Source organism: Candoia aspera, chromosome 2 (assembly GCF_035149785.1).
Source record: "Candoia aspera isolate rCanAsp1 chromosome 2, rCanAsp1.hap2, whole genome shotgun sequence".
NCBI classification, from domain to species: Eukaryota; Metazoa; Chordata; class Lepidosauria; order Squamata; family Boidae; genus Candoia; species Candoia aspera.
The window spans coordinates 53091297-53162685 of record NC_086154.1 but is presented as its reverse complement, the minus strand read 5'-3'; the positions used below and the strand labels follow the sequence as shown (position 1 = coordinate 53162685).

Here is a 71389-nt window from a genome sequence, read left to right as displayed (position 1 = left end):
TAATAACATTAGGTTTTGTTATATACCTTTGTGTGTGATATGTAATAATTAGGTCATCACAAAAAAAGTTATGGTATCATATTTCATGTTAATTGGGAAAGTGCTTTTAATGTAACAAGTGGTTGGATGGAGATGTGATAGTAAAGCTATTCAATTTTCCTGATTATGGATTATAATTATGCCCCAAATTATGAACTGAGGGGCATTCCAGTGTTACATTCCAGAAGCAATTTCTCAAGTTCTATGCACAGTCTTCTGGCATTATGATGTCATGCTCTTCTGGTGTGCTTTATTCACTTTGTCATTTATGACTTAAAAACTACTTTTAAATTCTAGCAACTAATCTACTAGACCACCGTCAACCTTCTCCACTGCAGCACCAGTCAGGTAACATTGTTATGGCTATTCTTTCTATATTGAAAATAATTAGAATGTAATTATTACATCTTATAATATAGAACATTATATAATCTTTCTAAATAATATAGCTAAAAACAAAACGGCATATTGATAATGAATGGCATATATACAACTTTGGATGATGCCTATCTACATAAACATCAAATGTGACAGATTATTTTATTAGTTCTGTAATTTGTTGTTTATTCATTTAGTTGCTTCCGACTCTTTGTGACTTCATGGACCAGCCCATGCCAGAGCTTCCTGTCAGTCGTCAACACCCCCGGCTCCCCCAGGGACGAGTCCGTCACCTCTAGAATATCATCCATCCACCTTGCCCTTGGTCGGCCCCTCTTCCTTTTGCCTTCCACTCTCCCTAGCATCAGCACCTTCTCCAGGGTGTCCTGTCTTCTCATTATGTGGCCAAAGTATTTCAGTTTTGCCTTTAATATCATTCCCTCAAGTGAGCAGTCTGGCTTTATTTCCTGGAGGATGGACTGGTTTGATCTTCTTGCAGTCCAAGGCACTCTCAGAATTTTCCTCCAACACCACAGTTCAAAAGCATCGATCTTCCTTCTCTCAGCTTTCCTTATGGTTCAGCTCTCGCAGCCATACCTTACTACGGGGAACACCATTGCTTTAACTATGCAGACCTTTGTTGTCAGTGTGATGTCTCTGCTCTTAACTATTTTATCGAGATTGGTCATTGCTCTTCTCCCAAGGATTAAGCGTCTTCTGATTTCCTGACTGCAGTCAGCATCTGCAGTAATCTTCGCACCTCAAAATACAAAGTCTTTCACTGCTTCTACATTTTCTCCCTCTATTTGCCAGTTATCAATCAAGCTGGTTGCCATAATCTTGGTTTTTTTGAGGTTTAGCTGCAAGCCAGCTTTTGCACTTTCTTCTTTCACCTTCATCATAAGGCTCCTCAGTTCCTCTTCGCTTTCAGCCATCAAAGTGGTATCATCTGCATATCTGAGATTGTTAATGTTTCTTCCAGCGATTTTAATTCCAGCCTTGGATTCCGCAAGCCCAGCATGTCGCATGATGTGTTCTGCATACAAGTTGAATAGGTAGGGTGAGAGTATACAGCCCTGCCATACTCCGTTCCCAATCTTAAACCAGTCCGTTGTTCCGTGGTCTGTTCTTACTGTTGCTACTTGGTCGTTATACAGATTCTTCAGGAGGCAGACAAGATGACTTGGTATCCCCATATCACTAAGAACTTGCCACAATTTGTTATGGTCCACACAGTCAAAGGCTTTAGAATAGTCAATAAAACAGAAATAGATGTTTTTCTGAAACTCCCTGGCTTTTTCCATTATCCAGCGGATATTGGCAATCTGGTCTCTAGTTCCTCTGCCTTTTCTAAACCCAGCTTGTACATCTGGCAATTCTCGCTCCATGAATTGCTGAAGTCTACCTTGCAGGATCTTGAGCATTACCTTACTGGCATGTGAAATGAGTGCCACTGTTCGACAGTTTGAACATTCTTTAGTGTTTCCCTTTTTTGGTATGGGGATATAAGTTGATTTTTTCCTGTCTGAGGGCCATTCTTGTGTTTTCCAAATTTGCTGTCATATAGCATGCATTACCTTGACAGCATCATCTTGCAAGATTTTGAACAGTTCAGCTGGGATGCCGTCATCTCCTGCTGCCTTGTTATTAGCAATGCTTCTTAAGGCCCATTCAACCTCACTCTTCAGGATGTCTGGCTCTAGCTCACTGACCACACCGTCAAAGCTATCCCCAATATTGTTATCCTTCCTATACAAGTCTTCTGTATATCCTTGCCACCTTTTCTTGATCTCTTCTTCTTCTGTTAGTTCCTTGCCATCTTTGTTTTTGATCATACCCATTTTGGCCTGGAATTTGCCTCCAATGTTTCTAATTTTCTGGAAGAGGTCTCTTGTCTTTCCTATTCTATTGTCTTCTTCCACTTCCGCGCATTGCTTGTTTAAAAATAATTCCTTATCTCTTCTGGCTAGCCTCTGGAATTTTGCATTTAATTGGGCATATCTCCCCCTATCACCGTTACCTTTTGCTTTCCTTCTTTCTTGGGCTTCTAGTGTCTCAGTAGACAGCCATTTTGCCTTCTTGGTTTTCTCTTTCTTTGGGATGTATTTTGTTGCCGCCTCCTGAACAATGTTGCGGACTTCTGTCCATAGTTCTTCCGGGACCCTATCTACTAAGTCCAGTCCCTTAAATCTATTCTTCACCTCCACTGCATATTCCTTAGGAATATTAGTGAGCTCATATCTAGCTGATCTGTGGGTCTTCCCTAATCTCTTTAGTCTGATCCTAAATTGTGCAAGAAGAAGTTCGTGATCGGAACTACAGTCAGCTCCAGGTCTTGTTTTTACTGACTGTATAGATGTCCGTCACCTTTGGCTGCAAAGGATGTAGTCAATCTGATTTCAGTGTCGTCCATCTGGTGAAGTCCATGTATAAAGCCGTCTCTTCAGTTGTTGGAAGTTCTCTAGTAGTATTGTCAAATAAATATGGAGGCAGAGTTCACTTTGAAATTTGTCACAAAATTTGGTTCCTGTGTCTGTATTACTGTGGCATGACCTGCTGTTGCTAATTAATCACTGCTTAAAGTTTAGTGGTTATTTGTACATGAATCCAAGCCTACCACTTAGACCTGCAAAAGTAGAGATAATTGAAGATATGCTTGTACTGTTGAATAGAAATGTCCAGAAGATTAAGTGTTGGATGAAATGGTTTAGGTTTCCAGATGATGGTGAGGTGAAAATTATTCACACGCTGATAAAATTTTGTCAGAGCCTCATGTTCATAATAACAATGTCAGTGTATCTCATATAGAAAAGAGGCATTTGAGGGACAGGAACTAAAGAAGGGTTTAAGTGCAATAGCTACAGCACTAATCTGAAGATGTATGTTATTCCCCCCCACCCATGAACTACTTATAGGTGAGTACAAAGTAGTATATCTTAATCACCAGACAGAATTGAATTGTACATTTACTCTTTTTTTTTTTAGCATTCAGTGGAAACACTTTCTAAATTATGATTGTAGCCTGATTCATATATTACTATTGCAGCATGCTTACTGCCAAAGCACTTTCACATTGGTTGCAACTGCATGTTATTTTTGAAATATGCAACTGAGATTACAGTATTTATTATGCCAAAGGCCTTCTTAGATATAAATATGACCCCTACAGGGAAACTAACATTGACACCTGGGTAATCTCTATATGGCTGTCTGCAGTGTTACCTCTGCAATGGGGAACTCTTAACCACACAGAAATATTTTTTCAGTGACAGTTGAAATACTGCAGTGACTATTAAAGTAGACCTATTTTTATGCCGTTTTAGTGACTGGGCTAATGGGTACAATCCCACTCCTGTATATGGACTTACCCTTGAACATGATGGAGAAAAATTTCAGTGTATGCAGAGTACTGCTGCCTGCTTTTTGACATGCTTGTATTGACATTCTAATTGATCAGCTATAATAGATATCCGTATGGCTGCTGATTAGTTTCTGAGCCCAATTCAAAGTTATGGTTTAGATCTTTAAAGCTAGAAATCAGGAATGAATAATTCTCTTTGGGTTTAGGAGCCATATTTGGCCTCTGAAAGTGTGCTATAAGATGTACTCCAAAAAGTGGTAGGGCCAAACCCATAAACTAAATTTGATTCCAGTTAATTAATTCAATATTCTTCTGTCACATTAAACATTAAAAGGTGTAGGGTGACACCTTTTGGAAGGCATCTGTGGGCCCCATTCAAGCTTAAAGATAGGGATGTATATGGCCCTGGAACTGCAAGATGTGTTATCTCAAACAAGGATGATCTCAGCAGCCTTGTAGATACTGAACACAAATTCACTAGCCAGGATGGCCAAGGGTGAAAGATGATGGAATCTGTGGGCTAACATCTTGATGGCCTTTTTGCTCATTCCTGATCTAAGGGGTCAATTCACTCCTACTTTTTAATGATATGCAAATGTTAGAATAATTTTTAAAATCAAGGTATTAAACAATTATATTAACCAAAATATCTTTTAAAATCTGTCAATTTTACAGCTTAAGTACTGTATACCTTTTTATGATTCTGCTCCTAATCCTGTTTGTAGTTTCTCATTCTACTTAAATGAGACCATCTCTATTTATAGTATACAAAAATATGCAAGGCATTACAACAGTCTTCAGTTGAGCTGGTGTAGTTGAAATAGAATTATGTTTTTATTTAAAGATTTGAGGAAATTTTTTAATACAAAATTTAACTATGCTCTATTTGAGTAAACTTTTATACCATTCTAGGCTGCCTGAAATGTTCCTCAGATGATTCATTTCCTAATACTGCACAACAACCTTATCTAAGTAATTATAGTTGCTTTTGAGAAGGTTGCTGTTTTGAAAATAAACATTTCTTTGGAAGATTTTTAACTTTAGATACTAGTGAAGGCTTGTCAGGGGCTAAAGGGCACTGTGAAACCCCGAGTCACAGCTTTTTTCTGTAGCTTCACAGCTCAGGATTCTTTTTGTTTTCTAGACACCAAGGATTCCCTGTGGCAACCAGGCAGCCTCTCCAGATTAGTTCAGACCTTAGCCCCACAGAGTTGGGTAGGCTTAAACTCAGCGCATGATTGCAACCTTCAGGTGTACAACTAGAGTAGAAGGACCCCGAGAAACCAAAGAGCAAATGGATGGAGTTTTAGACACGGGGACATTCTGAAAAAAGAGTCACGAAGCACAACGGATGCAGCGTTGGCAACCCTACCCCGAACGCGTCACTAGCACGGTCAATTGTCGTCTTCGCCAAATCGGGTGCGCCAACAAGGCGGCAGCCGCTGCTTCACAAGCGGCGCCCGACTGCTCCCTAAGTATCGCGACAAGCCGCGCGCGGAAAGATATTTGCCCCCCTCCTTCCCGTCCTCCTTATTCCAGCAACCCTACCCTCGGCTCGGGCCGAACAGTACTGGAGGTTATTCCGGTAGGCGGACACCTCCCCCTTTTCCACGGTGCCGATTGGCCTGTCCTACTTCTGTCGTCGATGGGCTACGCGAAAGCATTCGCGGCATGCCATTGGCCCCGCGGTTGGGATAGGAGCCGTGCGCAGATCGGCAGGGCGGGTGAGCAGGGTCGTGTGCAAACCGCGTGTGGCGCAGCCAGCAGGGACTCAACGGTAGCTGGTGGCAGGCAGGCTAGTCAGGTCTTGCGCGAGGGCTAAGAAGCAGGAAAACCTATCGCCGAGCGGCCATTCCGGATCGAGCCCTCGACGGGAAGGAAAGTCCGCGAAAGGTAACCGAACTGGCGGAGTGGCTTGCGAGTTCGTTGGTGGTGGGGCCTCTGTGGGCGGAGTGAGTTGAGGGAAGGAGGGCGCTGGCTCGTTCCGGCCTACTGCGCGGGAAAAAAGCCCAGCCTTACCCGCGTTTATTTCCAAGGAGGGGGATACCGGCGGCCCATCGGCCTCCTGTGAGAGGACTGAGGCGGTGGGTAGTCGCTCTTCGTGGCCGCGGCGGGACCTCCTGGGGTTCCGAGGAAAACGGAGCAGACAAGTACTACTCGCGGCAAGCCTCGCCGGTGTATTGGCCTCGCCCCCCCCCCCCCGGCCTGTGTGTGAGTCAAGGGCGACGGGATCTGAAGTTTTACGCGGGCCGCGTGTGCTTGGAGGAGAGGCCTCCTGCGGCCATAATAGTGCGTGTGAGCTGATGAAAAGGAAGCGAGGTGGGAGAATGTGGGAACCCGGGGCCGAGGCGAACGTCTAAAGCGAGGAGCTGCTCTCGTGGAAGCTGGCTCTAGCTGGTGGCGCCGCAGCCTTTTCCATGTGACCTCCTGCGGCCTCCACGTGTTCGGCTGCCTAATTCGTAAGAAGCAGAATTTTGCCAGGGCTTTATGGTTCGGGATTGGCGTGTGTGGCCCTCTTACCTCACTTCGGCCTCCCTATCGCTGATTGATTTTGGTACGTTACTGAGGAAGGGTGAAATACAGCCCTCCCGATTCTAAACGTCTTTGCTTAGAAATGACTGATTTGGTAGAAAGTTCGTATCCCTCAGGCTGCGCCTTTAAGGTCCCGGCTTGTGGTTTGGGTGGCAGGCTCTCTATTCTAAGAATTTTAAAGTGTAAAATCTGGCAGGGACAAGCAAGAATTTTTTTTTGTAGCATTTTATGTTGCCTGGGTTGGTTATGGCTTTCCAAGGAATAGATTGGAGATGGTTATGGCTTTCCAAGGAATAGATTGGAGATGGTTATGGCTTTCCAAGGAATAGATTGGAGAAAACTTGCAGTCAGTCAAGGTGGATGCTTCCTAAAGAGGTCAGTTTAAAAAAATATTACCAGATAATGATTAAAATCTGAAACAGAAGTGACAATGGAGTACTACTTGAAGCTAGGGAGCTACATAGCCACAACTGGGCAGTGGAGATCAGAATGTCAGATGTCCAATTTAATATTGGCTAAAGGCTTATGTTGGAGTAAAAACAGGTGGTGTTTATCTGTTTAGTAGTGATTGCAGGTCCTTTGATAAGATGATGGCATGTTTGTGTATGCTGGCTGTAATTATAGTCTTAAACTAGAAAAGATCACAGGGATACAACAGAGAATTAAACATTTGAGAATTCAATGAGTTTGCCAATATGGGATTTACTTCTTAATAAAGCAGATAATAGAAGTGAGTAACAGGAATCGCATCCCAAAAAAGTTACATGTTTTTAAAAAAAAAAAAATTCTTACCGTGTCCAAAATGGATCAACTAGAAAACATTGCCTTGTGCTACTGCTTAAGTTAAGGAAAGAGGTAAAAGTTGCTTTTGATAATTGTTGCTTCTTTAATTATAAAGTGACCACCTCTGATGTATGCTTAGTGTGCAGTTAACAGTGTGGTTACTTGAATAAATTGAGTGTCAATACAAAAGTTGCCCAACAGGCTTAGCAGGTTAAACTGCAAAAATTGAATTGATTATTTCCAGTGGCAGCTATAATGCTTCCTCATTGGCTTGTCTAGTAAAATTGTGACAAGCAGTTCTTTTTCCTTCTGAAAAACAAGTAAAGTCCTTTTGTAAGGGAGACTGATTGGTCCATACCACACCTCAGCAGCAGTGATGCTGTAGAATAAAGTGGTGTAAAATGATTAGTGTGCCCTTATACTGATAGCAAACGAGTTTTGTATACATTTTGGAAGAATGACTGTTGAGCATTAAAACTACCTGGGAAACAGTTGAACTTGCCTGATTTACCAGACCTGCTTGGCTTCAGTTGGGTGGGTGTTTTTAATAACTTGCTAACTAGTAAATCTCTGTGAAAACTAGTAATCTCTGTGAAAAGAGTTGGAAGCTATTGTTTTGTAGCACAACATGCATTTTATAAGGAAGATATCTCACTGATGCATCAAAAGAACAGTGGCTAGGACATTCTTTTCATAGGTATACATGGAGATCTGCTATAGATCCTATGAATTATGGGGAGAGTAAGTTAACATAAATGCAGAATTGTTGGCTTACCACTAAGGCCAGTGAAAATGTGTGGATATTGTTCTTTCTGGATTGGCAACATATAGTAGCATTAAAAGACCCCAAAAGTGAATATAAACCCTATCAGTAATGGAAGTAAATGTCTACAAAGTACATATTTCTGATTTCTCTTGAATCAACTCATTGGTAAGGTGATAAAATATGCTTTGGAAATTGAGAGTAAGAAAGATAATAGGGCAGTATTTGGAAGAATGGTGCTGCGTGTAAAAGTGGGGAGATAAAACCAAGCTGCTGCATGCCTGAGTGTATCTGATTTTTTTATCTGTTCAATATTGGAATATGTTTTTTAAATAGCATACATTTTTGTTTAGCAGCTAAATTATCCTAATTTCATACTTACGGTTTGCTGAAAAACAAGAGGGAAGCTTTATGTAATGGGTCTTGATGCATGCAGTCAAGAGCTCTGCATTTCTTGCATGACAGTACAGAACTTTGAGATGCACAGTCCCCATGTTTTTTGTTTGTTTGCTTTTAGTAATACAAATGTCTTATTTAAGGATTTTCCTAGCTAGGTCTTGTTTCAGATACACTCCAGTGAGAATTGTGATGAGCCTGAAGGAAGAAATTAAATTGAACGAGAGAATAAAAAGAAGTATAGAAACCAAAAATATATGAGAAAAGCCAAATGAAGCAGCAAATGAAAAGAATGGGATGAGATTAATATTGGCAGTAGTAGGAACTAAAGAAGAGGAAAGTAATGTGAAGTTAGTACTGTAAAGGACAGAAGTTATTTGGGGGTCTGGTTTAAATTAAGCTAATAGCCTTGATTCTAGATAGCTGTCAAATGGATAACATACATACTAAAGTTCCTATAAGAAAGTGCTATATCACTTGCTAGTAAGGGTTTTGACCCATTGTTTTCATTGAACTTTATCTTATCTTCATTTCAAATAATCACTAGTAACTGGAAAGTCTCTAAAATGGGAGTTGGGTGAGGATTACAAAAGATTCTTAAGGAAGTAAAATAAAAACCTCAGCAATAGTAAATCAAGACCTTTGAACAGTATGAAAGTCTGAAAATATGTGTGCCTAGTCATACTTAGAGCCCTGCAGTTTGGTATTTTGAATAATTGACTGTAGAAGATACATAGCTAGTTTCATCAACCATTTTGTGGGGCTTAAAGGAGACAAACCAGTTAAACCAGAATGTAATTCTTTTAAATCTAAATAAATTTCAGGTTTTGTAATGATAGAAAAAGACAAAGCATACATTTATTTTTTGATTCATAAAGGCTCATGTTTATAGTGAAGAGTTCTAATTTGTTAATGTTTGTTACTATGGCTATTAAAGATTTAGTAGTTTAGCAAATATGAAAGTGGGAGCTTGAATGTTTTTGGATGTGAGTGATCAGTTATGCAAACTGTCAAACTGTCTTGTTCTTTAGATTACATTTTAAAAATAAGATTTAGTAGTCATCCTTCAAGATGAAAAGGATGCCTCGGTGACAGTATCTGAACTTCTAATGTGCTTTTCCCCAGTCAGGCTCAAGTCACTGCAAAGCTTAGACTGCAGTGAGTCATACTCAAGGGAAGAATTTAGACTCCCACATTCCTTGCATTTATTTTTAAGTGGGCCTCCACCTGTTTTATCTATCCATGTCCTTGCTGTCTGATTTACTTTAAATCATAGTAGTACAGCACTGTGTTAAACTGACACCTCTGTCCATTTCAGAGATAAGTAAATAGCCAGAACCCAAGTGTTCTTATTAAACAAGCATTCTTAATGCACAATTGTGAGAATTTAACCTTTTGGTTTAACTTGATGCATATATGTCTCCTATTGACATGATCTTTTGAGAATAGAAGTGGCCCATACATCAGATGGTCCTCTAAAAAATCTATGTAGTGTCAATGTGAACTGAATTACATGCTTCCAAGTATTGCTTTTTTCAGTGCAATTACTTTTATATGCCTCTTTTTCTACCCCTGGCAGCAACTGCATCTTCACAGAGGTGATTTGATTTGAGCATTCATAGTAATGTATATGTCTCAATTTTGTATTGGACTGTGTTAAGCAAAAAGACTACTTTTGTTTCTCAGTGTAAGCAGAAACTTTGGAAGTGCACATTGATATATACCTTATCCTTGTGCTTTGAAACTGGTACATAAGGAAAGTAGGGGGGAAAATGAGTAGCTGAGGCAAGTAACTAGCCCTTTTAATAAACATGGAAGCTAACCCCAAAGAATCTTTTGTTTATGACATGGAGCAAAAAATATATAATCAGAGGGAGTGAGATATATGTGCTGTGGATCAGAGGGGTTACCACATTTCTCAGGTTATGCTTTTGCTTCAAGGGAGCTTACTACTACTAATTATTATTATTTATTAAACTTTTATGCATCCTGACTCAATGAAAGTCAGCAAGTGTGACAAACCAGATGGAATGAAGCGAGAGGTCTCATTCTCCCTCACCAAAGGCCTGGATGAAGAACCAGTTCTTCATGGCTCTTGTAAACAATAGCAGAGTGGGGGCCATCCAGTTCTTGGAGGGAAGATAATATGCTTTGGAACTGCATATGTTAGTATATCTGATATGTGTGTGTGTGATTTCCCATGCCTCTTTGGGGGTTGCGTTCTGGATTAAAACACCATTAATACTATATGTGCCTGTGTAGAATATTTAGCAGAGTAATTTGAGATGAATAACTAATTGTGGGAACAGGAAAATTCTGAAAATTTAATGAACCAATTGAAACTTGGAGCTCAGTTTAAAAATAGTTTTAAATGATAATTGGAAAAAAAAACAGTTGCAATTGTTGTAATTCCTTGTTTTTAACCAATAAAGATTTTAACTTTCTTTAAGCACTGCTTGACATCTTACATATTGATGACACTGTTTAACAGTCTTACATATTGTATGAATGTAGGGTCAATTCATCTCATAGTCCATGTGCTAAAAGTAACTGGTAAGCATTTTTATGCAAATACTTAAGTAAATTCTAATCAGTGTTTTTCTCATGCTTAGAGAACCTAATTGGAGCAATGAGCAGTAACGAGTGCTTCAAGTGTGGGCGTACTGGCCATTGGGCTCGAGAATGCCCCACCGGAATTGGTCGTGGCCGTGGGATGCGAAGCCGTGGCAGAGGTATCTTCCCTTCCAAGAATTTTGTCATGAGTTGAAAATACGTTTTACCCTAATTCTCTTCCTATTTGCTGTATGCAGGACTGAGCGGCAATAGACTAGAATTGTAGCCTTATTATATAGATTTGTTACATGTAACTACATTCATTGGAATATTAATACTGTTTGTCTTTCTAAACAGGCTTCCAGTTTATGTCATCATCACTTCCAGACATCTGTTACCGCTGTGGTGAGTCTGGTCATCTTGCCAAGGACTGTGATCTTCAGGAGGATGGTAAGTATTAATGGAGAGTAAATGCATTCTAACAAGCTCTGCGATTAAACGTTGTGTTTACTACATGTCCCACAATGCTATCAAGGTTTTATAGTCTTGTTTATATTCTTTTTCTTATTGTGGAAGCCTGCTATAACTGCGGTAGAGGTGGCCATATTGCGAAGGACTGCAAGGAGCCCAAGAGAGAGCGAGAGCAGTGCTGCTACAACTGTGGCAAGCCTGGCCACTTGGCTCGCGACTGTGATCATGCAGATGAGCAGAAGTGCTATTCTTGTGGGGAATTTGGACACATCCAGAAGGACTGCACCAAAGTCAAATGTTATAGGTAAAAATGGGTCTTCATGCAAAGTGGGCATTAATCTTGTACAGATGTTTCAGAATGAAAGGACTGATTTGTACACCAGTGTGTGAGAGCTTTCCCAGTGACTTGTTTCTGTAAGCATCCCATGAATTTAATTTAGATCCTTTATTGTAACCTCTGCTCAGAATTTTATGAATGCTAAAGTTGTTACGTTGTGCTTTAGAGTTCAGCATGTGTGTTAATACTGTAGGTGTATGGCACATTTATTCTCTTGGCTAGCAATTCGTTTAAATCCAAAGCAGGAGAACTTTAACTGCAATGTCGCAAATGCTGCCTAAGGTTTCTGTAGATACACTTTTTATGGGGCTAATGTTGATTTTGTCTGATTTCAGGTGTGGTGAAACCGGCCATGTAGCCATCAACTGCAGCAAGACTAGTGAAGTCAACTGCTATCGTTGTGGGGAGTCAGGACACCTTGCACGGGAATGCACAATTGAGGCTACAGCTTAACTGTTTTCCTTTGTCGCCCCTCCTTTTTCTGATTGATGGTTGTATTATTTTTCTCTGAATCCTCTTCACTGGCCAAAGGTTGGCAGATAGAGGCTACTCCCAGGCCAGTGAGCTTTACTTGCCGTGTTAAAGGAGGAAAGGGGTGGAAAAATCGACTTTCTGCATTTAACTACAAAAATGTTTATGTTTAGTTTGGTAGAGGTGTTATGTATAATGCTTTGTTAAAGAACCCCCTTTCCGTGCCACTGGTGAATAGGGATGGATGAGTGGAAAGAGTTAAGTCAGACCAGCAAAGCCTCCCTGGGTTCCATGGAAGTGATCGTATGCAGGAGGAAATAAGCTGGAAGTGTCTGAACTTCCACAGTAATTAATTCTATTACAATAATGGCCTTGGATTGTCTGACCTCAGTAACAGTTATAACACCAAGTATTTATATCAGGCCTTACCTAAAGCATATAGCTAAGTGGGATAAACAAACAATGCACATGCCTGTTAATGGCCACAAGAGTGAGGGAGAAATTGAAGTAACAGTAATACAATAAATGTCTAATGCGAGGTAACAAGGGAATGGGAAACATTAAATATTTCAAACTAAATCAAACCCAGAACATCAGTGCTTTGAGTATACACAATTTGGAGCTATTCAGGACTTGAAAAGAACTGCATTTTCACAGAAATCAAGATGTTATTTTTGTATACTATATCACTTAGACAATTGTTGAGTTTCATTTGCTTGTAATCAGTTTTTAAAGTCAGATGGTAAAAGCAATTGAAGTCCTAGAATATAGAAATGTAATTTTAAACTATCAATAAAGCTGGAGGAGGAAGGGGAGTTTGGCTGAAGTTTTTTGTTTGGGGTTTATTTTTCAGGTACACATGACAGAGGTAAATGTAGAAGAACAAAAGCTGAACAATTGACTATTGTACTACAAATGTATTATACAAAGTTAATTCCTGTATCATTTAAACTGCAGAATTTGTTAAATACATCACTTCAGCAGCAGCATTTGCATTCTTTTTTTGTCTTAGGTGACAATTGTGATACAAGTAGGGATGCCTGTTTACCTCTTCTGAGCTAACTATCCAGTAAGCTACAGTTAGTATGCTGAGACAAGTAAGATATGTTGGGAACATTAAAGCTTGCAGTTTCACCTGTGGTGGAATTGGGGGAAAGGGAACACTGAGGCCATAGAAAGGATAAAACTGTGTTGAGGACATAAAGAAAGGACCTTTCTGTTCTTCCCCTGCCTTTCAGTACCTAACTGGCTTAAACTGAAGCTATCACAGTCATAAAAAAGTAAACCTGCATGAAATCAAAAGTGCAGATAGACCATGTGATTAAGTTTTATGATTTACAGTACATATTGTTTGACATAGGTGACTGAGAGTTCAGTCCCTTAGAACTAATCCAGTAGAACTGTGAGCTACTTATTATCAGAACTTGATCTGTGTCCTATTAATAGACACAGAAATTCTGGTTAACAGCACACTGAACACTGAGCTAACATTGTCTTTGTCGGGGCGGGGGGTCTGATAATGATAATTTGCTCTCACCTATAAAAACAGCTTGGTTGCCATCATCAGAGTCTCTCTTCCTCAGGATGCAGATTTGTGAAAGTGAATCATGCCCTGATCAAAAGAGATCTCAACCTCAGAACAATGGTGGTTGATGCTGATGATGGAAAAGGTTACAAAGTCATTGCCAAAGATTTTGGCTTCCATCAATCCAGTCACAGTAAATACGAAGAAACTGCAGCACCATTGTTACTTGTCCAGAGAATGGTAACATCCAACAAATCCCACCCCAATAGGATATGCGCTATAGTGGAAGTTCACAAAGAACTTCAGGATAATAGTGAAGAATTTGCAGGCCATTCATATTGCCTCATGTCAGTGTTAATGAGGAAAAAAATTGTGAACATAAGTTCACTTGGGGAATGTCAAAGAGGAAACCACTGCTCTCCAAAAAGCATATTGTCAAACATCTCAAGTTTGCCAAAGACAACGTGGTGATGAAGCGGGCTGTTGGTACTGTGCTGTTGAGGGCAGATAAAAATAGAACTTCCTGTTACTAATGAGAGATGATACATTTGGAAAAAATGAAATGCTATTCCAACAAAAACTCATCCCAACTTTGAGGCATGACAATGGGAGCATCATGGATTTGGACTGCTTTGCAGCCTCAGGACCAAGACTGCTTGCAATCATTGAGAGAAATAGATTCTGCATTGCATCAGCAAATTTTACAGGAGAATGTTAGGGAATCAGTGGCCTGAAGCTTAAATTACTTGGTGATTGCAACACAAAAATCATCCAAAACAAGTAAATCTTACAAATGAATGGTTGAAGCATAAGAAATCTGAAATTTTTGGAATGGCCAAGTCAAAGCCCTGACCTTTACCCAGTTTGTGGTATCATCTGAAGCAAGCAGCTGATGCAAAGCAGCCCAGAAACATTTAAGTTGATGCAGCTCTGTAAAGAGGAATCAATGAGAATTCCTCCTCCAGGTCAGCAGGTACAGGAAACCATTTGGCTAAAGTAATTGCTGCTAAAGGAGATACCACCAGTTACTAAATCTAAAACTTCACATACTTTTTCTAGCAAATACAGTACAGTACACTGTATCTTGATTAATAGTGCTTAAAATAAGTTCAGATTACATATGTCACAGTATAGCATAATTACAGATAGTTGTAAAGATTTCCCATATATCACCACTATATAGTGTAGTCATTGAACATGGCACAGTTGTAGGGACAGGCATGAAGGCTGAAGTCCAGTGCAATCGCGTGAGATGGGGAAAAGCAGAACCTGAGTTCTTTAAAGCTTGCAATGAAATTCAGTTCTTATTTAAAATACTGCCATAATCAAAGACTTCTGATGGTTAACAATAAATACAACATAAAATCAACTATAATTGTAAACATAGTATTACAAAAGCCATTGGCACCAACTCTGCCTCCAAATTTTCTTTGGAAGAACTCAGTTTTCACCAACTTTCAGAAAATCATCAGAATAGGTGCTAATCTAGCCTTGGGGGTTGCTTTTCCATAAACTGAAAACATTGTTCATGGGCACCCTAACCACTTGAAAATTAGATGCCACCAACAATTTCCAATGTGAAGCAAGTTGACTCTGCTTGGAGACAGTGATCCTGCATTTACTTAGTAGTGAATCCATACAGAACTACAACTTTTACTTGCCCATGCTGCATAGCCATGAGTCCAGGGGGACCCCCAAGTTACAGTTCCGGTCTTTCAGAGGTAGTGTCATCAGATCTAGAATTATAGATGGGAACCGACAGAACTTTTCTGAACAAAGAGCAAGTCTATCTTGTTAGGGTTCAACTTCATCCTGTTTTGTTCCACGGAGTCCTGAAGTCTCAAGACATTGATTCAAGACCTCCATACTATCCCCAGCTCAACCTGGGGTGTCAAGCTATGTACAGTATATCAGAATATCAATGCTACATTATCCCAAATGGATTCTCTCTCCCCTCCAAAACACACCTCCTGGAAACATCAATAAAGAACAGAACCACTGTATTTCTCATGCCAGAGCCTGAATCTAGACTGAAAGAGGTAGTGATAATTTGCTTCTTCTAGGTCAGTCTAATTGATGCCCTACTACTTTTTCAACAACCTTCCACCAAAATGGAAGGTTGGAGATAGAACAAGAATTGTCCAAAAGAGACTTGAGTCCACAGAAGGCCTCTTGAGATAGGGACATGCCACTGTTTCCTTCCTAGTGGCTGGCATTACACTCTCAGACTCAGAACACACATATCCAGGCATCTGAGGGAGCCAGGAGGGCCATGGATCTAAGCCACAGGTGATAGAGCTCAAGTCATATGGTATCCTATCCTTTCACCAGCCTATGTGGGGGGTGGAGGAGGCAGAGATTACCTGGACAAGCTCATGGTAGCCATGAGCTGAGCATTCCCCAAATACCAGCCCAAGGTATGACAATTGCAGCCCACCAGCTTTAAAAGCTGAGGGGAACACCAAAATTAGCTTGGTGACAAGGAACCAGGAACTTAGGAAAGGAACCTCCTGGGCAGCAGTGCAGCTCCTATGGAGCAGGATCCCCAAAGTATGTCTAAAAGTACTTTCTACTAAACCAGTCAGTACAGCATTATCTCTGTACTTCAAGGATTAAGCATCAGAAGCTGGATTTTTAATCAGAATGATTGATAAAGAATTATTGGAAACTCAAAACCTGCACTTGTTTGTAAAGCTTCAATTAACTAATAGAAATGTTTAAAGCAGCAATAGTGCATTTTTACACTGCTTTTTACATGAAAGTATCTCTGATTCACACAATTAAAATAAATACAAAAGTAATACAAATAAAAAGTAAGTCTACAAAATACAGTAAATTTAAATTTATTTTTTAAAAAAGAGGATAAAGGAGAAACAGAAACAAAGATAATCCAACAACAGGTTTTCAAAAGCAAAGGTTTTCCTCACTTTTTCCTGTACTTAATTTTTCTCCTAATTCCTTTTTCAGGGGGCGGGTACTTCTCTAGACTTGGAGTTCCCCCCCAACCCCAAGCACGCCAATTTCCCCGTTTTAGTTTTAGCTCCGGTATGCCTAACAATCACCGGCAGCTTCGCTGTTAAGCGTGAGATGGCATTTAAGAAACTGGCCGAAAAACAAATAAGTATCCTGCTTGGAAAATACATCAACCGCTCTGTCAATGCTAGAATGAGGGACGATACAAGGAAGCCTCTAAGACACTCTTTCTCAACCTTGGCAATTTTCACATGTGTGGACTTCAACTCCCAGTATTCATGCTGGCTAGGGAATTCTGGGAGTTGAAGTCCACACATCTGAAAGTGGCCAAGGTTGAGAAACACTGCTCTGAGCATATCACCACTCGTACATAAAAGTCTATATACTCCTAGCGCTTTTGCCCGTTCATGGAAGTGTATGCAAACTGCAATAGACAACCGGAAGTCTCGATAAAGGAATACAAGACGGTAGAACTGCTCGCTTTTGTCGATTTCAGGTCAATCTCTTCCGGGTTATCTTGCTTTCAAGATACGTTTCCGGTTGGGCGTCAGGATTCGGGGTAGCATCGTGTTCTGCGGAGGTTGCCACCATGGTGAGTGGGTGGGAGGCGAGGTTCATGCTGGATCCCGGGATCCAGCATAGTTTCCCACGTACTTATTCTTCATGGATCTTTTGGTTTTCCGCCTGGTTTTTATACGGCCGTGGATAGGCATCCACCTGTGAAGGAATACTCTTCTGGAAGTGCATGGGAGAGGACCGGACAGACGTTACCGTCCTGCAGTACCTCATACATACAATGGGATTAGATTTGGAGGAGATTGATGTGCATAAGAATGAGTCTTAGGGCTTGAAGGAAAACGCAAGACTTGCAATTGAAGATCGCTTATAAAAATCCGTAGTCTTGTGCAGAATTAGCAGCTCTAACATTTGAACTGCCAACATATAGGAGCGCAACAAAATAAATACATGTTTTTTTTAAAAACTAGTCTTGTTACGAGTGTGTAGTTACTAGTGTCCAGCACCATTTTTAATAATAACCCTAGAACTCTTAAAAATTTGGGTATAACTGGATTTTGCATAGCATTTTTACTTCACTATTCTGTGGACCACGCGTGCTTCTTATGCTGCTTTCCTTTTGGAGCCAGGCTGTTATTCCTTTAAAATTGCAGGAAGAAAACTCATTTTGAATTCTGCAGTTTATTACCTATTAACTGTCTTGTTCATAGATTTTAAAGTTCTATCATGACTCTCAGAGTCACAGTTACTTGCTTAGTTTTTCTTGGGGGGCAGGTTGGTTCTCTTTTTAAAAAAACGTTCAGATTTGAGTTCTGTATTCCTAGTTGAAGATTTCTAGTTCTGTGGAGTATTATGTTCTTTTCTGTTGGATGCCTGACCATGCTGTGATTGACTGCTAGAATGGTATCAATCCAGTTGTCCCAGTAGGCCTATAGGGAATGTTTTGAGTTATTTTTTTACTCCCCCGTTTCATAGCAAATATGTGACATTATGAATGGCTGGAACACCAACTTTCACAACTAAATTAATCCTTAGTGATGAACAAACCTATTTCTCAAGAACCACAGATGTGAAATTATAATGGCACCCTTTAGCATTGCACATGTTGGGTGTTCATACTGTATTGATTTAATAGGATTTTATATTTCTTCTTGCATATTTCTCCAAACTTGGTTTTTTTTAATATGCATTTAAAACAAATAACAATTCTCTCCCTTCTTTAAGGCTCGAAATGCAGAAAAGGCCATGTAAGTACAATTTGAATCTTGTTTTTTGTTTACTGAGAAATTGTCAGCCTGTTTTTTTAACAGTTGAACTATCTGCTATAGTTGTTCTATGCCTAAAAGCATTTTAATTATTGAGAAAAATAACCATTATCTGTCTTAGTCTAAATTGCACTTCCCTCTAAATACTAGTGTAGAGAAACAGGTTATCATTCATATGTAGCTTCAATGACCTGTGATTAAGAAAACTTGACTGTGGGTTTTAATGGTTCATAGGCCAATGAATCGGGGTGAGGGGTGGGGGGGTTGCTTTTGATCTCCATTTTTAAAGGGAAAAATAAACTCTTGCAGAATAAAAATACATTTTAAAAGGCAGATTGAATGCTTTTGCTTCAGACTCGAATGGACGTCAGCTGAGTCAGAGAATCTAGTGCAGAACGTAAGTGTGAAAGGATTAGTCCAATGAGATCCTGGCATTCTTTCATTTTCTATATTTATAAGGCTTAATCACCAGGCAAATTCTGTTTTTCTCTGCTCATATACTGGAATGGAAGGATTTATTTGATATTTGTCTGGTGTGTTTATTTAGAATTCTATATTATTTTTTTTTAAGAAACAAGGACATATTTTTTAAAACTTAAAAGAATAGAGTTCTACTATAAAAGTTTTCAGAGTATAATTTTAGTAATTTTTTCTATGTTTAGTAACCAAGCCTGTACAATTTTTCAGAGAATTGGCATGCAAACTGCTTTATAGAAATACATTGATCTGCTTTTTATTTACCCAGTACTAATCTTCTAATGTTTGTAAGTAATTTAAAAAAATAGATGTTGAACTAAACTTTCTTCCTCTTAGGACTGCTTTGGCAAGGTTTCGCCAAGCTCAGCTAGAAGAAGGAAAAGTTAAGGTAACAATATAGTTAAACATATATAAACAACTATACATTTAAACATAGAGGACTAATCACCACTGAGAAGGCAGACATACAAATGGGCTGGTGCTTTTGACAATAACATTAGCAGTTGAGTCTAGAAATATAGACATTAATTTTGGCTGAATTTAATTGCTTTTATCTCATTTCACTCCAAAAAGCTGGGACTAGCAAGTTATTTCTCTGTGTAAATAGCCCTTCAGCTTCTTCACAGTATACAGCAAACCAGGAAGTCTCTGATTAAGCTGTGATAATGATGAGTATGGTTAATATTCTGGCAGTTGGGGCAATGCAAACGATTTGAAGGGGCACTTCACCAAGCGCTTCTCCAAACTTGCTCAGATTATCAGGATGGCCATACCTCTTAAAGCTCATGGTGCTGCTTTTCCATCAGGATTGTTAGTGAAATAATGTGATTTGTGCTGACACTATTTTTGAAACTAGTTATTTGGAGACTTCTTGCTGTATTTGTATGCATGGGGAGAAGGTTTGTATGTGTCCTGGCTTAATAATGTGATGCCTGATCTTCAAACTGGACTCTAAAGCTAATTGCTATATAATGTCCTAATGCATGAGTTTATCTTTTCTTCTAAGCTTTGTTGATGTTAGGTGTATTTTGCATATGTGATTTAAATGAAAACTTCATTGCAGTCATTGATCAAAATTAAGAGGATTAAGAGATGCTTAGAGCTCTGCTGGAGAAAAACAAAGACCGAACCCGACTGAACACAAGCTAGAGCCACTATTAAGGCCTACCTTGTGGCAGTAAGGGTGGCGAAACATCAGTATTTCTCCGCTCGTATTGCATCTGCAGAATGCCGCCCGGAGGCCCTGTTTAAGGTCATACGATCCCTCCTGGGAAAGTGCGGTTCAGTGGCCTATCTTCAGGGCTGTGCTGAGGAGTTTTCTGAGCATCTGCAGGATAAAATCACTCGGATCCACTGTAAGTTGGACTCCAAGCGTGAGGCAGAGTCTGGGGAGATGCCGAGGGAACGGGCTTACCCTGTTATCTGGGAGCAGTTTGATCCTGTTGGGCCCGAGGAAGTGGACAGGACCCTCCGGGCTATAAACGCCACCACCTGTCAACTAGATCCATGTCCCTCCTGGCTGGTGAAGGCAGCCCGGGAGGTGACATGTGGTTGGGTCCAGGCGATGGTTAATGCATCCTTGAGAGAGGGGGTGTTTCCAGCAGCCTTTAAGGAGGGGCTGGTGTACCTCTTCCTCAAAAAGCCATCGCTGGACCCTACTGTTTTGGACAATTTTTGTCCAGTCTCCCACCTCCCCTTTTTGGGGAAGGCGGTTGAGAAGGTGGTGGTGCTGCAGCTCCAGAGGATTCTGGATGAAAGGGATTATCTAGACCCCTTTCAGTCAGATTTCAGGCCCAGATATGGGGCGGAAACGGCATTGGTCACACTTACGGATGATCTTTGGCAGGAGCAGGATGGGGACAGTGGATCCATCCTGGCTCTTCTTGATCTCTCAGCAGTTTTCAATACCATCGACCATGGTATCCTTTTGGTTCGGCTCAGGGAGTTGGGGTGGGCGGCGTAGTTCTGCGCTGGTTCACCTCCTTCCTCCAGGGCCAGTCCCAATCGGTGGTGATAGGGAGCGAGAGATCCGACTCACGGCCCCTCCTTTGTGGGGTGCCACAGGGCTCAGTACTCTCTCCACTCCTTTTTAACATCTACATGAAACCACTGGGTGAGATCGTCCATCATCATGGGACAAGGTATCATCAGTATGCTGATAGGTATCATCAGTATGCTAATGATACTCAATTATATGTACTGTACATCTCCGTCCTGGGCAAAGTAAGTGATGCTGTGACCGTCCTTTTCAGGTGCCTGGAGGCTGTGGGGGTCTGGATGGGGAACAACAGGCTTCAGCTGAACTCTAGTAAGACAGAGTGGCTGTGGGTGGGGGGCTCCTCGGTATCTGGGAATTTAATATCTTTGGTTCTGGATGGGGTTGCACTGCCCCAGACAGACCCGGTGCGGAACTTGGGGGTCCTACTGGACTAATGACTCCTGTTCGAAGAGCAGGGGCAGTCGTGGCCAGGAGGGCCTTTGCACAACTTCATGTTGTGCACCAGTTACGCCCTTTCCTGGATCGAGATGCCCTCTGAACAGTCACTCACGCCCTGGTCATCTCCCATATAGACTACTGTAATGCGCTCTACATGGGGCTACCCTTGAAGGGTATCCGGAAGCTATAGCTGGTCCAAAAGATAGCCGTGCGAGCAATTATTGGTGCCCCTAGTTCGGCACATATTACACCACTGCTTCGCGAGCTGCATTGGGTGCCGGTTTGCTTCTGAGTGCAATTCAAGGTGTTGGTCATTACCTTTAAAGCCCTACATGGCACGGGGCCAGGGTACTGCCTCATCCCCATTACATCCACCCGTCCCACCCAATCATGCAGAGGGGGCATGTTACGGACCCCGTCTGTAAGCGAGTTCTATCTGGCAGGGTCCAGGAAGGGCACCTTCTCTGCAGTGACTCCTGCCCTTTGGAACATTCTTCCCCCAGAGATAAGACAGATTCCATCTCTTGTGGCTCTTTGTAAACATATAAAAACCTGGTTTTGCCACCTCGCTTGGGGTGGGAGAGGAAGTAATCACTCCTGGAGATGGTTAGCACCCTAAATGGCCTCTTAGACATATGTGAGCAATTTTCCAACTAGCATCGTCATCTGGATCGCATAGTATTTATTTTAATACTATATTTGTATTTATACTTTTTATGATATTTTAATGTTTTATCCTGATTGTAAACAGCCCAGAGTCCCCACTTTGGGAGGGAGATGGGCGGTGGCAAAATTTGATAAATACACAAATAAATAAATACATAAAATTCAATCTAATAAATAAAAACTGATACAAAATAAAGCATTCGACAATGTTCATGTCTAAGCAAGGTTGCTTCTGCAGATAGTTGTTCTGTTCTGTGATGGTGACCTGCTCATGGCATATTCATTTTGCTAAGTACATAGCTGTACTTAACTGAAATACTTTGGCCACATAATGAGAAGACAGGACACCCTGGAGAAGATGCTGATGCTAGGGAGAGTGGAGGGCAAAAGGAAGAGGGGCCGACCAAGGGCAAGGTGGATGGATGATATTCTAGAGGTGACAGATTTGTCCCTGGAGGAGCTGGGGGTGTTGATGACCGACAGGAAGCTCTGGCGTGGGCTGGTCCATGAAGTCACGAGGAGTCGGAAGCGACTAAACGAATAAACCACAACAAAAAAACAAGTGCATAGCAAAATTTTGTCACTGAATAGGCAACTTTAGTATTTATGACAAATATAAGGTAGCTTCTATAAAGTTCTTCAGAACAAACTGGATATGCAGGGTTGCTTGTATTTTTATTGTTTTTATTTTATCTCTACATCTGTGGATGTTTTAAGCTTCTTTTATATCGTTTGAACTGATAGTTGAATTGATTGCAGCTGAATAGAAATGAAAATACATAAATAAAATCCTATATACAGTAAATCATGGGACAGATCTGAAATAAGTAACATAGATCCCCCTGACTATAACATGAAATATGAACAATTTTTGATGAACAATGAGAATTATGCACAGGAAATATTTTATCTACTGAGAAAAAAAAATAGAACAGTTTCTGATAATGTAGACTAGTTTCTTGTAGACCAGTCTTTGTTTCAGTAAGTCAAAGTCATGTGCTTTATAGAAATCAAGCTTCTCCTAAATGCTCAACATTCTGACAAATTTTACAAAACAATTAGAGATATTCATATGTTCCCACTTGTTGCCAATATGGGACAGTTGGAATGGAATCTCTAACCTTTCAACTCAATAATTCTCTTAGCAGAAAATCAGCTATTGGACATTTTAATCTGTGCATGAAAGTTAAAATTAAGGATCACATGGCTGTCCATTGAAACAGTATGGTATCATGGGTGGAACTTGATATCATACCATATCACTGGATAGCCATGTGATCCTTAATTTTAACTTTTATGCAACAATGTTTTCTTTCAGTTGGTTTGTAAATTAATATAGCTATTATGTTCGTATCTGAACGATCATGGACATAAGAAAAGTAAATATTGGCTACGTAACTGAACAAAGGTAAATTGTTGGAAAATACATAGCTTGAAGCTAGGATAATGGTAATACATCTGCTTGTTTCAATAGGAACGAAGACCTTTCCTTGCATCAGAATGTAATGAGTTGCCCAAAGCTGAGAAATGGAGGCGACAGGTATTTCTCCTTTGAGATTATGTACCAAGGTCTAAATCTGTAAATTAAGTTTGAATTCATCTTTCTACTTCCTTTTCTTTAGAAACTTAATGAAATACTGTCATGTGGCCTACTTTGATGTACGAAACAGCCATATTGCAGTACATCTGTTGAGATGTAAAAAAGGTGTAAATAAGTGTTTAAAATATCATTCGATCCTAGGGTTTCTCCTCTGTACGCAGATTTGTTGGGGCTCAGAATGAGAAGAGCAAGAGGGAATTTCGCAACTGCAGAAGTTGAAACCCTCTGATGTAATATTACGTATAGCTCCATATTTCAGTGTTCCTAATTTTATGAGATGTACTCATTGCCATGGCCCCCAGCTCACCCCTTGCAAAACTTTACCGAACAGATATTTCAGAGATGGCTTAAAGGCAAGTGATGTCAGAAAGCAATATTATTTTATACACAGGGAAGCTGAACAGAACTTGTGAATTAGAAGAACTTAATTTATGGGAGAGAGTGGTCTTGTGGCCAAAGTACAGTAAAATAACAAACATAGTTTTAGTAACAACAAAAAATATTCAAGTCTGAAGGTGGCATAATATTTTATGAGCAGAGGCTGTTTTGCTTGATGTATTAAAATTACAGGTATTTTCTTTATCAAAGAAAACCAAAATAATAATTAAAAGATGGCTTTGATTCAGAACTGTTTTGTATTCACTGGAAAAAATAGAAAATAAAATTCTCAAAAATCACTATCTACCGCTCTCTGTATTTTATTCTAAGCACTTGCTAATGATTTTCCTCTTCCAGAATTAGAATTTTGGGATGGGGTGGGGAGAACTGGGTGAAAGCTGGGTTCTATTAACATGAAATGGGTTGCATTCTTGGACGAATATATTATATTCAAGTGTCACCTAGCTGTTATTCAGGTACATTAAAAGCAAAGTGGCTAAAAAAATAAGACTAATGTGATATTTAAGGTATTTCTTACATTTATTCTTTCAGCCAATTCTTTTTAGAGATTCAAGAGCAGCAACAAAATTACGGTATAAAAATATAATTTCTGTAGTTATGGCTGGCACTCTAAACTAGGCAGTGTAAATGGGTTGAGGAAATATTTCCTATTAATATAATATTTACAATCACCCCATTTGTGTGTTCTGTAAATGGTTACCAAAATAATTGGACTTCCTTCTATCAACCAAAATGTTACAGACTTTAACAAAGCAGACTAATTGTGTAGATGTTAACCAATGTAAGAGGAGAACTATGGTAGTCTGTGGAGTCTGATTATATTACATCTGATGAAAGCTTATGCCTTTTAATAAAATTTGCTAGTTGGAAAAGGTACTACCAAGCTCTAGGTGTTAACCAAGAATCTTGCCATTCCTAAACACATGACATGGTACAGTGTAAAACAGTATTTACTAACCTTCTGAGGAAAAGAACTAACCATTGCATATTGCCTCTTTTCAAAAAGATTATTGGTGAAATTTCCAAGAAGGTGGCCCAAATTCAAAATGGTAAGTTCCCAATGATGGAGTAACATTAATATTATTCTGCAACTGTAGAATCTAGTTTTCATTAACATTATTTAAATTTGCACATTTTCTTTGCTGATAATTAAGAAGTATGGTGCCAAATTTATGATGGCAAATTGATGCTATTATTCCAAAGCTTCTGTAAAATTTGCTCTTTTACCCCTTTTCTCCCTCCACCCTCCATGGACTAATGCAGTTCTTGTGTTCAGCAAGCCCATTTAAATATTTAAATTGTGATTCATCTGAGTGGATTTGATAAGTTTTCATTTAAAAACATATTAAAACAATTTTAATAATAATTTGAAGGTCATTAAAGTTATCCAGAAGCAAAGAGAAGTGGTTGAAAGGAGTAAAGCAATTTATAAGAGATCTTTTATATTTCCCACAGATTTTCAGGATACAAAAAATATTGTCTCTGTTTAAAAAGGCCGTATGATAAACTATGTTTTATTTTCTTTTTTAAAATAGCTGGTTTAGGTGAATTCAGAATTCGTGACTTGAATGATGAAATTAACAAACTCCTAAGAGAAAAGGGGCACTGGGAGGTCCGTATAAAGGAGCTGGGAGGACCTGATTATGCAGTGAGTATGCAATAATATTTAGACTGATATGCAAGAAAGTGTAAGCAGTATAAATGTATCAGTCCTAAGTTGCTAATAAAAATTTGATAAATAACCATTCAGGTAAGTACATTGATAATTCAAATATATGAGTAGTCTCCAGGCAGTAAACAATTTCTTCGAATAGTTCCCTGTACAATTTGGGCAGATCCTGGTCCAGTGGGTTAAAATCACCTGAAGTTATGTGAAATTTTGTCTACAGAGATAGAAAGAAAAAAAAACTCTTTTATTTATGGCTTATCTCCCTTCTGAAAAACATTTTATAGAGAATTGGCCCTAAAATGCTTGACCATGAAGGAAAAGAAGTCCCAGGAAACAGGGGTTATAAATACTTTGGGGCAGCTAAAGACCTACCAGGCGTTAGAGAGCTTTTTGAAAAAGAGCGTAAGTACTTGTACATTTATTTATTTATTCATTTAATTTCCATTGATTGGACTATTACTGTAATGCTAATAAATGTAAATGTTTGTGTGTTTCAATTGAGGTTCTTTTGTTATAAAATGTTTTTTTCCTTTTTTTTTTTAATCTTGTGAAGCCATACAGAGCTGTTTTGGAGTTGGCTGGCCTAGAAATTTGATAAATAAATAAGTAAAATAACCTGTCTTTGCATTCCTTGGCCCACCAAATAATGTTAAGTGTGATCGCAATAGCTTATCTACTCCAAAACACAGAATCAGTAATGTCATCTTTTATTCTTACTCTTTTCGCATGCACAATATAAATACATGAATTCCATAATAAGGAATTAATTGGTATGTTTCTGGACCATTTCAAAATTATCACAACCATATATGTTGAATGTTATCTTCATTCTGCATTTAAAAATGGGAATGTGTCTATGAAATAGCATGGGTGGTGCAATATCTTGATTTTTTTAAAGTACTTTCAGGTTATAATAAAATGGTAGGGACATTTGGAATCTCTGTAATGATAGCACAAAGCAGCTGCTGCTTTCAAATCATCTGAAAGAAGAAAGTTTGATTAGATCTTGAGAAGAGGTTGAAGTAAAAATAAACAGCATAAGTACTCTGTCCAAGAATTCCTTATTTAATAGCTTGATTACAACTGCTGGTAACCATTTAATTGAACCTGTGACCTTTATGCTTCCATTTTATTTTTTGAGAATAATTTAATTTATTCCATCAGCCCTTCCTCCTCCAAGGAAAACACGAGCTGAACTCATGAAAGCTATTGATGCAGAATATTATGGCTACAGAGATGAAGATGATGGTGTCCTGGAACCACTGGAACAGGAGCATGAAAAAAAAGGTATTACAGGAAATAACTCTTGGCTTCCTGAAGTGCCATTTATGGGAAGCACCATGAATACTGCGTGTAATTCAAAGCAATCTTATTTACTTTAACAGTAGCATTTCTTCTCAATTTTAGTAGCCAGAAATAGCTTGTCTTTGTTATATTGTTTATATTAAATATTCCAGTTGTTCTTGAATATAAGCTCATAGCTGTGTTCTGTGAGAGTCACTCTTCACCTTGCTCCACAGGTGCTCCAGACATATCTTCTGTCACTTAACACCTAGAGGACCCTAGTAGCAACAAAAAGTGAGAGGTCACTTGGGAGCCATTGTATCAAGAGCCTTGGCTGCTTCCCTGTTCCAGACATTGATCAGATTCCCAACAGAATTGCCTACCAAATTGTTGTCTTTTCTATTGCCAGCTGCCAAATCACTTTCTAAAAAAATTATAAACACTAAGAATTTAACCTCAAAACTCTGCATGAAAGTATGTGCTTTACCACCATGTCCCATTCCAAAAAGTAAGGTACTACTAGAATCTGTTGAAGCTCTTTAGATAATTAAGAAATCAGACTGTTCATGTACTTGGTATAATCATGCTACCCACTTTTATTACCTTGTACTGGCATCTTGAGGTATGACTTGCATTAGCCTGAAGCTACAGGTGGTGATAATCTGCAACTTCTATGTATCTTTAGCAAGATACCAAAGCACAAGTTAGTTCCTAACTCCCTTCTATAAATGGAATACTCCATCCCACAAATAAACTGGGCTCCCAACTCTAGTAGTTGAAAAATCCCCAGAACATTCAGGAGTTCATTAGTTTCCAGTGAGTGAAATTTCTTAATGGAACTTTCTACTTCTAGTTTTTCATGGTAATGATTTATCTGTGAGAGCGTTCTGTCAACTCCTAAACAAACATTTATCTTGGTCAAAAATTAGATTGAGAGTACACTCTCCAAAACACTCTGGAAACCATTAAATCCTGAGCTGCTCCTGTTGATAAGATATCAACATAGAAGTCCCTTAACACAATAAATTTAGAAGGAGTCACTCTAACCACAGATTAAAGGTTACTTCAGAAATACAAGAAAGTGTTGGACAGTAGCTAGTGTACACCAGCAGAATGTCTTGATGGTTTATCTCAGGTGCATATATCTAACTTTTCAAAGAGGATTCTTCAGTAGAGGTATAAATTCCTAAAAAATTGCTACTACTTCATCTTTTCATTCATTGGATCATGCACACTGCTGCATTTTGAAAAGAACTGTTTTTAAGTAAACTAAAAATGTCTTCTCACTCAACTGGGAGTGAGCCAGATCAGCTTATTCATTCAGGATTAATTTGTGAGTTGAGAGGTTCTTACTAAATTCTGTACTGGATTGGGCAGTAGCATTTTATGACCAAATGGACCTGTCTTAAATAAGTAGGAAGCTCTTGGTCTTCCTGAAGTAAGGAGCCAAGTCACTAACCCACAGAAAACTGATTAAGGCCTAAGGCAAACAAATAGTCCTGGGCTAATACTGCTGATTTCTCCATGCAAGACCAGCCTTGTATTCACTGTTCTTTTCTTTGTTACTGGGATCCAAGCAAACAAATTGTTTCTTCATTTCACAAATAGTGTTCCAAGGGTCTAACATTCTTATCATACCTGAAGGTGCAACTCCCCTAATACAACCCACAGTGTGGTGGTTGAGGTGTTTGATTAAGAGTGGGGAAACTCAGGTGTAGTCCACCCTCAGCCATGTTGTTCACTGGGTGACTTTGGGTCTGTCACTCTCTCTTAGTCCAACCTACGTCTTTTTGTTGTGGGGAAAAATAGGACTAATGAAAGGCGACATTTAAATCTATTTTTTAAAAAATAACCTCTTGTATCAAACATCTTCAGTACCATGGCTGATATGCAAGATTGGAAGAGCTTTAATGACTCTTATTTTCCAGTCTAATGTCTATACTGTATAGTCTTTTTCTGTGAAGCAGTCAGATGTGAGTACTAATTGTTTTTGTTCTTGCTATTTAATGCATTTCAGTAAATACTGCTGCCATTTATTGGTGAGCTTAGCTAAATCTGCTTTCATGGTAATTAACTCCAGAATATGGATCTTCATTTATCACATGGATACAGAGGAAATTAATTCATGTGTTTTAGAAATGAATGGCCCTAAATAAAACTAGATGAACTGAAATAAGGAAGGAAGTAACTAAATTGCCTCTGTTAATTTTGTTAAAGTTCTGTAAGTAAATGTGCCTGATCTCCCAGTAGAATTTACTTCTTGTCAGCACAGTGCTTTGCTTTGTTGCTTTTGCATTTAGAATCCTGTTGTGTTTTTTTTTAAGGTTTGTTGTTTATTCGTTTAGTTGCTTCCGGCTCTTCGTGACTTCATGGACCAGCCCACGCCAGAGCTTCCTGTCGGTCGTCAACACACCCAGCTCCCCCAGGGACAAATCCATCACCTCTAGAATACCATCCATCCATCTTGCCCTTGATCGGACCCTCTTCCTTTTGCCTTCCACTCTCCCTAGCATCAACATCTTCTCCAGGCTGTCCTGTCTTCTCATTATGTGGCCAAAGTATTTCACTTTTGCCTTTAATATCATTCCTCAGGTGAGCAGTCTGGCTTTATTTCCTGGAGGATGGACTGGTTTGATCTTGCAGTCCAAGGCACTCTCAGAATTTTCCTCCAACACAACAGTTCCAAAGCATCGATCTTCCTTCTCTCAGCCTTCTTTATGGTCCAGCTCTCGCAGCCATATGTTACTACTGGGAACACCATTGCTTTAACTATGCGGGCCTTTGTTGTCAGGGTGATGTCTCTGCTCTTAACTATTTTATCGAGATTTGTCATTGCTCTTCTCCCAAGGATTAAGCGTCTTCTGATTTCCTGACTGCAGTCAGCATCCACAGTAATCTTCGCACCTCGAAATACAAAGTCTTTCACTGCTTCTACATTTTCTCCCTCTATTTGCCAGTTATCAATCAAGCTGGTTGCCATAATCTTGGTTTTTTTGAGGTTTAGCTGCAGGCCAGCTTTTGCACTTTCTTCTTTCACCTTCATCATAAGGCTCCTCAGTTCCTCTTCACTTTTCAGCCATCAAAGTGGTATCATCTGCATATCTGAGATTGTTAATGTTTCTTCCAGCGATTTTAACTCCAGCCTTGGATTCCTCAAGCCCAGCATGTCACATGATGTGTTCTGCGTACAAGTTCAATAGGTAGGGTGAGAGTATACAGCCCTGCCATACTCCTTTCCCAATCTTAAACCAGTCCGTTGTTCCGTGGTCTGTTCTTACTGTTGCTACTTGGTGGTTATACAGATTCTTCAGGAGGCAGACAAGATGACTTGGTATCCCCATACCACTAAGAACTTGCCACAATTTGTTATGGTCCACACAGTCAAAGGCTTTAGAATAGTCAATAAAACAGAAATAGATGTTTTTCTGAAACTCCCTGGCTTTTTCCATTATCCAGCAGATATTGGCAATTTGGTCCCTAGTTCCTCTGCCTTTTCTAAACCCAGCTTGTACATCTGGCAATTCTTGCTCCATTAATTGCTGAAGTCTACCTTGCAGGATCTTGAGCATTACCTTACTGGCATGTGAAATGAGTGCCACTGTTCGATAGTTTGAACATTCTTTAGTGTTTCCCTTTTTTGGTATGGGGATATAAGTTGATTTTTTCCAATCTGATGGCCATTCTTGTGTTTTCCAAATTTGCTGGCATATAGTGTGCATTACCTTGACAGCATCATCTTGCAAGATTTTGAACAGTTCAGCTGGGATGCCGTCGTCTCCTGCTGCCTTGTTATTAGCAATGCTTCTTAAGGCCCACTCAACCTCACTCTTCAGGATGTCTGGCTCTAGCTCACTGACCACATTGTCAAAGCTATCCCCGATATTGTTATCCTTCCTATACAGGTCTTCTGTATATTCTTGCCACCTTTTCTTGATCTCTTCTTCTTCTGTTAGGTCCTTGCCATCTTTGTTTTTGATCATACCCATTTTTGCCTGGAATTTGCCTCCAATGTTTCTAATTTTCTGGAAGAGGTCTCTTGTCCTTCCTATTCTATTGTCTTCTTCCACTTCCACGCATTGCTTGTTTAAAAATAATTCCTTATCTCTTCTGGCTAGCCTCTGGAATTTTGCATTTAATTGGGCATATCTCCCCCTATCACTGTTGCCTTTTGCTTTCCTTCTTTCTTGGGCTACTTCTAGTGTCTCAGCAGACAGCCATTTTGCCTTCTTGGTTTTCTCTTTCTTTGGGATGTATTTTGTTGCCACCTCCTGAACAATGTTGCTGACTTCTGTCCAGAGTTCTTCCGGGACCCTATCTACTAAGTCCAGTCCCTTAAATCGATTCTTCACCTCCACTGCATATTCCTTAGGAATATTAGTGAGCTCATATCTAGCTGATCTGTGGGTCTTCCCTAATCTCTTGAGTCTGATCCTAAATTGTGCAAGAAGAAGTTCGTGATCTGAACTACAGTCAGCTCCAGGTCTTGTTTTTACCGACTGTATAGATGACTGCCACCTTTGGCTGCAAAGGATGTAGTCAATCTGATTTCGGTGTTGTCCATCTGGTGAAGTCCATGTATAAAGCCATCTCTTAGGTTGTTGGATTTTTTAAGGTATACATAAATAATAGGGTGATAAGATAAAATAAAGTATTGTGGAGTTGGAAAGGACCATTTAGATAATAGACAACCCCCTGCCCAGTGTAGGAATCCAGATTAAAGCATCTCCAGTAAATACAGGATCTACATAGACCACTTGAACACCTCAAGTGAAAGGGAGCTTGCTTCTCTCTTGGTAGTAATTCCACTTTCAAACTGCTTTTACTGTTTTGACTTTTTTCTGTAACATTCAGCCCAAAACTACATTCCTATATCCTAAATCCATAATTCTTTATTCTGACCTTTGGAATGATAAGAAAGCAGGTCTTGCTCGTACCCAGTCTTCTTTTGTCGAAGCTAAATGTTATCAATTCCTTTCATACGACATAGTTTCTGGTTCCTTGTTGTCTTCCAGTGTAATGCTTCATAGTGTGGGGCCTAGAACTAGAGCCCATACATTCAGTTTGCAATCAACTATTCTTCCAAGATTCTTTTCACACCTACGCAAATACCTCTGTATGTCTATTCTTCAGTGAAGAAATTGGCATTTGTCTTTGATAAATTTCATTGAATTTCTGTCAGTCCATTTCTTTAAACCTATCAAGATTGTTTTGAAGTAGAAGGCCAAGGACTGAACTTTGTGACACTCTACTCAATATCTCACTATAGTTTGATGAAGAAACATTGGAAAGCACTGAGTACAGCTTTCACTCCAGCTATGTATAGTATTTCATGCCATCCAGCCCACGTATAACTAGCTTACTAATTAGGATGTTATAGGATACTTTGTCAAATGTTTTGCTGAAATCAAGAAACTACATCTGTGGCCTTCACACAGTTTGCCAAGGAGGTTACCTGATCAGAACATGAGATAAGGCTAATCTGGCAAGACTTGTTTATGACAAATCCAAGGTGACCTCTTTTCAAGCTTTGTACTGGTCAGTCTCTTTACAATTTACACAAGAGTCTTCATAGGTACTGGTGTCAGACTGACTGACATGTAATTCCCTACATCTCCCCCCACCCACCTTTTTTTGCTTTTTAAAAATAGGGGCATTTGCTGTCTTCTAGCTGCCTGATAGCCAGACATTAGCAATTAGCAGTAATATTTAAAGGTAATACAAAAAGATTCAACCTGACATTACGCCTCAGTGTCATTGAATCCAGCACCTTTTGCTAGAATCAAGAGCAAAAGGGTGCTAGCATCTGTCTCCAGTTCCTTAAAGCAGCGGCACCTTTTCCTGGGCCCACATTGCTGCCCTTCTTATCCGCTACATGATCTTAGGCAATGACACATTTGGCTTAAGGAATTGGAAAATGGTGCTACATTCATGTCCCCACATGCTCCAAATAACCTTTTTGCCTTCAAATCTAAAATGCTTATGCCTACATAGACATTCCTCCTCTAATTCTAACTAACATGCATTGTACTATATCATCGAGTTCATTACTTTGGATTTCTAAGCAGACATGGATATTTTTAATATTCAGTGCAACTCCTCCATTTCGGTTCTTACTCTTCCTTTTGGAAAAAATTGGTACATAATGCCTATGATTGTATCCTTCAACTGTTACTCTACTGGGTCTCTTTTATACCTGCTAAATCATTTTTGCCTGCCTTTACTAAGAGTTCTTGTTCATCTTGTATATTATGTTCTTTCTGATTTTTCATTGAGTGGTTTAATAGGCCCCATTACAGCAACTGCCCTGACTCTACAAGTCTTTAAATCATCTCTGAAAACTTGTCCCCGCCCCCCACCCCCCAAATTCTGGCAATAGGCAATGGTGTGTCCATCTGGTATATGTTTTGGCATGAGTATGTTATGGTTAGGTTTATTATCACATTTACTTTTTGTTCATTATAGGCGTTTGTTTTTAATGTGTATGCCACCCAGAGTCTGTGTCGAATTGAGTGGCCATATAAGTCTAAATTATAAATTACAAAGAAAATTATAAGTAAACACCTCCCCTTCCTTTTACAGCATATAAGTGTCTTTTTCTCCAACCACCACAGTATTTAGCTTTTTTCTTGTATAAGTTCTGAGTTGGATAACTTAGTTGCTTATCTTTTAGGGATAAATATATCAAATGGAGATCTGATAATTAAATAAAAATATTTTATTTTAAAAATGGCAACACATTGGCTCTTTTGATTCAAAATCAGGCAATTACATATAATACATTTTGAAAATTTATCTTTGATCAGACAAATCTGAATTCAAATGCGTACTGAGCTGCCGTGTGGTATCAACAGGTTATTAAGCTGCTATTCCCTCAGCAGAAAAGATTCTTAACGTCCTTTGCCACTCATGCCCACCCTTGAATCTGCTGCAGAGATAGAAGGAATGAATTAATTTAAGTGTAGTGTACTTGTGTATAATTGAGATTATTTGCTTAAAACGGATGGAATCCATTTTGGGTTTTACCTTGCATGGATTTTTAGAGGCAGTCTGTGTTGTTGAAGTGGATACTGCCCTCAGTTCTTTCAACAATTGTAATATTTCCCCAAATGTACCTTTAAGAGTACTTTCCTACATGCCCTTTTTAGGAAGCAGTCATAATTGTGCAAGTAAAAACTTCTGAATCTAATTGTGGATATTCTGATTATAATTCTTTGAATCTGAAGAATGTGGATTCCATCACTTGGAAAGCTACTTCTTACTATTTTAAAGATAATGAAAATGTAACGCTGAGTAGTTGCTGTATCCAATCCTGGTAGTCTGCTGTTTTTCATACAACTTTCGAATGCGGCTTTTTCGCTTTCCCAGTTATTGCAGAAGCAGTGGAAAGGTGGAAAGTGGAGAGAGAGGCATGTCTTGCAAGAGGTGACAAGGAAGAGGAGGAGGAGGAAGAAAACATCTATGCAGTAAATGATGAGGTATTATATCTGTTTCCAGCATTATACTGTATAGTGTGTATATATAGTATGCTATATAGTATACTGACAACAAAGGTCCGCATAGTCAAAGCAATGGTGTTCCCGTAGTAACATAGGGCTGCGAGAGCTGGACCATAAGGAAGGCTGAGAGAAGGAAGATCGATGCTTTGGAACTGTGATGTTGGAGGAAAATTCTGGGAGTGCCTTGGACTGCAAGAATATCAGACCAGTCCATCCTCCAGGAAATTAAGCCAGACTGCTCACTTGAGGGAATGATATGAAAGGCCAAACTGAAATACTTTGGCCACATAATGAGAAGACAGGACACCCTGGAGAAGATGCTGATGCTAGGGAGAATGGAGGGCAAAAGGAAGAGGGGCCGACCAAGGGCAAGGTGGATGGATGATATTCTAGAGGTGACGGACTCCTCCCTGGGGGAGCCGGGGGTGTTGAGGACCGACAGGAAGCTCCGGTGTGGGCTGGTCCATGAAGTCACGAAGAGTCGGAAGCAACTAAATGAATAAACAGCAATATAGTATACTATATCATGAGTGAGAAAAATATTAATAGTAAAATGCAGAGTTACATATTCACATATTTGATGGGCCTGCATATTTCAGTGTTGTCTTATACATCATGAATATAATTAATTCTAATTTCTGGCTGGACTCTGGCTGAAGCGCAATCAGGAGAGCAAGTTGAATATTTTCTTTTGGTTTTCCCCCAAAACTGATTTTTCTTCTAGGAATGGCTTCCATTCTCTCCAGCCCATTGGATAAAAAACAATCATTTTTTTTGCAAGGCTAAGTTTTAATGATGTGCTAAGCAAACTTGGAATTCAACATTTTCTCAATGCTTTGCAGTCTGATGAAGAAAATGGAACGAAAAAAGATGGTGAGGATAGTCAGCAGAAGTTTATTGCTCATGTTCCAGTACCATCGCAACAGGAGGTAAGAACTTGCACATGCAGGACATACAGGAAGCTTAACTTTGAAAGAAGTAGATTTGTGCGCTAGTTGCAGCAAAAATAATTAGCACATTTCAAAGTGAACAGATTTGCTGCGGAATATACTTTCATAGGCTATTACTGTTGACAGTTGGGAGTTCATGTATGCTTGGAAATAAAAATCACTGAAAGAGTTTAAACTCTTCATTAGGAGTTTAATTCATTATAGGTAAAGTGCTGGTAGCATTGAGAAAAGATTCAGGGATAAGAAATAACTGCTACGCTGCTATGCTCTATTTTATCTGTGAGCTCATGTTGTTGAAGAACTAAAGAACTAAACTTTGTTTCTGTAGAATGCTTGCATCGCAGGAGAGAATCAATTTACACTTAGTTGTACATCAAATCAGTGTAGCATTTCAGGAATAAGCCATGACATGATATACTTTGTCCTCCCTGTTATTGAGCAATTTATCCTCGATATAACCTAAGACAAATCTTATTAGGGACTCTTTCAAAACCATTCTGAGAATCTCAGGAAGTTTCTTCCAATATGCCTTATTCTACATACAGGTAGTCCTCGTTTAGCAACTGCCCCATTTAGTGACCATTCACAGTTACAACAGTGATGAAAAAGTAATTTTGCAACCAGTCCTTGCATTTACAACCTTTGAGGTCTGTAAAGCAAAGGAAGGCTGAAGTAAGATGGTGACATTGTGATGTTTCACTTAGTGACCACTTTGCTTAACAACCGAGTTGCTGGTCCCAATTGTGGTTGCTAAACGAGGATTACTTGTGCTCTGACAGCTGAGGTGAACTGTAAAATGGTTTATTTATAATCTATATGGCTACAGTTGAATAACCTTTACAGAATTACATATATTTATGAAAGACTTAATGTGTACACCTAGTTCATATGATACCATCATTTTTATTCCCAGTTCCAAGTATAATTGAATTTGGGAGTAAAAATAATTTTGCTTTTGCATGTTTTGCTTATTTTATAAGAGTGTGAACATTTCTAAATACAGTAAAAGGCTAAAAAACAGTCAGAGGAACATGCTTGCTCCTAAACTTCTAAATAATGGTGTCACTAATGTTATTTATCTTAGAAGTAGTAGTTAGTAGTGGTACTTTATTACAGTCATTGACCAGAATTCAACAAATTAACAGCAGATGAAACAGAATAAAACAGTATAGGTTACAGCTAGACAATTGATGCAATCAAATTGGGTCTGGTTTACAAATATTACAGCAAAATTTGGCCATGTTCATCAAAACTGAATCATACTGGGTACCAGGCTAGAAACCAGGAAGCTGTGAGTCCTAGTCTTCCATTGGGCATGAAGCCAGCTGGTGGCTTTGGGCCACTCATTCTCTCTTGGCTGTAGGGAGAAGAAACTGGCAAGCCACTTCTGAAAATCTTGCCTAGAAGATTGCAGGGACTAGTCCAGGCAGTCGCCAGGAGTCAAGACCAACTCAAAGGCACAAACAAGCCAAAACAAAAAACAGTTGAACATAGAATAAATCAGAATTGCCTGGGTTCGTTGATAAATAAGGAGTGATAAGGCAGCCCATTGGATCCATATAAAAAAATGCAATATGGTGGGTCAAGGACTACGGATTCAATAAACCCTTTCCCACAAGGGACAACCCTAGTTTATATGGGGTTTGTTTTGCTTTGCATTCTGTCCTCAAGAACTGCCATTGGGAGGACATTAAGGTTAGTGTTCTCTGGAGAGTACACTATATAGTGTAGATGTCTTGCTGGCCTATAGGAAGGGGCCTGGCCGCTGAGGAAAATGTTTCTGGGTGGGGCAGCTTGATATAGTTGGGCTTCCAGATTTCTGGCACAGTGCTCAAATGAAATGAGCGTTTGGTCACAGCGCATCATTAGAAAGGCCTCCCTAGAAAAAACGTAATACTGCAGTTTTTACAGAAGTGTCCTGCCCCATGTTGATTCATAATTGTCTGCAATGAGGAAAGAGCCCAGATCTTCTGAAAGGAACAGTACAGGTAGACCTCACTTACTGACTGCCTCATGCAGTGACCGTTTGAAGTTAACGCTAAAAAAAATAACTTTGTGATCAGTCCTTGCATTTATGACCATTGCAGCATCCCTCAGTCATGGGACTGCCATTCACATACTTCGCAAACGGTGCCCATTTTTGTTTGCAACAAGCAGAGTTAATACTGTATAGTATTGAAGGCAGAAGTAAAATTGTAAGTCATAATCACGTGATTTTTCACTTAGCAAACATGTAGCTTTGCTTAATGACTGAAGGGGAAGTAAGGTCACAAGCCCAATCATGATCACATGATTTTCTGCTTCGTGACCAAGTTGCTGCTCCCATTTGTGGTCGCTAAGTAAGGACTACCTATAATTTCAACCAGAATGCAATAATGCAAGTCCATCTCATCCCCATTGCATCGACCCGTCCTACCCGTTCATGCAGAGAGGGCGTGTTACAGACCCCATCTGTAAGAGAATTCCATCTGGTGGGGTCCAGGAAGTGCACCTTCTCTGCAGTGGTGCCTGTCCTCTGGAACACTCTTCCTCCAGGGATAGGACAGATTCCATCTCTTGCGGTCTTCCGAAAACAATTGAAGATTTGGTTCTGCCACCTCGCTTGGGGTGGGAAGGGAAGTAATAACACCTGGAGATGGTTAGCACCTTAAATGGCCCCTTTAGATACATGTGAATGATATTCCAACTGCTACCATCATCTGGATTTTACACTGTATTTATGTTTATGTCATATTTGTATTTATGTTTATTAGAGTATTTTAATATTTTAATCTTTGTTGTAAACCGCCCAGAGTCCCCCCTTTAAGGGGAGATGGGCAATGGCTAAATTTAATAAATAAATAAATGTGCCCATTTCATCTTTAATCAACTCTGCCTCTCTCCTTAATACTACATGAGGAACACATTGGGCCACTCCAAATATAATCCTTAGAAATCTAGTTTGGACCATTTCCAGCATGGGAAAGAACTGTAAGGTCTCAGCTGAGCACCAAACAATAATTGCAAACTGTATGTACTTTTTAGCTTTAGTCCTGCTATGATATATTGTGCCCCTCTGGTAAAGTAGAAGGATTGTATAGCTGCCACTGCTCCTAAACCTCTAAATAAGTATAGTGGCACCAACACATTTTTTTTATCTTAGATATTTAGAATGGAAAAGTAAGTACCTAGAATTAAAAAACTTCAAAACTATCAGATAAATATCCAGAGAGTTGGATACAGATAAATATCAAAGCTACTGTGTATTCTTCTGCTTTAAGAGCCATTTGTACAATGAGAAAATTCACTTACAATGTTAAACTATAGGTTTAGGCTATTCTAAATTGAGATGATGAAGCACAGATGATGGGCATCTGACATGAAAAGCTGATTTGGCATTATAGGGATAGGTATCAGTGATCTTTGGGCTCACTACTGTAGTAGCAAGGAGGAAATTAGAACCTTTTAAATTTATTCATATAATGCAAACATTAATATGTAACTTACTAATTGGATTTACAAACATATTCAAACATTTTTGTAAGCATGTTTGCAAAGTTCTGCAGTTGAACAATTTATCGATTTTCATTCTGATTTCTGAAAATTTGTGATGTAATTTGCAGGGGTTTTACTAAATAAGGTACCAGATTCTATGGCCATGGTAATTTTTGATCTGGTTAATTCCCCGATGGTGCTGTCATTTTCTTAAACTAGTTTTACTAGAGGATTTCCAATTTGCAATCTTTCAAAGTGAATTTTGCTCACTTACAGATTGAGGAAGCTCTTGTCCGAAGAAAGAAGATGGAACTTCTTCAAAAATATGCTAGTGAAGCTCTTCTGGCTCAAAGTGAAGAGGCTAAAAGACTTCTAGGACTATAGTGATCACCAGTTCTATTTTTATGATCTATCTTAAAGCCACAGATAAGACCCTGGGAGTATCTTCGTTCTACAGAGATAAGTCTTTGCAGATTCTAAAATGAAAGAGAATATCTTTTCCAAAATATATTTTATTACACATATATTTTATTTTCACTCTATCCTAATTCATGAAAGTTTATTCATGTTCAGCTTCCACCTTCAAGCTCTAAATAGCTAACCTGCCTTGAATTTGTCTTTGTCTACCTATTTTCCTCTTTGTTTTTTTTTATTTTACCATAGTAACAACTGTTAAATTAGAAACATTTTGTATGATTCTTCACTTTCAGTAGACTATTAAGTTGCTCTTAGAAGATCTGTTATATTTAATTTAGCTTATCATGTGTAAATTTGTAATGGAATTGGAAGGCTTTTCTAAATCTGCTGAACAGTATTGAATTTTGAGTTTGCAAGAGAAATGAAATGTTCTATATAGTTAATACAGAACTAAGTATTGTGCTACTGGAGTAAATACTCACTTGGCTGGGTTTTTGAAATGCTGAATATTTCAGCAAATATCATTGTAAATACTGTTTATAAAATCCCTCATTTTTTTCAGTAAAACTTTATGCAGATTTAATTGTTCATGGCTTTTGTTAAAAATGCTAAAAGTTCCTCAACTGTGAATTCAGTAATTTATAATTAATATCAACTCTAGGAATATATGAGTATCAACAAGATGATTAACTGAAACAAAAAAACCACACATTCTATATAAAATTGTCTGTGTGTATAAGATATTCAAAAAATTAATTTTGCAGGAAAAGTTGGGTGATTTATGGGTATTTTTATCACAGGCTTTTTACAATGATATCCAAATACATTACCATATAATTAGTCCAAGTCATACATGCAATATGTAGTTTATATAATGTGACCCATTTTTCTACTATCCAACCAACTTAAGTGTGGCCACTAATATCTAGAAACTGTAAGACAGAACAAGAAACATAAAAAGACAATATTTTTCAATATCAGTTAAATCAGTCTTCATATACTATATATAGTATTGTACTGACAATTAAGAATGGAATCTTTAAATAAATTTTATAAAATCATAGCTTAGTATACCAGCTAGATATAACTTGAAGCAAAATTTCAATACTTGGAATTAAGGGAAAAATCGTGTAAGATTGTAGGTTGTATCCAAATGCACCCATTACTGGCAGAGCAGACATAATTGGCAAAGCCAATTCTTTAAACCCTCCCCACCATGGTGAGATTGGTTCCAGAGAGTTGGATACACTACCAGAGGGCTTGAGGAAGAAGGTGGATACTGCAAATCACCAGAATCTTCACAAAACATTATTGTTCAACCTGTTGCATTTCTCTGAAAACGTAGATTTGTAATTTGGGAATGTATCTGAACCTGCATTTTTCTCGCTTTGCTTGGGAGACAGTGATTGCCAAAATGCTCATTTTGAAAACAACAAATGTTATTCTTTCTTACAGAAACCAAACCCGGCCCTAGCATATTCCTCACCACTAGTTAGCTTACTTGGTTCAGCTGAAAGGCTGCCACAGATTTTTCATTCCTGATCATAAAAAAGACCTCCAGAGTACATGCCAGAATACTACATACCTCCAGGCTGATGGGGTGTGGGCAACAGTGTATTGGCTTGCAAAGTAAGCTCCAAATTAGAGGTCCGAGTTTGCACAGAATAGCATGCTTGGGGTAAAACTGGGCTTGGCTGCACTTGTGGCATACTAGCAACAATGTGCCCAAACTGATCATACAGTCCTTAGCAGGGAATGCTGCATGTGGCACAGGTGTGACTAAGGCTGGTAATCTGACCCATACCTTCTCTGTCTGACTAAAAAGTATTGTGTGAGAACCTGGATTGACCAAAGCCCTGTTGGGCAACTGAAGTCAGCATATACAGCCCATGTGATTATAACAGTGGCATATAGAAGAGTGTGGTTTGGAATGTAAAAGGAGTGGATGCTAAAGAGTATAAATTAATGGAAGAAAGAAGAGTAAGTATGTTGTGTGTCTGTGAAACCAAGGGAAAGGGTAAGGATGAAATAGATTTGAGTGAAGGGGCTCTGAACTCTGCCATTGATGGATACATGCAGGGCAGTGAACACGTATTACTTAGATATGAATGACAGATCTAAGAGATATACAGTACCAGTATGAATTCATGTCATCTAGGTTCTTGTGGGGGTATGTATAATAAAAGTAGGAATCTATAGAGTGGTGATAGGATATTACTTTCTGGTGAATGGTGATAATGGGAGAACCAGATAAGAGTTTTGGGGAAAATTGTGCAGTATTCTGAAGAAATGCAATTCAGGAGAAAAAATTTTCTGCTAGTTGACATGAAAGGGTGGATGAGGGTGAGACAAAAAGGTACAGGGGAAAATGGGCCATTTGGAGACCTAACAATGAAAGAAAATGTACATATCTTGATTTTGCAAAGTTGTATGATGAAATGGGTGGAGTTTATGGTTGTTTGCTAAATATGGTAAGAGCAGTACATGTTGGAAGTAAAGTATATGTAAATGATTAAATGAAATGCTTAATGAATGGTTCAACATTGGGCAGGGAGTACGACAAGGATGTGAGATGTTCCCATGCTTGCTGAATGTATTTATATATAAATGTATCAGAGACACTTCTGATGACAGTAGATATGCATTGATTGGGTCCATAAGTGTACTTCGTATGCAGACAATGCCAGGCTGTTGACTGAAAACCTGAATGATTTGTGGCACATATTAGATGTATTGTATGATGCAATGAGGAACATGGATCTCAAAATTAATTAATTCAAGATAGTTAGGTTTGACAGGGAAAATGGAGTAATTGATTACAAGTTGTATATAAATGATAAATCAAAGGAGTGAATTAAATTGTACACCTTGTTTAATAAAGATGGGAAACAGACATTTTAAGATGTGCAAATGCTGACAGAATGTCAGTGAGTACTGTATGGACTGTTGTGAGGACTTGATGTTTTATCTAAAGCAAAAATAGTTACATCTAAGAGCGTTTCTGTTGGCATTGTTATATGGAAGCAAGAGTTGAGCATTACTAGGAAAAACAAAACTAAGCTGAATTCTGTAGGACTGGGGTCCTTTAGAAGCATGTGTGGTAAAGCAAGAAGAGATACAGTCAAGGATGTATGAGTGCTGAAGGAATGTGGATTGAATACAAAAGTGAGTGACCTCTGTACTAAAGAAGTACGCTGAGTTGGTTACATATACATAGAATGAATGAAGATTGAGTCACAAAACAAATGTATGAAGGAAGAATGGATGGACTGGGCAAAAGACTGAGAAAGATGGAGTTGGATGAAGTTGATCAGAACCTCAGAAAGAGAAGGGTAAAGAACAAAACAAACTAAAAATGCTTAGCAAGGACAGCATGTTATCAAGAGGTATAGTAAATGGTATTTATGCAATCTAGATTTAGCTGAATTTCTTTTTCATATTGTATGCTTTCATTTCTTTGGCTTAGTATTTCTCCCTTTTCTGCAGTTTACCAAAAGGAATATGATAGTTGTGTATGCTTGTATAAAAAAGCCAAATTACAGGCCAAATTCCCCCAAATACCAGTGGTGGTGTAATAAGAATCAGCTGCTGTTACTTAATTTCAGATTCTGGAAATGGATTCAATGTTTGTTGGTTGGTTTATTGTGAAAATCCCTCAGATTTGTTTCTCTGGTATAAAAATTGTTCAGCCAAATGGAATTTAAGTTAGGAGCATCATTCTTACTGATAAAAACTTTACTGAAATTTCTACTTTGAGGTAGGTAGTCAAATCCATATATTTACCCTCTTAATAATTGTATTTAATTTCAGTAAAGTAGTCTTGCATAATGTCTACAGGCTCCCTACCTTTTTACCCAAAATCCAGGACTCCTTTTTTGGTTTTTCCAAACAAGGGGGCAAGTTGCGAAAAGGAGAAAGTGACAAGCCCTCATACAAATTGTCCCCCCACCCCCGAAAAAGAAAGGCGGGTAAGAAACTTAGTTGCATAACAATCGGCGAAGCGGGCGGGGAGCCCGGGAAGCGTCCCGGCGATTTTCCCCGCGGGATCCTCGCGGAGGCGACGGAAGTCCCTACGCGAAAGGGCAGGTCTGTGCCTGGCAGGCTCCACCTCCCGGGTGACGTAGGCAGCGGGGCGGGCCCGGAGAGGCGTTAGAAGCCGGCTTCGGCTCTCTTGCTGCGGCGTGGTCGTGGCTGTTCCGAGTCCTCGGTGGGAGGGCTGCCTCGGTTCCCGGCGAGCCCGCTCAAGGAAGGGGCGCTATGCGAGGCCTGCTGCCGCTCCTCTGCCGGCGTCTCCAGAGAGCCATGGCCGCGGGACCTCCGGGGCCGGTCGGGCTTTGCCACGATGCTCCGAGTCCGGCTCCTGCGCCTTCCAGAGAGAGCAAAGGCAGCGCCCAGGTAAAACGGGCTGCCCGCCTTTCTCGCCCGGGGGGAGGTGGGCTTTCGGGAGCCCTTTCCCCTGCCGGCCTCTGCCTTGAGCCCCACATCCCCAGTCAACGCAAGCCCCGAGAATATAACGCGTGGCGGGAATTGTTTCGGTCCGTACTGGGTGGCGTTTCTTTCAAACCAGAACGGAGGGGGAGGGAAGGAAACTCTGGCGCCATCTGCTTTCAGAAGACCCTGCGGTACGCGGGGAGTACAGCTTTGATCGTGGGCTCTGCGGTTTCTTTTGCCTGAATGCCGGGAGAAGGCGGAGTATCAGTTTGAGGAAAAAACACCGGAGGTCTCCCCCATTACAGCCCATTTCTATTCGACCCTCTCCATTTTTAATTCCCGCTTGCTGCCTCCGCGCTTCCTTTTTTCTTCTTTTCTGCCCGCCGTTCTTCTGTAACTTTTCCTTCTTTCCTTTCCCTGCTCTACGCTGTGTTTCTATTCATTCGGTTCCCTTTCTCTGTGCTCCAGGTTTTGCTTCATCTCGTCTGTTTCCTTCTTCCTGCTAGACCGTGAGCTCTGCCTTTCTGGGCCGGGCGGCCGGCCTGCCCTGCTCACCTCGTGCTTGTGTGCGGGGGGAGAGCTAAACCCCTGGACGGAGAGAGATGCTGGGAACAGCTGAGGCGGTAGAGGAAACAGGTCAGTGAGGGAAGGCAGAGTTTGTACCTTCTAGCTGCGGCTGTGGCTTTCCCAGGAAAGGAGCTAAGCCAGGGCTCCACACACTCTTCAGGCAGGCAGCCACGGGCTTGGGGACCCCGGTATTTACTTTTTGCTCAGGAGCATCCATTCTGTTCCTGCCAGATTGATTACCGATGATTGCTGGCTGCTGCTGTCACTGGGCTTTCTTAAACTGTTGTTCTTCCGACATCAGCGGGTTTGACTTTTGCTGCAAAAGAAGACCAAATTCCTGACCAAATTCTTGAGAGTGTGCTCCTGGGTGGTGTAAAACTTATATTTAATGAGTTATTTAGAAGTTATTATACCAAGTTGTTAACATGCACACTCAGATTTGGGTGATGAAGAATTTGTATTCTAAAATGTTTGCCTTGCATTCCCAGTTCATTTTAAGCCCAGTTATCTTGTTTTAAACAATTCATATAGAAAAGTGTTTGTTTTGAATAATAAAGCATGCTAATGTTTTCTTTCTAATCCATTCTGGCTAATGAAACATAGGAATTCTGTGTTGTTCGCTAGCTGGAGAAGGTCTTTAGGCTAGGAGTTGTATATAAATCCTCTTAACATTTCAAGTTCAATCATAGTGATTTGGTTCAAATAACCTGTCTGAACTAGTAGCACAAAGATCATAGCCTCTATTGCTGTAGTTTCTTAAACAAGGAACTGGTGTACTGAGTGCCACATATGTGGGGGAAAGAGTACATCAGTATTACCTTTATGCTTAGAGAAGGATCCTGTTCAGAGTTACCAATGTGCTAAATATTATGATTCACAAACCAGCATTAATTTTTGCTCTCATTATCAGTAGCCATGTATGAGAAAGGATAAAATGAGAATGATCAGTGATAAATATTTGCTGCAAAAAAAAAAGTAGGATGAAGAAGAACAAAATCAGGAGAGCATGCAGAATATGGCTTCAGGAAATCTTTTGAGCCTTTTTAGTAGCAGTGGCCATTGGAGACATCTGTTTTAACATCTGTGCAACAAAGTAACATATTGCATCTCTGTGTTTCTGCTTTCCCTTCATGTATAGAAACAGTGCAGGCTGCATATGCTGCACTGGGTCACATGATTTAAGGAGGGATTAGAATGGAACAGCCAGCAACATTAGAAGCTGCTGCCTTACTGCCTCCCCCATAGGGAAGCACTGCATTTTTTTTCCTACGTCCCTGATCCCATTTTCAAATTCAATCTTTTTTTTTTTTTTTGCCAGCTTCTCCGCCACACCAAATTTGGTACCATTCTGTTCTGTCTTTGCAGAGTTATCCTGCTGATGAACAGAGAGGATCCTGGTCCTTTTACATAATTTTTCCTAGCTTATTTTGATCTCAGGGATGTTTATGTTTCTATAAGAAAGGTCAGTGTACATGAAAAATATAGTAATGTTTGAAGTTAGACACTACTCTCCTGTTGAAAGGCAGGCACAAAAAAGAGCTAATCAACTTGGGCTGCAACTTTGCCATTAAAGAGGATGGCAGTTTGCAATATTGTAAAAGGCACGAGGTCTTTTGGTTTTTCAGGAATGTTCCATTGTGCGAATCGTAAGTCATAATGGGCTTTTTGAGATGGCTTTATGGTTTGCTTTTGCAATGGGTTTATTTTGTAATAGCCATTTGTTCATTTGCTTATATGTACAAAGAGTAATCCCAAAGATAAAGAAAATTTGGGATTGCATTTGTAGTTGCAGCCATTTATGAATCTGGGCCATCACTACTAGCCATCAAATGCATTCAAGCTGAACATTTAAAACTTAGATTGCTGGAATTTTTCTGTTTATCCTTCTATGCTCCTGTTTTGCTTTTACTTATTTTAGCAATAGTTTTCTGCCTTTCAAAAGATCAAAATCGTGCAGGCAGTGGTTTTTCCTTGTGACACTGTACAGAAGTCGGACTTTGGAGAAGCAGGATAGGAATGTACTGATGCTTTTGAAATTTGGTGTTAGAGAAGACTCCTGGGAATACCATGGACAGCCAAGATAATAAACAAATAGATCATCAAATAAATCAACCCAGAGTTCTCACTAGAGGCACAAATCACCAGGCTCAAATTATCATACTTCGGACACATGCAAAGACCTAACTCTCTGGAGAAGTCTGTAATGCTGGGAAAGGTGGAAGGAAAGAGCAGAAGGTGATGGATTCACTTATAGCAGTAATAAGTGTGCCATTGAAAACCCTGAAGAACCAGGTTGGGAACAGATTGTCCTGGAGATAATCTGTCTATGTGGTTTTGCTAAGAATTTACACCATCTTGATGGCACATAATTCTACCTTTCAAGCTGCTCTTGATTTTTTTTTTCCATCAGCACTATGGCAAATGGAACGCAGACATTGCGCCAACAATTTCTTTCTGATTTTTGGGCAAAGTTAAACTAACACAACTAATCATATATTATTACTATCCCCATATACTTTGTGGGCAAATGTGTACTGAAATTATGCAGTAATTGGACATATAGATGCTAGCATCTAACTTGGCATAAATAAATACAGTGTATAATTCTCTTTAACTACTTAAACATCCAATCATATAAAAATATTGCTGTGGGATCTCAGAACACAGTGGGAGGACTTATAGCCTTTATAAGTAAATACAAATATTGTATACTGTAAACTACCTATGATCTTAATGATCCCAGAAATTTTCTCCTCTTGACCATGTACCTGTATGCATGAAGAAACTTGCTCAGTAGAAGTTACCAGTTGTTTGTTTGATCAATTTTGGCCATTGTACAAGTACACTATTCATAAAAGATTGCAGTAACATCTCAGTAAAAATAGCAAAATGAACAAGTGCTACACTTCCTACAGGTATCAAGGGCACTTATAATAGGAAAACTACACTCCTTTGAGTGATGAGGTTCATAACATATTTAATGTTAATGCCAATGCATATTCTGTTGTCATGACAAATTCCCACTGATACTCTTAGCACTTTTGTCAATTGACATACTAGCCTGATTAATATGTCTCTCAGATGCTAATATTTGTGGAGATAGTCTGCAGGCTGATAATAGAATCCTCAGTCAAAAAATGTAAAATATGTGCATTGTTGGGTCCAGTTTTTGAACCAGAAAAATGGGTATTTACACAGATTTACTAGAATTCTTTTTACTTCATTTTTATTTCAACTAATTCAAACACTGAAAAACCAGAAATGTATTGTCTACTTTTACTCATTTCATGTGCATATTTTCTTCCCTAAGACTTAGCTTTGGCTATATTAAAACTTAGTATGTGCTCAAATTGATGCAGTGTGTGAACTATTGTTCTACACTGAAAAACCTAATATGATTCTTGTTTTAGCTAAGCCATAAGCTTCCCAGTTGGAATATTTGAATTGCACATTCATGCTTCTCTGGAACATGTATCTCCAGAGGTTTTAAATGTACTTATTTTTATCCTTCTCTGAGAGAGTGTATTTATTTCTTTTTAATAAAATAAGAGTTTTGCAGGTTAAGACAGACCAAAATAGCATTAATATAATCCAACGCCTAACAGCACTTACTGTATGGAAATAACTGTTTAACAAATATGACACAAAAACATAAGCAGTGAGCTTGCTCTTTCTAGTAGCTGAAATTCCTCTCCATCTGATCCCTTTTTCTAATCCAGTTATCTAGTTAATAATTTATGTCTCACAATGGACAAATAGTCTTGGATGGATAACCTGAGATAACACAATCTTCTTTCCCAAATAATAAAAAAATTATTTCAGATTTTTTTTTTTGTCAAAGTGTACATTTATTTAGTAGGTTAATACAGGTAAAAGTGTGCTTTCCAAGTATGAAGTGTCCCTGTGTTGTTTCCTATTGTTTTCTACAAGTCTCCTGTCTGGGACTCATGACAAGTTAATGACTTTGACACCTTACATTTTATAGCCTTGAGTTCACTGACATGGTATTACTAGATGCCTGACAAAGGAATTTGTGATGTTTTCTGTCAAACACATTGTCCCCCTCTTTCCAAAAGCATTTTCTTCACCATCTGGCTATATTACCAAATGCTATTTTATTTGCAGATTGCATGTATTTGATTCATCAATAATCTTTCCAAATGAGATGGCGCTTCCTCTTTCACTCTTGGTTTGTCAAAAAAAATCACGATTGGCTGGGTTCACATACCACATTAGATCAGACAACCCACATTATGATGGAGCAATATGTGAAGCAGCCATTAAAGTTCTTGATACTCAGGAACAATAAGCTACATGTAGGGCAATAATTTTTGTAGGTTGTGTTTCCAAATGCTGGAATATGCTGCTGAGCAAGAGTCATTCTTCAAGTGACCCTAGACCATTGACCTGGTGGGCACATTTGGAATTTGAGAATAAGTTATCAACCTGCTTACAAAATGCTGGGTGTGGCCAGTCCCTAAACACACATATGCCTGAAGGAAAAGAAAATGCTGGGCTGCAGCCACCCACTATTTTATTTTCTAATGGTTCCATGGGGTGGGGGCATCCAGGGAGATCGATGGACATGCTGGTTATCTTTGAAATGTATGGTTTGCTTTGCAAGATTGTAGGTTTCTATTCATTTTTTTTTAATTAAAAGGTTCTTTTAAAGGACTGCTTGGCACCCCATATCAGTGATGAGGCTGATCAGCCCTGGGACACTTTCTGCTTGTGGGAGCTAAAGGGAAGAGCAACAGTGTTGGGAGTTTGGAGATTATTGATTTATGGAGAGAGAAGGTTTTTCACTGCTTTGAAATGGGATTGACATGAATGGTATATAAAAAACTGTATTTTGGGGAATTTGCAAATGGTTTTTATTACATTATGGCTAGTCCCACATTGGGATAGCCTAGTTCATTATCATGCGACTCTATAAAAGATAGCAAACCAGTGGTAGGTAGCTTTTGGTAAGTCTTAGTACAGTATTGGGCACTTTCTTAGTGTTCAAGTCATTAATTAAGGTCTGCTGGGTAATCCAAATATATTTTCTTGATAATTACTGTCAACTGTAAGGTGAAGTATTGAGTGCATGTTGAGATTAAGTAAAGGTTATGCAGTTGCACTATAATATTCATAACCATGTATGAACGTTTCAGTAGTAATGCTCTTATGAAGAAGTTTCCCAGATACCCATCTTGACATACTGCTCATGAACTGAGTTTTAATTTTTTAAAAATGTCAGTGCCACACTTAATCTGTAATTTGGCAATACTTTGGTTGTGTTGGGCTTGAATATAGGATGTACAAATGCAAAATGAGCCAAGCATACTCCTCAGTGTAAGCACCTCACAGGATATTTAAGATAATATTAGCCATTTCTAGCAATTTCACATGACTGTTGTGAATATATAGTGAAAGGGAGGGACAACCTGTGTATCTATATGAAGTTGTTTGGAACAAATAATAACACTCTACATAAGCATGTAACGAATTTAAGCTACATGAAGTCTGGCTGATAACAAGAATTTTCTTTCTCTTGTTTCCTCCATTTCAGCTAGGTGTACAACCTACCTTTGGCATTCTGTTTGATATTGATGGAGTATTGGTACGAGGAAGGACACCAATTCCTGCTGCCCGAAAAGCCTTTCAAAAACTACTTAATTCTCAGGGACAACTTTTGGTGCCTGTAGTATTTGTTACTAATGCAGGAAACTGTCTTTGTCAGAAGAAAGCAGACCAGCTCTCCCACCTTCTTGAAGTTCCAGTGAGTAACTTTAGGGTCTATTGAATGTGGTCTGTTGTCTTTCTTCACTACAGTATGTGAATAAGATATTGTATTGTATTTATATATAGCTTAGGATTTTGCCTTTGACTGATAGAGGCAGCCTCTTAAGCTTCATTACAAGTCTTGCCATTCCTTTTTGACAGATTCTGTTAGAGGACAGTAATCAGTCAGACAGCTACTCTTTTGGGTTAATTATATGCAGTTCCACACATTAGTGCTGTTAAAAGCAAGCAACCTGTTTTCTCATTATTGCTAAGATAAAGAATACAAGAATGAAAACTGATTATCAATTTTTTCTCTGTCCTAGATTTCCCAGGACCAAGTTATGATGTCCCACAGTCCTTTGCAAATGTTCAAACGTTACCATGACAAATGTGTTCTTGTATCAGGACAAGGCCCACTCCTTGACATTGCTAAGCAGTATCCTTGGAAATACTTGGTTTATTCTGCATTGGGCTGAAGAAGCATGATAGGGGAATGTGCTAGGGTTAAACACGTTGTGTGTCTTGGCTTTTCTCAAGATCCAAAGATACATTTTGTAGAGAAAACAAAATGTCTCCCAAGAACTCCAGTGAATTTAGGAGATCTCAAATGGGTTCATAAAGAATTTGAAAAGAAGGTCAAACTAAGAAGGGGGAGTAGTTCTCCTTTGCCTCTTGACTCCTTAGAATAGTTACCTACTGTCTCAAATTTCTTTCTTTGAGCGAAGCAGAGCTAAAGATTTTCAAAGCAAAGTTCCTAGAAATCAGTTTGAAGCCATTTATTAGGAACTCTGATAAAGTTTCAGATTGGAATGTGCCGTAAATTATATTGAGTTAATAAGAAACTTGTTCTTGGACATTGTTGTACTCCTGAATAAAAATTAGCTTTCATAAGAGTCTTAAATGTAAAGCTCGTAGTGAGCCAGCGAACAAAGATTGTATTTATCACTCTCCCTGTACTGTATGTATTCTCCCAGGAGGATATGGAAATATTTTCTGTACTTAGAATAAGTCTGTCACTGCCATCTCAAATGCATTCCTTGTTTGAGAAAAGCAAAACAAATGTGCCTTTCATTAAAACATAGATGCATTGCTATCCATAACAAATGTGTCATTAGTCTTGGATTTTGTCGGCCTATTACAATTGACAAGTTGCGAGAAACCTATCCCTTATTGGACATGGTGGATCATGACAGAAGACCTCAAGTTTTGGTAAATGTACTCCTTCTCTTTAATGATTTCTTTGACATTTTTTACATTGTCTGTAATTACAGGAGCCTATTGAGCTGCTTGTCATGTAAATATTATTCTGCTTTCCAAGGATGAGTACAGCTTACATTGATTCTTTTGCCACCAGGTTTAGCAGTGACATTAATAATATCAAGCAATTAGATTCAAAATTAGAGGATTCCAAAATTTTGGAACCAGAAATACATTTGTAATGAATGTCACCTGGGCAATCGTGATGGCCAAGCACAAAATATTGGAGGTACCACTTCCACTAACTTCGGGCCTGAGTATTCTACAAACACATACACAAATTGAAAGAAGAGATATACCGCCTGAAAAAACTATTTCAGCACATCTTTTCACATTAACTCCTTCGGCCCTCTGACCTAGCACTCCAAGCTAATTTACTTGCCAAAAAATTATGTGCTGTGTAAACAAAGGATTCATTTAAAGTATCTTTCTTTATATTATTCATAGCTTTTAAAAGATTGCACTCTTTGTTCTTAGAGTTACTCAATACTGACTGATCCTAGAACAGATTTGGTAGCAGCTGAGGAAATGCTTCCAATGACTAAAAACACAAAGGCTCAAGTATTGTAGTGGAGGAGAGGGTAAAGAGTGCAGCAGCATTAGATTGAACCAGCTTTGTTCAGCTAAACCTCCCCTGTCATCTGGAGTTTAGATCAATGTATGGTTAAGCATCTAACCTACATAGGCGTGCTTGTTTTGCAGAAAGGAGTGGTTGTGGTTGTTATTTTGTGATGCAATTATTTTGGTTCCTTTTCTTTGCTCTTGTCTCTTACTATATGGTGGTAAACACAGCAAACACAAATACAGCTAAAGAAAAGCTGAGAATCAGAGAAAAATAATTCAGTAGGGCTGTTGAAAGTAATTGATCTGTTCAGCCAGTTTTAGGGTACAGTCTAGTTCAGGTGTCCCCAGTCTTTTTCCATGAGTATTTAATTACAACTTGAAAGCATAGTCTTGGAGGAGGTTGGTTAAGTTTATTTTCCAGGTATAAACTGCTGAAGTTACCCATAGCCTTTCATATAATGTTAGATTTTAGGTTCCATAAACCCCAATCAGCCTGACCAAGTTTTAGTCTCCTCATCTGTTCAGATTGTAAATGTTATCTGCAAAACTGAAATTCAACACACATTTGTTAAGTCAATGAATGTGCATGAATGCATGAAGATGGTTTTCATCCTCACACCTACGATAATTGTGCTGTTGAGCACAATGTGAATTCTACAGACCAAAGTGGGCTGCAGTTGAGTATGTGGAAATGGCATGAGGTTAGTAGTAAGAAATTTCAGTTCTTTCATCTTTCCGATGATCACAGGTGCAATTGGAAGGATGGAGAAAAAAAATCCGGTGTCATGTTGAATTAGGCCTAAAGATATGAGTGGTATGTTGGAGGGGATTCTGTGTTACAAACACAGGAGTGTCATCTCTAAGTGCAAAGACATTAGCAATTATATGGACTTTGGTTACAGCAAGATTATGGAACAGAACTTTCAAGATTTAAGAGGCAGGTGTGCAGGTTATATAAATGGGAAATGAAATATCTCCTTATGGTTGTGATGATGGCTTTTCTTAGAAATGTTGGGAATTTCATCAGAACATGGGGTGTGCCCATCTTGTTCAGAGGTTTATTTCATTACTTCTTTGTGAAATAAAGGATACTTTTCTTAGTAAATGTAACTTGTTTTTCCTTTGTAGCATTCTCCCACAGTGGAATTCCCCAAGATTGAAGGTCAGTATGTCTAGGTGTTTATGTTTAATTCTAGAATTTATTCCAAGTAAAATGGACTGCTTTGTGATAGTTCATAAAGCATTTTGTTAACTTAGTAGCTGCTGTGATATATCTGAATAAGAATGTGACAGTCATCATATACAGTATACATGTCGTTTTGCAATGACACTAATGGGCACCTTTTTATTTATTTGTTTCCTTTGATTTTTATACTGTCTGCGTTCTTTATAAATCTACCACTAAAGTTAAGCTGTGATATTTCTAGTTCTTTGCCAAAGTTTCAATTTCATATGAGGATTAAAAACTAATGAAAAAACTAGCAATGGGAATTCTAAAGTAGTTTCTTCATTATTATTCCATGATAATTCATGTTACAAAAGATCTACTGGGGTGTGTTATTATATTCTTCTGTCAGTGAATCATCCAAGCTAACATAAAAATGTGATTTTTGTACAATTTGATATGATTCTTTGTTCCTGTTGTGGTTTTTTCCTTCCTGTTTCTAAAAAAGACAAAGGACTGAAATACTATAAGTACCAAGTAATTATTTTCTTTTAAACATCACTGGACACAGCAATGTAATGCTATCACAAGTGGTTTTTATATTGTGATTTTTTTTAAAGATTTCCACATTTTAAGATGCACTAAGCTCATTGGCTAGTATTCGGTTTATTTGATGCCAAATTTTGATGGCATGATCACGGCAGCCTTTGCAGGCTGATTAAAAATAGGTTCAGTGACTAAATGGAGCCTGGGCCCATGGCTTTGCCTACTCTTGTTACAGTTTGCATGAAAGGCAGGAGGTTTTTTTTTTTTTTTTGCATTGGGAAACAGCTTACAATCATGCACATGCAACACATTGGTATTGTGCTTATCTTACAGCAGTTATTTTGTTTGGTGAGCCAGTGAGGTGGGAAACCAACCTACAATTAATAATAGATGTTCTTTTGACAAGTGGCTGTCCTGGAAATCCTTATCAGGGAACTTATCCACATATTCCTGTATTGGCTTGTAATATGGACTTGATGTGGGCAGCTGAAGCCCAATCTCCAAGGTAAGGCAAAGATGCACAAGAGTTGTTCTGGGGGCAGTTTTCTTTATGCTCTAGCTTTTCTTAGATTCTCAGCAAGTGCTATAGTCAGAGATGGGTGGTGTCATAGTTGTTTGGCTTGAGATAGAACCATGGTGACCTGGTGAATGTTCAGTGAATATATACAAAGATTGAATTAATATCTGGGCCAGTGATGACATCTTCCCTCCCATTTAAGACATACTTATTGCTTTGCAGCCACTTGGAGGGATGTGGAAGCCCATTTATATGTAAATTAGGGCTCCTGCACTTCCCATGATAATTGATGCTTGGGGTACTACTCTGGTGATTTCTGGAAGAGGCAAAAGAGAGACTTCTCATAAGAACAATCATCCTGTGGGAAGGAGTTTGGCTGGAAATGTTACTTCAAAGATGCACTAGAAGTATAATTGGCAACACATCAATTCTAGCTTTCATGTGCCAGTATATACAGAACAAACTTAATTATTTTTTTATTTACAGGTAAAGGAATAGCTCAGTTTGTCAAACCTAATTGAAACTGAATTGCCAATTAGACTACTGTTACAACTGTAGTATTAGTCTACTGTACAACATATCTACTTGTGCTTCTGAGTTAATGTCTTTCTCTCTTGGATTTAAACACTGTTATTTTTGTCTAGTTCTGACCCATAGCACTTTTTTGGTCCTGCCACAAGCATCAAGATAATATTTTCATGACAAACAGAATTAAATCAGCTTTGCAAAAGTTTTGTGGAGGCTATCTTGCCCAGACTTTTTTCTCTACACCACTGAGAATCTTTTGGCATTTTTGTTCAACTTCTAAGTGACTGCCAGGAATTATGTAGGCAGAAGAAAAACCGAATCAAAGCAATCTTGCCTTATAATTCATAGAAAGAGAATTTAAGAATTTGGACAAATGGCATGTATAGATTCTTCCTTTTGATGTAATACTTTGTTTTTATCCTGGCCAGCCATATAACTGTATTTCTATTGACTAAATTTTATTTCTGTGTTTCAGGTTTGGGCATGGAATGTTTATGGTTTGTTTGGAAAATATTTATAAGAAGATCACTGGCAAAGCATTGAAATATGAAGCTTTGATGGGAAAGCCTAGTGAACTGACTTACCACTATGCAGAGTACCTCATTAGGACTCAAGCATCTGCAAAGCAATGGAAGAGCCCTATTCAAACTTTGTATGCCATTGGGTAAGTGATTTCTTTCCTTCCCTCTCATTTGCTTTCCAGAAAAAAAGTTAAATTTCAGGCAAGCTATTGTTCCAAAGTTAAATAGGGATAGACAACTGAAAGGAATATTTTGATGGCCCCCTGAAAATGTGTTGACCTCTAATCTAATTGTTCTGCAGGCTACCAATTCACTCTTTCTCTTTGTAACTTGGAGGCAAGCTAGATAGCCAATTAGTAACAGAACCTGTCTCATACTTCTACAAATCACTATACAATCTGCCAATTAATTTGAAACCTTATTTTAGGATCTTAAGAAACTGCCTCTGGCAAAGAAATTACTTGCTCTTGTCTGCTTAAGTGTTACAGTCCAGTCTTGTGCATATTTTCTTAATAGAAATTAATAGTTCCCAGCACCACCTAAGCTTGACTTGTAGTTCATGTTGTGTATCATGCGTCTGAGATTTCAGTTCAAGTGCTACAGATTTCAGTTTGGAAGAGCTATGTGAGAGAACTTTTGAATAATGGATTATTCATGTGGTTGTACGGTTTCAGCTAATCTTCAGATTGATTTTGGAAATAATTCCAGTGCAATATAATCCTACCTATTCTAAAATGAGACTATTTTGTCATGAAATACCATGGCAGGGCAGCAGCTAAAAGGGCAGCCTATTGAGTATGCAAGCAGTGATGAACTGTTCCAGCAGCCTCCCTTCATCTTCTCCCATTCTCTGTCCCAGCTCACTGGGAATTTGGAGAGCTGTAATAATCCCAGTATGATAAGTTAAAGAAGGTTGTCCTATGCCTTACCCTGCTTGCGCATTTCAGATTTTATTCATATTAATGAGAAGCTTTAAAAAAAAACCCTCTTCAATTGAAGGTTGAAATTCTGAGATGTCTGTTTTCTTAATTTGATCGTTGTCTGTAAGTTTTCAGTCTTGGGCATACCAATTTGGTATTGGGATATGCATGAAATGGTTGAAACAAGAGAACACGTGTCAGCCTATGGTATGCCCGTCTTCAAAATGATGTTTTTCACTTGCATTGAACTATAGTTCCTGTCATCCCGCATTGAGGAAATTGGAATTTGTACTCAAAGACATTGCACTGGCAATAGTTTAGAAAATACTACTGCAATGTATTCACACTTGTAACCTTTAAATAAAAATACTGGATTCCAATTTTTTAAAATAATACAGGTAGTCCTCGGTTAACAACTACTTGTTCAGTGACTGTTCAAAGTTGTGATGGTGCTGAATGAGGGGTACTTATAACTGGTCCTCAAAGTTGCAGCCATCAAAGACACGTGATCGCAATTCAGGCACTTGGCAACTGGCTTGCGCTTACGATGGTTGCGGCATCCTGCAGGCACGTGATCACCATTTGTGATCCCATAAACAAAGTCAACAGGGAAGCAACAGGGAAGTTCACAAGTCACTCCTTTAAGTTGCTCCTGCCACTTTTTCTCCCAAGGAGCCCACTACATAGCACATGCCTGCCTGCAGCACCCTCCTGCCTACACTCTGTAGCGCATGCCTGCCTGCACTCACGTGGCACCACAGCACCCCTGCCCCACCTGACTGCACTTGCACTGCAGCACCCCTCCCCAACCCAGCCACACTTGCACTACACCGCAGCACCCCACCCCCCCACCTGGCCACACTCCGTAGCACTCATCCATTCACCAGCCTCCTTGCAAGCCGCCCAGAACTTTCAACTTCCTGCTGGCTTCCCCCTTGACTTTGCTTGTTGGAAGCCAGCAGGAAGTCACAAGTCACGGTTACGCGAGTTCCTCGCTTAACAACCCACAGTCCTCACTTAAAGATGGCAACAGGGATTGCCGGGATTGCTGTTGCTAAGCGATGTGGTCATGTGACATCACACTTTACAACTGCATCACTTAGTGACATAAATTCCAGTTCCAATTACTCTTGTTAAGTGAAGACTACCTGTACTCTTCAAATATTCCATGAAAATAGGTTACAGTTTATTTCTTCAAAAGAATAAGCCCAGTGCAATGCCATGCAGTAGGGTTTACGAAGTAGGGTTTACATGCAGTTGAGTTAACAAAGCTGCTGGATCAGGAGTAAAATGCCTACAGAGGGAGCTTAGACATATACAGGTTCCTGTGAAGTGTGGATGGCACATTATACGAAGAGTAGTCTGTGTCTCATTCCAAGCAGCTCTCCAAATTCTAACTAGTGGTAGACAAATGATTGAAATCGCAAACTTTTTTTTTTTAAAGAGCTCTGTTACTGGAACAATTATCCATATACTGTACCTCATATATGTTAGTTCTGATGTAACTTTCCTGGCTTTCTAGGGATAACCTGATGACAGACATTTATGGTGCTAATCTTTACAACCGCTACCTTGAAGAGAGGATCTCAAGAAGAGGTTCTAAGGCACGTGTCCAGGCCAAAGCACTAGGTGGCACAAGATCTGCCACAGTTGCTCAGGAAGAGGAACTTGAGAATTCTTGGGAAAATGAACTTGCATTAGCTACTGCCACAAGCTGTAGATCTGTCCTTGTTTGCACTGGGGTTTATAAACCTCACACAGAGGTGCCTTCTGATACAAGGGAGAACATTACTGAGACTGTCTTTCATGGGCACAGAGATTTCAGATTTGATCCTGCTTTAGTAGAACCAAACCACATAGTGTCAGATGTTGAAGCTGCTGTTGATCTAATCTTCCAACTGGAAAATTTTGCACCACATGAAAACTGCAGGACTTCCTAATGATTTGTGTGATGTTGTTATATTCCTTTTCCTTCTGAAAAGCGAAGAGGGGTACTTAATATCAACCAGTCTCATACTAATATTTTTATAAGTAACACTAATACATTCCTAAAATAACAGAACAGCATACCCCTTTATATCTTTTTTCTGTGCCCTGGTTTATTTTAGTGACCAATACTGTTATGAATTGTACTTTTCTATGAATTTTTTTTTCTGCGTACTGACTTCACTCCTAGTTCAGAGATCCTAGTTTCCTGTTTTGATTATTGATGTTAAACATTAGGTGTGTTTGGCAGACAAAATTGCAAAACAAGCACACTACTAAACTCCAAACATTGCATTATATGTCTCCCCTCCCAAGGAACATGCCCATCCTTAGTACCCAACTTTTTCTTTCTCCCATTTCCTTCCCTTGGCTCAATGCTCTCTCTCTTTTATGAAGCGTAGATGAAGAGAGCTGGGATGCGCATATCAGGTGGACCACGAAAGCTGTGTGTTGATGCTTTTCTTTTGTATTCGGGTTGAGATTGAATGGCAGAATTCATAACTGAACAGAAGGGTTTTGTCAAGATAGGTCCATGCACAATCCATTAAAATGAATGGGATTTACATGAGAGCAAATACAATTTTGCTCAAACCCGACCTTGAACAAGCTTCCTAGAAGAGCTTCTGTCAGACTTTGCTCTTTATCTGTTTTATTACTATTATTCTGCGGGTTTTGCTGCACTGAACCAGCAGTAGTCAACAGTCCCTTGGGCCTGTAGTTTTAACTTGAAACTCCAAGTCAGAAAGGCAATTGGATATTGATATGATAGTGATGTTCTCTCTCCCTTCTGCTACTAAATGTTACATGTCTAGTTTTTAAGGACATTGTATCTCATAGATGTAAACTTTAAATTTTATGTCTTATTCTTTGAAACATTTTGTTAACTGCAACAGTCTGTCCAGTAAAATATTTTCTATTTTAAAAAGCAGTTTTGTGTTTAGTGTTCTAATCCCCCTATGAAGTCTTTTTTGTTGGCAGCTATCATATCTTATAGCAGAACATCCATTATCTATAATCTCTCCATTTTGTTCTTGGAGCAGCTAAAGCTCCTTAGATATATTTTCTTACCCTCTTACTCTTGTTACAAGTCTGCAATAAGGGATGTTGTCAAAATTTTTTGATAGTGCAAGCTGATACTGTCTTTTGAACCAAACATCTTTATAAGCAACTGTCACTCTTAATAAGCTTTAATAGGAAGTCCTGCTAATCCTTTTTCAGCACTTTTTTTCCCTTCTGCACATTTTCCATCGGTTTACTTAGATCATGGCCTAACTACCTCTAATTTCTTGGCTTCCACACTTCAAATTCCTGTTTATACATTGGTGTTACAATGGCCTTTTTCCACTTGTTAAGTATGAAGGGCAAGCACAGGACTAAGTTAAATGTTTTAATACAGCAGTCATTTTACTCTGAGTTCTTTCAGGTAAATCTTTATTTGCTCAGAAGGCATTGAACATAATCAGTATTTAATCAATTTATACATTGCTTTACATAGTAAGGAATATAACTTTTTCAGACCCCCCCCCCCAAAGATATTTCTTTTGCTACGAAAACAGGTGCAAAGAATTTCATTTGGACTTCACATTTCTCTCCTTTGCACACTCATCTAATCTATTCCAGCCATTCCCTCAACTTTCTGGTGCAGATTTTAAGTCATACATGGAGCTGCGGGGAAACTTGTTTATCTGCTTTCCAGATTAGTTTCTATCCTTTTTTGTTACCTTTTTCAAAGTTTCAGTTCCTTTTTGTTCTTACTTGGACAAGACTTCTTTTTTTTTTAAAGTAAACTCCTGCTTTTATTGCTGGCATAGTTTTGGATTTGGTGGTAGTTTTCCTGACCTGCAGCATATACAGTATACTAGCTGAGTTTCAGACTGCAGTATAGTAAAACTCTCAGGCGTTCTGGAGAAACTGGACTTCCAATTTTTGCTTTTAACCTTTTTAAATCCTTTTTTCAATTAAAAAAAAAATACTGGGAAATGCTTGTACAGATGATTAAACTTTTCAAAATCTTGTTAAAAAAAGAAAAATGTTATTGGCAATTGAAGTTACTACTGCTGGACAGCCTACATATGAATAACGTATGAAAAGTGTTACGTTCTCTAAGTAAGCACCCAGGTCCACTGCAGGGCAATCAAACCACTACATTAAGCAGTAGCATGTTTACATGACTGTAAGGAAGACATTATTTAATCTCTTACTGTACTAATGACTAATCTTTACAAAACTCTTGAGTCTGAGTCTATGGAGTCCTTGACTGAATAAAGCTGTCAGTCAAAAACTCATCTGAATATACTTAGTTCCATTTCAACACTCAACTGTTAAATACAGTCTGTTTTCTCCAATCCTATACTGTCAACTCCCAAATCTTTCAGAAATTGGCATGCTGACTGGGAAAATCTAAAAGTTGGAAATAGTGGTATAGGGAAGAGACAGGGCTGGCATCCTGTGTGCAGGAGTATAAAACTAAGCAAGATGGAGAACCTGGTGGTAGCAGGTGTCAGAGATGCAGGACTGTGTGGTGGCACTGGCAGTGAACAAAAGACAACCTGAATTTTTAAAGCTGGATGGGTGCAGACCTTGATGGACACAAATAGAAACTGGACAATCACAATGGACAATGTATATATGTTTATATACATAACAGTACATCTAGAGGGAATAGAAGAGCTTTGGGCCTTCAGAACTTCAGGTACCATATAAAATTGATGAACAACAACAACAACAATGCTTGTATAGTGATTTAGAATTTAATGTGTTTAGTGTGATTTATCTGTTCAGCCACACAGCTACTATGTATAAATTGGGAAATCTAAATGGGTGTCCACATTGAACTTTTGAGTAGACAATGGCTGTAGAAGTGGGACAAATGACACAATTTTCTACCTTTTTTAAAAAAGGGATTCTTTCTTAACAGAATTAAGCATATGTTAGGACTTATACTACAGTCTTCATGAGTTTGTCATAGGTAAACAGCAGGAAATCACAATGCTGTATTTTGGCAATCACACTACAAAAATTTACAGTATTGTTCCAGGGAGCCCTGGGGTCCCAAGTTGCTCATCTCAATGGTAAAGCAAATCAGTATTAGCCCTGGTTGTCATTGTTGATCACTTGTAGCTGAGTAAGATTGTCTTCCAGGATTAAAATCTTAACAATGGATCTGTAAGTGGCTATAAAGGCCAATTCCTGATCCATACAACCTCCCACAATGACAGCATAAATTTCCAGGTGGAAGATGGTCACGATGAGGATTTGCTTGACGTGCCTTTCTCTTAGCTCGCTTCTCCATTTTGCCCTGTACTCGTGCTTCTTCAAAGTCCGTAGCACCTTTAATGAGGGCTGATCTCCAATTTAAATGCTCACGAGTTAGGACTTCCCAGTTCTCAGTGCTGATATTAAACTTTTTAAAATTAGCTTTAAGAATGTCTTTGAATCTCTTTTGCTGTCCATCAATATTCCATTTTCTGTTCTTAAGTTGGGAGTAAAGTAGCTGCTTTGGAAGACAATCAGGCATTCGAACAACATGGCCGGTCCAGTGAAGTTGATGTTGGATGGTAATTGTCTCAATGCAGTGGTCTTCACTTCTTCCAATATGCTAACATTAGTCCCCCTATCTTCCCAAGTAATTTGCAGAATTTTACGGAGGCAGCATTGATGGAAACTTTCAAGAAGTTGGAGGTGGCGTTTGTAAAAAGTCCAAGTTTCACAGGCGTACAATAGGGTTGGTAGTACAATGGCTTTCTAAACAAGCATTTTGGTCTCCCTGCAAATGTCCCGATCCTCAATCACTCTATGCTTCATTCAGGAGAAAGCTACACTCGCAGAGCTTAGATGATGCTGAATTTCAGCATCAATACCAGCTTTTATAGATAGATGGCTGCCAAGATAAGGAAAGTGGTCAACATTTTCCAGGGACACACCTTCAAGCTGAATTGATGGCGCTACGGAGGGATTAGTTCAAACTTGCTGGTAAAGCACTTTGGTTTTTTTAATGTTAAGTGAGAGGCCGAGCTTATATGCTTCTGCAAAGATGTTTAGAACAGTTTGAAGATTTTCTTCTGAGTGCGCGCAGACTACATTATCATCAGTATATTGGAGTTCTGCAACAGAGGCTGTAGCTACCTTATTTTTTGCCTTCAGCCTACTGAGATTAAAAAGCTTTCCATCTGTTCTATATCTAATTTCTACACCAGTAGGAAGTTTCCCTTCAACAAGGTGTAGAATCATAGCGATGAAGATAACATATAAGGTTGGAGCAATAACACATCCCTGTTTAAAGCCAGATCCCACTTTAAATGGATTGCTTTGAGAGCCATCATTATTCAGGATTGTTGCCATCATATCATCATGGAGTAGCCGCAAGATTTTCACAAATTTATCAGGACATCCGATTTTCAAACGGATGGTCCAGAGAGCAGTATGATTTATAGTATCAAAAGTCTTAGTCAGATCAATAAATGCCATATACAGGGGGCAGTTTTGCTCCTTGCACTTTTCTTAGAGCTATTGCACAGTGAAAATCATATCCACTGTCCCTCTGAAAGGGTGGAAGCCACTTTGAGTTTCAGAGAGGATGTCTTCTGATGTAGATAGGAGACAATTTGCAAGAATCCTTGCGAGGATTTTACCTGCCGTAGCTAGAAGGGAGATGCCTCGATAGTTTCCACAGTCTGTCCTATCACCCTTTTTAAAAAGAGTGATAATTATGGCATCCTTAAAATCTGCTGGAATCTCCTCCCTAATCCAGATTTTATCTATGAGCTTGTGTAAGTTCAAGCCCGCCTTCTTTAAAAACCTCAGCAGGAATCCCATCAGGTCTGCTAGCTTTGCTATTTTTCATTTGATTAGTGGCTTTTCTAACTTCCTCCAAACTAGTGGGTACTGCAAGCTCATCTCTTATTTGTTTTTGTGGGATTTGCAAGAAGACTGCATCAGTCACAGTAGAGTAACAATTTGGGAAATTCTAGTAATGCTCTTTCCAGCACAGTGCAATAGACTCTTTGTCCTTTAGAAGTTTGACACCATCTGCTGAACGTAAGGGAATTGTACCATAATTTGTTGGTCCATAGATGGCCTTTGTGGCATTAAAAAAACCCTGGGCATCATGAACACCTGCAAATTGTTGGATTTCTTGGGCTTTTTTCATCCACCATGCATTCTTAAGTTCTCTAGTTCTTCTTTGGACTTCTGCCTTTGCACTGGCATAGATTTTTTTCTTAACGGCACAGTTAATATCTTTTTGCCACATCTGGAAGGCTTCTTTTTGTCAATAATTTATTCAATCTCACTATCATTCTCGTCAAACCAGTCCTGATGTCTCTTGGTTTGATATCCTATAGTTTGTTCACAGGCTGAAATGATAGAGGTCTTCAATTTAATCCAGTGTTCCTCAACATTTTCAGGAAATTCTGAAGGCAGGTGTTCCTTAAGAGTTGATTGAAAGCAAGCTCATTTAGTAGAATGTTGAAGGGCCTGTATGTTTATTTTACACCTTGGTTTTCTTCCTTGGACGTGGTGGCGCTGCGGGTTAAACCGCTGAGCTGTCGATCGGAAGGTCGGCGGTTCGAAACCGCGCGGCAGGGTGAGCTCCCGTTGCTCGTCCCAGCTCCTGCTCACCTAGCAGTTCGAAAACATGCAAATGTGAGTAGATCAATAGGTACCGCTTCGGCGGGAAGGTAACGGCGTTCCGAGTCGTCATGCTGGCCACATGACCCGGAAGTGTCCTATGGACAACGCCGGCTCCAAGGCTTAGAAACGGAGATGAGCACCACCCCCTAGAGTCGGACACGACTGGACTTTACGTCAAGGGAAACCTTTACCTTTACCTTTACTTTCTTCCTTGGAGCCTATGATGAGGGACAATCTTTATGGCCACCGTAGATCGAATTAACCCATGGTCTGTCCAACAGTCATTGGCGCTTGTCATGGCTTTGGTGAGAAGTACATCTCAGCGATCTCTAGTGCTGGACTACTACTAGCCCTAGTACAGAGAGGGGTTGAAAGTGGCTTACCTTGAAGCTACCTGATGAATTCTTGAGATAAGAAACAGAGATTCCTATTTATGGAATTAATATACTTAAATGACAATCCATCTATTACTTAGCTATAATTCATTGGCTAGCCCATAAACTGATTCAACAAATGCTATTCATATTGCATTTACAGAAAACTATATGGGATAAATATAGTTCATTGCCAGGGTTTTAAACATTCTAATCTAGCACTTGTTTAAAGGCTGAAGAGACAAGATCGTTAGAAACTTTCATACCTTTGATCATTTGCTGTAAGATCCTGGTTTGAACAAACAGTAAATTTAAATACTATCTGCACATGCATGTTTGGAGTGTATGAAAATTCCACTTCTCTTAAATGATGAAGTTCACATCTTTAAGACCTGCTGGTTCATAAGTGTGGCATTGCTACTGGGTTAGTTCATAGGGAGGTATGGGGAAACCAAGCAGTGGTGGCTGCAGAATGTTTTGCACTAGGGGCATAGAGTGGGAAAATGCTCATCCTAAGTTTATTTTCTCTGAAAATAATTCTACTATTTCAGCTGATTGGAGGGGACACCGTTTTCTCCTTTAAGCATGGGACTATGGCACCTGGAGTTAATTACTTTGGTTTAATCAGCTTGAGCTTCTTTGGAGACTTTTGGACTATAAGTATGAAACTACTTTGGCTGTGGCATGTAAAGAGCATATAAGGGAGATCTTTTAGAGGAGGGACTGTCTGGAGTTTAAAACCGCAGAAGAACTGAAACATAGTTTGCAAATGCGGAAGACCTAATCACCTCTGGGGATGAAGAGAAAGAGGAGAACAGAGGCAAAATACACGGAGCTTAATCTGCTGGTTCTGAGGCAATTCTGTCAAGCAGGTGAGCACTTTTCAAGGTCACGAACTTAGGAACGTCTCTTTTACTGTATTGCCAGCATAGCAACATTACTTAGGTCTGCATCACCAATATTATTGCTCAAATATGTTTCACTTTGATGCAGATACATTTGTTCAATCTGTGCTTCGTGGAAGTATCATGTTGGCAACAGAGAACAATCAGCAGAGTTCCCTGAGAAATCTTTTCGGTTTTTGAGGTGGATTGAGCACTTGGTTCATTGTGGCGATCTTCTTCACCTTCTCTCACATGTGTACTTCTGGGAATACTCTCAGTTCTGCTTCAAATTCATCCATATCCGGGGACCCTCCATCCTTTAGTGAGACTGGTGCGTAGTTTGGGGGTCCGCTTGGACTCACAGCTCCTGCTCAAAGAGCTGTGGCCGGGAAGGCCTTTATGCAGGTTCACCTTGTGCACCAGTTGCATCCGTTCCGGGACAGGACTAATTTTCAAACAGCCACTCATGCCTTGGTCACCTCAACTGGATTACTGTAATATGCTGTACAGTACATGGGGCTGTGTAATGGGAAGAAAGATTAACCTTGAGGAACAGAAGGAAGAGCTGCTACCAAGACAATGGTCAGATAAAAGAAATCTGAGTCTGCACCAGAACTATAACCTGAGAAAACATCTCATACAAGGCCCGCCTAGTTCTCACAAGATAAAGGGAGAGGGGGGAAGCACATTCAGACTTGGAAGATTCTGTTACTATAGCTTTACAATAAAAGTAATACTGACCTACATGGCACTGGTTTCCTTGTCTGATCTATTCGGAAGGGCTGACAGGCTGCCCTTGAGAACCACTCAAAAGTTCCAGCTGGCTCAGAATGCAGCAGTGCATACAGTGATGGGTGCGTCACTGCATGCACATATGTCCCTGCTGCTTTGTGAGCTGTACTGGTTGCCAATTCAAGGTGCTGGTTATCACCTATAAAGCCCTGCATGGCATAGGGCCTGGTTACTTGAGGGACCACCTGTCTCCACATGTTTGTGCCTCTCTGGTCAGGGCAGCTAGACTGAGCCCGCTCCATGTCCTGTCTATTAAGCAGTGTCATCTTGTGGGACCTAGAAAGCATGCCTTCCCGATGATAGCTTCTGCCTGTGGAATGATATCCCTCTGGAGATTTGTACTGTTCCCACCCTTCTGATGTTTCATAAACTGCTTAAGGCCTGGTTGTTCTCGCAGTCTTTGGGCTAGGATGGGGGTTGGGACCCTTTGGTTGGTTATTGGCTGCCTGGCTTTGGGGTTTTGGTTCCAGTTAATGGCCTTCTTTTTCTGCTTGATATATTTTCTTCTCTTTTTTTTATCCGTAACCCACCCAGAGCTGCTATGGAGTTGGGCAGCCTCAAAATAGAAATAATAATTAATCACAAAAGTAATGGCACTTTGACCTAGGACTACAGAAACCCAGATGACCCCTAAATGGCAGCAAAGAGATACAGAAAGTTCTAACCCTTTGCCAACTTCATTTCTGCTGTGCAGCCTCTAACATGGGCTATTTCCAGTAGCCTTTTTCTTGTCTTGCAAGCATATTTTCACTTTTAAAAGATTAAATACAAAAAAATGAAGAAAAAGAATACACAAAACTATAAAACCCTTGAAAGCACACTTGCATCATTATTTGCATCTTTTCCAGTAAAAGGGTGGCAAATAAAGCAAAACTTTGCATAGCTTGTTGCTGGCCCCATAGTATCTGTTAGTCATGGTAGCTATATGGAATTTCCACATTTGTCACTAAATACCAAGTGTTCAGAGGCTGAAGAGGGCTATTGCTACCAAGCTAGTTTAGCATGTGAAAGATCAGATTTGTCATTATAACCAGAAACATTGGCTGAATGCTTCAACTTTTTAAAAACAATGCCTTTTTATTAGAATCTCACTTTTAGTATGCATGAGTATGTTACATTCATTGACTGATTAAGTGCCATCAAGTTGGTGTTGACTCTTGAAGGCCACATGGGTAGATTCTTTCTAGGATGATTTGCCTTCAACTCAGCCTTTTTAGGTTTCTCTGTGGTGTACTCATTGTTGTCATAATTGAACCCATCCTTCTTGCTCGAGTTCATCTCATTCTTCCAAGCATTATGGATTTCTCAAGGGAACTGGGTCTGCACACAATGTAACTGAACCCAGCTGTAAATTGCTGTCAAGAGCAGCAGACAGCAATTCTCAGTCTGCTAAGGCTTGGGATTCAGGTACTGATATAAAAAGCAACTGAGCCACAACGACAACAGATTCATTAAGCACAAGAACCTATGTTCGAAGAGACCATTTGGTACTTTAGGTATTCTCAATCGTATTGTTAATGTCAATAAAACATGACCTAAAAAAGCACAATCCAAGTGAAACTGTTCAGGTACCAGGTAAAGGCTCAGCAACTGTAGAGAAAGCAACTTCTCTGCTTTATTAGGCCTGCCTCTAAATGTACAAGTTCAGCTCCTGAATCCTAGAGAGTATTTAGCTTCTGTTCCTATATAAAATTTCACATTAAGAATTGTCCTGACGTTAAGAACAGTCACATTTTGTTTGGCCATGGCCAAGCGGAAGTACCCCTTTCCCTCCATGTTATCCTGCAACTGGTATCTGAAGGCATGTTGTTCAGTTGAGCATGAAATCTGCCTTTTTCTATACCTACCACACATTTTATAGTGCTGTTCATTATTAACCCCAAGACCTATTTTAATCTGATTTTTCAGATTGGCTAATCTGAAAAATAGGATTAAAAAAGGAGACCCCAGAACTGGCCTCTGTGTCCCTTTCATTCTTATCCACTTCTACTGATACACAATCATCTTGGACAGACAACTCACAGATACGATGTGTTACTCTGTAACCCCTTTTTCCATTTTTCTAAGGTGGCAGAATAAACAGTATCACTTCACCAAATCAAGAAAATGTCTTTGAAGTGATGGCTGCCCCTTAAAGCTCTCTGTACCAAACAGTAACTGAAATGTCAAAAACCTCCTGGATACCATTTTTCTTAATTTTCCTCCTTTGGTAAACCAAAGCTTGAAGAGTAAACTGAAAACCATTTAATATTTGTAAGCTACTTAAGGAATTATTTTTAAGGTCCAAAAGGAACTTTGAAAAACAAACAATACGCCCTACCCCCAGAAGAATTAAAACAAAACACAAAAATCAAACCAAGTGTTACTTAAACATAAATAAAAACATTAAAATAAGTTGGCATCAAACATGGGGCTCATTACAAAGGACAGTGCAAGTGAATATGGAAATGTTTTTTTCCAGTATCCTATGCCTCATGGGGAAGCACCAACACAAAACAAGTCAGAATCTGAGTGCAACTGATAGTATTATCTGAAACAGAGATACCAGAAAGCAGTCTACCACGTTTTATATTTACAAGTTCACACATATTCTTTAATAGCATCCCTACAAACAGCCCATTAGCAGGTTCACATATCATATGGAGTCATACTTAGATTTAATTTTGGCTTAATGTGTTGTGTGAACCATTGGGGTTTATGGCTTAGTGACATACCATAGATCAAGAAAGTGCAAGCTACAGTCCCAAGACTTGTAGCCTTCAACCCTCCTTTTTGAGGTCCTGAAAGCTCTTCTGGCTGCTTTACTGAATTTAAAATTGTGACTGCTGAAAACTGGCAGCAAATTTCCCAATGTTATGAGAAAGGAAATGTACAAAGATTATAGCTTTGTTTTGATTATGCGTCATCAAGTTGTTGTCTTAGTGACCATGTAAATAGATTTTCTCCAGGAGAATCTGTCCCCAGCCTGATACTTTTGGTCTTCCAACAGTGCACCGATTGCTGTTATAACTGAGTCCAGTCACCTTATTGCTGGCCATCCTTTTTCTCTTCCCTTCCCCGCATTATAGACTTCTCCGGAGAGCTGGGTCTTTGCATAATGTGTCTAAACTGTGATAATTTGAGCCTAGTCATTGTGCCTCAAATGAGATCTCTGGGTTGATTTGTTTTCTTGGCTATCCATGGGATTCTCAGGAGTCTTCTCCAACACCAAATTTCAAAAATGTCAATCTTCTTTCTATCCTTCTCCTTCAAAGTCCTACTCTTGTGTCCATAGAATGTCACAAGGAAAACCACTGCATGCATGATTGATTTTTGTAGGTATCATGGCATCTGAACAGCTTTTCCAAGGCCTTCATTGCTACTCTACCAAGTGATAGTCCAGGGTGTATTTCTTGACTTCTGGTTCCTTTACTGCTGAAAATAGCGTTACTACTGTTAAAAAAGGAAAATGCTCCCATGCATTTGTGCTGTACAAAACTTACTCTGCCAACTGTGGCTTCTGTCTCCCTCCAAATTATTAAATATTAAGTGCAGATCTCAGCTATTCAAAAATTGTCGATCCCTGGTTCAGTATAATGTGTGAACCCAGTAATTATTGCTGCAATCAGCAGGGAAGTGATGAAGGTATTTATGACTGTGGTGATGGCTAGATCCATCCTCTTCCCCAATGGACAGTTTTTTGGGGGGATGGAATTCATATAATTCTTTTAATTTCAATTATTTATTTGCTTTACTGACTGAACTAAATAACCCGTGATGGTGGTTAATTAAGAAACACAGTGTAATAGCCAAATGCTCATTTTAATTATACACAGTACAATGTATTTGCTACAGACTTTGCTAAAATTTACCAAAAAAAAAAGTAATTTCATAGTTTTTAAAAATAAACTTTTTTTTTAATAAATCCATAAATAGGTGCCAGTAAAATGTCAACATTGATACTTTGTTCCCTTTTTATCATGCTTTTCACCTCTTCCGGTAAACACTATGTAAGGGAAAACAAGCTAGACGGGTCTCTATGTCTGTCCCCGGAAGCCTTATTACAAGCAATAAAACCGTTTTTCAAAAAATGGAGAACAATTCAGTAACATCAGAATTCTTCAGACTTGTATATCCTTTGGAAATGAAGTGAATTCAATATGAATTGGTGCTTTATCTTACTAAGTGTATGAACCAGCTAGTAGAAAAGCTGCCTGTCCCCAGGACAAGAGATTTTAAAAGTCAGGCTATACCAGTTAGTTAGGCACTATTACTGCACAGAGCATATGACAAACCTTTGTCAGCACGTATCATGAAAATATTTCTCTAAAAAAACACCTCCACTTCAAAAAACAGTGCAGATCCTCTATCAGGTTTCAGCCAATGCCGTATTTACAGTTACAAACCTCTACCGTTACAACCCACGCTGAAATACCTGCATCTGTACTATTATACCCTTCTACAGATTCTACCATCCGTATACCCATGCTTAAAAGCAGTGGGGTGATAATGCACGCACAAATGCTGGAATCTTATTCTTAGTGAAATAACTAACATCAACATGTCTCCAAATCTTTTCTCAATAGCGAGAAAGCAATTGAGAAAGGAAGACTATTTCAGAGCAGACAGATGGCAAGATAGGGTAACTCAGTTGCTTTCTTCCTCCCTTTTATCAATCATTGGTTCTGAGAGTATTAGAAGCCATATTAGCCAGGATATGTAAAGTGAACTAAGGATGCTATTTGGGTTACCCTAGTCACACCAGTACTGGCTCTCATATTTTAAACACACATAATGCCAATCTTAAGGAACTTCTACCTTAATCCTATTGATCATAGCAGAAAGCAATCAATTGCAAATAATTTGTCCAATCTTTGTTAAACTCTGGCTTGTGTGTGTAGGTATGCAAAAAAGGTATATTTTACATCTGGCCATTCATTTTTAGGCAGAGCCCCTTCTAAGGCACAATTACCCTCTATTTAAAATAAAGCTCACCAAATTTCTCCACAGATCACAATTTTGAATGTCTGAGTTCTTACATTTTTGTTTAGACACACAATGTAGGCCAGATAAAAAATGCCAACAGCCTACATGCCCTATAACCAGTCCAGAGACAGAGAGTGCACTGATGTCTGAGAGCAGATGGAGGTATGTATCTTATCTGCATTGCAACATCGGTTATCAGCTTGAAACATTCATCAACACGAAGATGCACATTTGGTCATGAATCCTCCACGTAGCTCCTGATTCCAACACATAAATCTGTGAAAGAAGGTTTGATCCAGCATACAAATCTAATTTATGGAATTTAGGACAGGGGTTATCCTCAGGTGATGACTGTTTATTAACTGAGACAAGAAAGCTAATGATTTGGGAACTTGAAAAAATAGGCAGAAGTCAAAAACCTGAGATCCCTCAAACATTTTTTGGGAAGAAATGGGAGGATCTTTTCTACACTTTGTTGATCACAATTCAAATACCTGAAAATCCCATGTTAAATTTTTAGTACAGCCATTCACTATAATCAATACATTAAAAGCATGCCTGTGAATTACTCATGCACTTTATTTTCTAAAATACAATAAAAGCAGATAACTTATGATCTAATAAGCATTTTATGTAACCATAATTATTCCAGATAGTCTCGGTATTTATGACACCCTGTAAATGTCCATCCTAGCTATACAGATTGGAATTTAGGATTTCAGCACCATGAGGGAGGCAGT

General features: G+C 39.1%; 4 protein-coding genes across 5 annotated transcripts in view; 3 read left to right on the top strand and 1 right to left on the bottom strand.

Moving 5' to 3' along the window:
• Nucleotides 1-5476: 5476 nt before the first annotated feature.
• Nucleotides 5477-13070, top strand: CNBP (CCHC-type zinc finger nucleic acid binding protein). 2 transcript variants are annotated; one of them, XM_063291829.1, is made up of 5 exons: nt 5477-5671; nt 10865-10984; nt 11163-11255; nt 11379-11580; nt 11949-13070. In XM_063291829.1, the coding sequence occupies exons 2-5, from the start codon at nt 10882-10884 to the stop codon at nt 12064-12066; spliced, it is 516 nt and encodes a 171-aa protein (XP_063147899.1). In that variant the 5' UTR covers nt 5477-5671; nt 10865-10881; the 3' UTR covers nt 12067-13070. The 2 variants fall into 2 exon arrangements, with proteins under 2 accessions (XP_063147899.1, XP_063147900.1); XM_063291830.1 differs by having other exon boundaries at nt 5478-5671; nt 11382-11580.
• Nucleotides 13071-17021: 3951 nt separating this feature from the next.
• ISY1 (ISY1 splicing factor homolog) lies at nt 17022-39804 on the top strand. The gene is made up of 11 exons (XM_063291828.1): nt 17022-17174; nt 18323-18345; nt 19177-19228; nt 23418-23483; nt 24949-24991; nt 25478-25590; nt 25896-26013; nt 26776-26898; nt 34261-34370; nt 35234-35320; nt 39092-39804. The coding sequence occupies exons 1-11, from the start codon at nt 17172-17174 to the stop codon at nt 39197-39199; spliced, it is 846 nt and encodes a 281-aa protein (XP_063147898.1). The 5' UTR covers nt 17022-17171; the 3' UTR covers nt 39200-39804.
• Nucleotides 39805-43423: 3619 nt separating this feature from the next.
• On the top strand, nt 43424-58669 carry LOC134489250 (haloacid dehalogenase-like hydrolase domain-containing 5). The gene is made up of 8 exons (XM_063291827.1): nt 43424-43627; nt 49785-49994; nt 50323-50435; nt 51115-51208; nt 52949-52982; nt 53865-54036; nt 55052-55240; nt 57540-58669. The coding sequence occupies exons 1-8, from the start codon at nt 43490-43492 to the stop codon at nt 57955-57957; spliced, it is 1368 nt and encodes a 455-aa protein (XP_063147897.1). The 5' UTR covers nt 43424-43489; the 3' UTR covers nt 57958-58669.
• A 10797-nt stretch (nt 58670-69466) lies between these two features.
• Nucleotides 69467-71389, bottom strand: part of RAB43 (RAB43, member RAS oncogene family) — a 17889-nt gene continuing 15966 nt past the window's right edge. The window contains exon 3 of the mRNA XM_063291826.1: nt 69467-71389. This exon is cut by the window's right edge and continues 8579 nt beyond it. The gene's annotated coding sequence lies outside the window, so the exon portion shown is untranslated.

What these genes read in the sequence shown, in the direction of transcription:
- ISY1 (XM_063291828.1), top strand. An exon ending in CTGAGAAATGGAGGCGACAG is followed by an intron (nt 23,484 to 24,948) that starts GTATTTCTCCTT and finishes CTTTTCAAAAAG; the next exon opens with ATTATTGGTGAAATTTCCAA. An exon ending in TCTATGCAGTAAATGATGAG is followed by an intron (nt 34,371 to 35,233) that starts GTATTATATCTG and finishes AATGCTTTGCAG; the next exon opens with TCTGATGAAGAAAATGGAAC.
- CNBP (XM_063291829.1), top strand. Translation starts at nt 10,882, where the DNA reads ATGAGCAGTAACGAGTGCTTCAAGTGTGGGCGTACTGGCCATTGGGCT. An exon ending in CTGTGATCTTCAGGAGGATG is followed by an intron (nt 11,256 to 11,378) that starts GTAAGTATTAAT and finishes TTCTTATTGTGG; the next exon opens with AAGCCTGCTATAACTGCGGT. An exon ending in ACCAAAGTCAAATGTTATAG is followed by an intron (nt 11,581 to 11,948) that starts GTAAAAATGGGT and finishes GTCTGATTTCAG; the next exon opens with GTGTGGTGAAACCGGCCATG.
- LOC134489250 (XM_063291827.1), top strand. Translation starts at nt 43,490, where the DNA reads ATGCGAGGCCTGCTGCCGCTCCTCTGCCGGCGTCTCCAGAGAGCCATG. An exon ending in AGAGCAAAGGCAGCGCCCAG is followed by an intron (nt 43,628 to 49,784) that starts GTAAAACGGGCT and finishes CCTCCATTTCAG; the next exon opens with CTAGGTGTACAACCTACCTT. An exon ending in CTCCTTGACATTGCTAAGCA is followed by an intron (nt 50,436 to 51,114) that starts GTATCCTTGGAA and finishes ATGTGTCATTAG; the next exon opens with TCTTGGATTTTGTCGGCCTA.